Source organism: Euphorbia lathyris, chromosome 5 (genome assembly GCF_963576675.1).
Source record: "Euphorbia lathyris chromosome 5, ddEupLath1.1, whole genome shotgun sequence".
NCBI classification, from domain to species: domain Eukaryota; kingdom Viridiplantae; phylum Streptophyta; class Magnoliopsida; order Malpighiales; family Euphorbiaceae; genus Euphorbia; species Euphorbia lathyris.
Window position 1 is genome coordinate 71,378,736 of NC_088914.1, and position 72,089 is coordinate 71,450,824.

The 72,089-nt window shown below is 36.6% G+C and overlaps 5 protein-coding genes across 7 annotated transcripts; 2 read left to right on the top strand and 3 right to left on the bottom strand.

The window, feature by feature from the left end:
- Positions 1-14,176: 14,176 nt before the first annotated feature.
- On the top strand, positions 14,177-21,720 carry LOC136230821 (disease resistance protein At4g27190-like). Its single transcript, XM_066020002.1, has 5 exons — positions 14,177-14,263; positions 14,339-14,418; positions 14,500-14,563; positions 14,642-14,802; positions 20,036-21,720. Exon 5 carries the CDS (start codon positions 20,039-20,041, stop codon positions 21,509-21,511), a length of 1,473 nt encoding a protein of 490 aa, XP_065876074.1. The 5' UTR covers positions 14,177-14,263; positions 14,339-14,418; positions 14,500-14,563; positions 14,642-14,802; positions 20,036-20,038; the 3' UTR covers positions 21,512-21,720.
- A 61-nt stretch (positions 21,721-21,781) lies between these two features.
- Positions 21,782-30,672, top strand: LOC136229422 (uncharacterized). Its single transcript, XM_066018189.1, has 11 exons — positions 21,782-22,798; positions 22,908-23,333; positions 23,460-24,140; positions 24,455-25,270; positions 25,381-26,088; positions 26,481-26,954; positions 27,045-27,725; positions 27,842-28,654; positions 28,733-29,448; positions 29,565-30,416; positions 30,535-30,672. The coding sequence occupies exons 1-10, from the start codon at positions 22,574-22,576 to the stop codon at positions 29,581-29,583; spliced, it is 5,559 nt and encodes a 1,852-aa protein (XP_065874261.1). The 5' UTR covers positions 21,782-22,573; the 3' UTR covers positions 29,584-30,416; positions 30,535-30,672.
- Positions 30,673-30,958: 286 nt separating this feature from the next.
- LOC136229424 (uncharacterized) lies at positions 30,959-32,434 on the bottom strand. Its single transcript, XM_066018193.1, has 4 exons — positions 32,316-32,434; positions 32,124-32,244; positions 31,344-31,404; positions 30,959-31,264 (listed from the first exon to the last, which is right to left on the bottom strand). Exons 1-4 carry the CDS (start codon positions 32,344-32,346, stop codon positions 30,965-30,967), a joined length of 513 nt encoding a protein of 170 aa, XP_065874265.1. The 5' UTR covers positions 32,347-32,434; the 3' UTR covers positions 30,959-30,964.
- Positions 32,435-32,637: 203 nt separating this feature from the next.
- On the bottom strand, positions 32,638-37,380 carry LOC136229423 (uncharacterized). Of its 3 annotated transcripts, none has more exons than XM_066018192.1 (6): positions 37,084-37,379; positions 36,175-36,612; positions 35,033-35,343; positions 34,892-34,948; positions 34,493-34,695; positions 32,638-32,775 (listed from the first exon to the last, which is right to left on the bottom strand). In XM_066018192.1, the coding sequence occupies exons 2-6, from the start codon at positions 36,423-36,425 to the stop codon at positions 32,764-32,766; spliced, it is 834 nt and encodes a 277-aa protein (XP_065874264.1). In that variant the 5' UTR covers positions 36,426-36,612; positions 37,084-37,379; the 3' UTR covers positions 32,638-32,763. The 3 variants fall into 3 exon arrangements, with proteins under 3 accessions (XP_065874264.1, XP_065874263.1, XP_065874262.1); XM_066018191.1 differs by lacking the exon at positions 32,638-32,775 and adding an exon at positions 32,848-32,979 and having other exon boundaries at positions 37,084-37,380; XM_066018190.1 differs by lacking the exon at positions 32,638-32,775 and having other exon boundaries at positions 34,389-34,695; positions 37,084-37,380.
- Positions 37,381-41,527: 4,147 nt separating this feature from the next.
- LOC136228759 (U-box domain-containing protein 4-like) lies at positions 41,528-49,745 on the bottom strand. The gene is made up of 6 exons (XM_066017234.1): positions 49,524-49,745; positions 48,015-48,180; positions 46,177-46,457; positions 44,348-44,464; positions 42,050-44,104; positions 41,528-41,968 (listed from the first exon to the last, which is right to left on the bottom strand). Exons 3-6 carry the CDS (start codon positions 46,450-46,452, stop codon positions 41,912-41,914), a joined length of 2,505 nt encoding a protein of 834 aa, XP_065873306.1. The 5' UTR covers positions 46,453-46,457; positions 48,015-48,180; positions 49,524-49,745; the 3' UTR covers positions 41,528-41,911.
- Between the last annotated feature and the right edge of the window lie 22,344 nt (positions 49,746-72,089).

The following is a 72,089-nucleotide window of genomic DNA, read 5'->3' on the forward strand; positions in this document are numbered from 1 at the left end:
TCCACATCAAGCTTAGATCTCTCATCTTTAGGAATATGCATAAAAGCCTTGCATCCAAAGACATGTAAATGATCATAAGAAACATCTTTGCCGCTCCATACCCTGTCAGGAACATCAAATTGCAAAGGAACACTAGGTGTAAGATTTAGTACATGTACCACAGTACTCAAAGCGTCACCCCAAAATGATCTAGGCAACCTTGCATGAGACAAAATGCATCTGACTCTCTCAACTAGAGTCCTGTTGGTCCGTTCTGCTAAGCCATTCAACTGTGGAGTCTTTGGAGGAGTCTTTTGGTGCCGAATACCCTGCTCTCTACAATAAGCATCAAAGGGGCCTATATACTCACCTCCATTATCTGAACGGATACACTTGAGCTTCTTCCTAGTATGTCTCTCAACTAATGCTTGAAACTGCTTGAAAGCATCTAACACTTGATCTTTTGTCTTCAAGGTGTACACCCACATCTTCCTTGAATAATCATCGATGAATGTAACAAAATAGAGGGAACCACCAATTGTCCTAATTGACATAGGACCACACATATCGGAATGAACCAGATCAAGTATCTTCTCCTTCCTGTGAGGAGGATAACTCTTAAATGAAACTCTGGTCTGTTTACCAGCCAATCAGTCAGAACATTTCTTCAATTGTATATTCTCCAACCCAGATAGCTTCTTCTTCTTTGACAAAATAGACATGCCCTTTTCACTCATATGGACAAGTATTTTATGCCACAAGTCAACCACGTCATAATTCTCCACCACATTAACAATGCTCTTGGAGATCTTTGAAAGTGCCATGTACAACTTAGAGTGCTTACTTCCTCTTGCCACAACTAAAGAACCTCGAGTGAGCTTCCATTGACCATTACCAAAGCTGTTGTGGTAACCATCATCATCAAGCAAGCCTGTAGAAATCAAATTCATTCTCATATCTGGAACATGTTTCACATTGTGTAAAACCACCTCCATTCCAATGTCAAACTTCAAACAGACTTTTCCAATACCAACAACCTTTGATTTTCCATTATTACCCATATGAACATCACCATGATCACCTGGTGTGTAGGATGAGTAAAAATCTCTACGTGATGTAACATGACATGCAGCACCACTATCAATAACCCAACTCGAATCATCATAGGCAACATTAATAACATCACAATCACTACAAATCAGGAAATTATCAGTAGTAGCATTTACCTCGGCTTTCTCATTACCACTGTCATCTTTCTTCTGATTGTTTTCAGCACCCTTCTTGTTATCTTTCTTCAGCTGTCTGCAGTATCTTTTGGTATGCCCCTTCTTGCCACAATGGTAGCACTCAACATTGGCAAACTTACCCTTGGAACTACTGTGATGTTTCCCTCTATTACTCGAACCTCTGCTTTGACTTCTCCCCTGCCTCTCTGTGACTAAGACATCTGAATGTGAAGAGGAACCTGTTGGGGTTTAGTGTCCTATAGACAATTGTTCTAGGATACGGACTTAATGTAAATGAAGTGTTCTTTATATCATTTGTTTTAATGAGATATATGTTTTATAACTATATAAAGGCAATCCCTTTTACGAACTAAATAAAGTCTAATAAAAGGAAATCCGTAAGTTTGTTTAAAGTGATCATAAAGTGTTCATACAAGCATGAAGTGAGACTAAACTTTATGATAAACTAATAAACTTAAAACCACCCCAAGTCAAGTGATATGCCCAGGATTGACATATCACTGTTGAGACTTGCATGTAACAATGTCTTCTGTCCGACAGAAAGCTGATCTCACAAGCTTCATATATACAGATATCTGGACAATTACGTGGATCCAATGAAAGGGAGTTCATTAGGATTGGGGATCCGATTTGAGATAACAGGATGGGTAGATTCATCCTTGTCACCTGTTCATCTCATTGGTATTAATAGGTATAACTAATCCTCGGACTCAAAGGAATGTTAATTGGTCATTCTGAATTACTGAATGTGAGACTTTGATCCTGTTGTAACACGATCCTTAACAGAGATGACTCTGGGGTGTGAACAGCAAAGGTTGGGTGTCACAGGAGGTAATTTCAGGATAGTTATACATTGGATTGAGCATTTGTCACTCTCGATAAATGGGAGATACATCCAAGGATCGCTTGTGGAAGACTCGACTCTAAATCCTTGTAAGGTGATAGCTTAAGACTTGAAATACAGATTTCACTTAACCTATCTATTTGAGTTGACTCGGCCTGTACAAGTAAAACGAACGTCTCGCTATATGTGACTTGACATCATCCATAGTCATAAGATTCAGTTCAAGGATGTAGTTGATAAAGGATCGAATTATACTGTAACTAATACGGAAAGGTTAACGACAGAATCAACCTGTCTTCTTATGGCTCTGGGGGAATGATTACGGACTTGCTAATCACATACTCTGTACATTATTCCGTTATGCAAAGATTAAATATAATTCTTTGAAAATTAATTTAATAGTTGCATACGGCCAGAAGTAATAGGAACCTAATGGGTCACACATAAGACTTGGAACCTAAAAGAGAGATAGATGTTAATTAATTGATGGAAGCACAATTGAGCCCAATGAGGCCCATGGACCATGGGGGGGTCGAAATTCATGTATAATACATGAATGCTTAATTTGATTTTAATCAATCCTAATTAGATTAGGATTATGAATTAAATTAATTAAAAGATAAATAAGTTAGGAGTTTTAATTAGATTATAATACTCCTATTATTATCCAATAAGGTTATTATTATTATCCTTAATATATTAGATATATAATAAGATAATAATTAGGAATTCGATTCCGAATTGAATTCCTATTCAGTAACCTAATTCTATCTAACTAGGGATTAGATACAAGAGATTATAAATACCCCCTATATAGGAATTTCGGCCAAGACAAGCCAAAATCCCTAGAGTGATTTTCGAAATCTACTATAGTGCAAGAGAGAGAATTTTCGACCCCAGTTCGAGGATGAGATTTTCTACGGCTTCCTTCCGATCAATTGATTTCATCTATTTCTTTTATCCTTGATCTTGTGTTGATTAATTAGAGGCAATCTACTTTGGTTGCTATTCAACGATTGATTCTAACTTAATCTTCCTGTGTTTTATTTTGTGTTTGGGAACTCGGAGAAGAGTTGTGGACACTTCATTAACAACGGTAGATTGATCATCAAAAGGTAAAATCAAAATAATTGGGACGTGCATAATTGACGTTTTGTATAGTTATATTAATCTAAGGATTAATATAAAGATACGAAACTATTAGAAGTAAAATTGGATGAAAGTTAATTTAATAAGTTAATGTGATTAACCTAAATATTATATAAAATAGTTATGTAATCAACCAATTAAATTTATTTAATTGAGTCTATGCATGTTTGGAGTTATGGACATATTTGGACCCTCTTTTAGTCTTTTGGTATTTTTGAAATAGGGCCTGCGCGTCCTGCCTTTCTACTATCTATTGTAATTTCTCCTCTCATCTGATTCCCTTCAATTCAATTGAAGTTTTCTTTTAGTAGTATAGAAATTAATATGTAATTTCAAGGCGCCATGAAAAAGACGGAGGACCTAAAGAGAAATATGTAATAGTTAGTATTTTCCTAGGTTTGGCCTTTTATTCCGTCTCTGGCTCGACGGAATAATTTAGATGATATGTCCATAACGCCAATGTATGTGTCTGATGTATGCTAAAGCAAATCAAGACTAAGTTAGATTATGAGACTTAAAATAAAATCTCTCGTTAAAAAGTTAAGTAAATAAACAAGTTATTAAAATCGGTTGCCCCTCCCTAATATTATAATTCAGCCGGCAGTACTGAGGGCCTTTGGATTGTTGAGTAAACTCAAGCTCGGGGTCTTACGGTAACACCTGAATTATCGAAAATCATTTTTCATGAATATGGGGTAATACTTAAATTAGATTATGATAATTGGATGAGTAAACTCATGTTGTCATAAACTAATGGGCAATATGGTTGGGATTAATATGAATAGCATATTAGTTACTAATGTGGTTAGTAACCCAATAACCTAAGAATCACATTAAAGATGTGATTGATTACATGAATCTACCTAACGAATGAGACTAGCTTGTTGAGTAAACTCAAGGCGAAATCTCAGGAGTTAGGATCCTAGCTCACTAAAGGATTTGTGAAATTCTTCGAATTAATATGGAGGGCTATTAATTTGGCAAAATAGTGAGAGCAATCTAAAATAAACAAAAGGCCTATAATTTTAGATTGATATACTTTAAAGCAAATGAATAACATACGTTTACTCTTTCTCGCATCTCAAGTTTTAAATTAAAACACTCCTAAAATCATGACTAACACCAATCTGCAAAATATACTTACCGATAACAAGTTGAACAGTTCAAACTTCATCGACTGGTATCGCAACCTCAAAATCGTTTTGAAGTTCGATAAGATAGGGTATGTACTTGATACAACGATACCCCCTATCCCTGCTGATGATGCTCCCATCGAGGAAATTGATGCTTACCAGAAGCACGAGGCTGATGACGATCATGCCGGATGCATCATACTTGCATCGATGACACCAGAATTACAAAGGCAACATGGGGAAATGGATGCCTATTCCATCATTATGCACCTAAAGGAATTGTTTGGGAAACAGACCAGGTGCGAACGCTACGAGATATCCAAGTTATTATATCGTTGCAGGATGCAAGAGGGCACATCTGTGATGACATATTGTGTCAAGATGATTGGCTATATTACCAAACTTTCTAGTATTGGATTCGCGATGGATAACGAACTAAGCATAGACTTAATTCTTCAAATCCCTCCCAAAGAGTTATTCACAGTTCATCATGAACTGCCAGATGAATGACTTGCAAACCTCTCTTGAAGAGCTTGCAAATATGCTCAAGTCAGTTGAGCCCAGTATGAGAAAGGACAAGGCAATATCAGCTCTTGTCATAGAGGGATCTAAGAAAAGGAAAGGAAATTTTCCCAATCCTAAATATCCCAAGAAAGGCAAGGGAGCCATGCCCACTAGAGCTAAGGGAAAGGAAGTGAAGAAGCCCAAAGGAGAGTGCCACTTCTGTGGTGAAGACGGGCATTGGAAAAGAAACTGTTGGTGTACCTAGACTTCCTCAAAAGAGGAAGAAGCCGGGACTTCAACATCTGGTATGTTTTATATTGAAATTTCACAGTCTGAATCTTTTGGTATTTGATACCGGATGCAGCCTAAGGATATTCTAGGAATATCTAGAAATATTATTTCTATTAGCCGTCTCGTTGACGACGGTTTTCATATTTCAATAAAAGACAAACGTTGCAATTTTTATAGAGATTCGATCTTCTATTTGTCAGGAATATCACAAAATGGGATTTATGTGTTAGATGACAAAATTTCTGTTTTCGCAATTGATACCAAAAGACATAAGCTAGATAATTCAACTTACTTGTGGCATTGTCGTTTAGGCCATATAAACAAAACACGCATGCTTAAGCTACATCAAGATGGGCTTATAAATTCAATTGATCCTGAATCATTGGAAACGTGCGAAGCATGTTTAAAAGGTAAAATGACAAAAACACCCTTTAGCAATAAAGGTGAGCGTGTATCAGACACTCTAGGACTCATTCATTCAGATGTATGTGGTCCTATGTCAGTCCAAGCAAGAGGAGGAATCGTACCTTATTAGATATGGTACGATCCATGATGAGCATAACGTTACTTCCAAAGACATTCTGGGGCTATGCCTTAGAAACTGCCCTCTTCACCCTAAATCGAGTACCAACTAAATCCGCTAGTTCCACACCATATGAATTGTTCGTTGGTAGGAAACCCGTGTTCTCATTCATGAGAGTATGGGGTTGTTCAGCATATGTCAAACGCATCGCGTCCGACAAACTAGATTCTAAATCTGATAAATGTTTCTTCGTTGGATACCCTAAGGAAACTGTGGGATATTACTTCTATCATCCAGATGATCAGAAAGTAATAGTATCCAAGCACGCAACATTCTTAGAGAAAGAGTTTCTCGAAGACATAGAAAAGGGAAGCATGATTGAACTTGATGAAGTTCAAGAACAAGAAACACCAACTGAAACAACAGAAGCGGTTAAGGAACCCGATGAAGTCCCATTAGATGAGACTCAAGTGCCACCCCTTCGTAGATCACAAAGAGTTCGTGAAGTCCCTATTAGATATGGTTTTCTAGTGGGAGATGATGATGAGGTTCCCGTGTTAGACGACGAACCCGAAAACTACGAAGAGGCTCTTACTAGTCCAGATTCTAAAGCATGGCTTGAGGCCATGGATTCTGAAATGGATTCCATGTATACTAACCAAGTGTGGACTTTGGTTGATCCACCCGAAGGGATAAAACCCATTGGGTGCAGGTGGATCTTCAAAAAGAAGACTGACGTGGATGGAAAGGTTAGCACCTACAAAGCTAGGTTAGTAGCGAAAGGATATCGTCAGAAGCAAGGAATTGATTATGATGAAACTTTCTCTCCTGTGGCTATGTCCAAATCAATCAGAATCATACTTGCTATTGTCGCTCACTACGATTATGAGATTTGGCAAATGGATGTGAAAACAGCTTTCCTAAACGGAAACCTGCTTGAGGATGTATATATGATGCAACCTGAAGGTTTCATATCAAAGGATGCAAACAAAGTTTGCAAACTTCAGAGATCCATTTATGGACTCAAGCAAGCATTGAGAAGCTGGAATAAGCGTTTTGACGAAACCATAAAACAATTTGGTTTCGAACAAAATTGCGAAGAAGCTTGCATTTACAAGAAAGCAAGTGGGAGCTCTATAGCATTTCTCATACTATATGTGGACGATATATTATTAATGGGAAATGACATTGCTCTACTACAGTCGGTAAAAGTATGGTTATCTGGTAACTTCTCAATGAAAGACCTTGGTGAAGCAGCTTATATACTTGGTATAAAGATCTATAGAGATAGATCGAGAAGACTGCTTGGTCTTTCACAGGCTACATACATTGAAAAGGTGCTAAATCGGTTTAGCATGCTTGAATCGAAACGAGGTAACTTACCCATGCTACATGGAGTAAAGTTAAACAATCATCAATGTCCTAAAACCGATGATGACAAAAGACGCATGGCTGTAGTCCCGTACGCCAGCGCAATCGGTTCGATTATGTACGCTATGCTATGCACTAGACCTGACGTAGCATTCGCGTTATGTATAACGAGTCATTACCAAGGAAATCCGGGAGACGAGCATTGGATTGCCGTCAAGAACATTCTTAAGTACTTGAGAAGAACTAAAGATATGTTCCTAGTGTACGGAGAAGGTGATCTGAAAATAGAAGGATTTTCAGACGTAAGTCATCTCATAGATGAGAATGATTTTAAATCCCAATCAGGATACCTGTTTATCTTGAATGGGGGCGCGGTCAGTTGGAAGAGTTCCAAGCAGGGAAGCGTAGCTTTCTTTACGACCGAGTCAGAGTATATCGCTGCTGCGGAAGCAGCAAAGGAAGCAGTTTGGATTAGAAAGTTCATTATAGAACTTGGTGTGGTGCCTGACATTGTCAATCCCATTACACTGTACTGTGATAACAATGGAGCCATTACGCAAGCAAAAGAACCACGGTCTCATAATGCATCCAAGCATTACCTAAAGCGATACCACATCGTAAGAGAGATTGTGGCTAGAGGAGATGTGAGAATAGAAAGAGTACCTACAGAGGACAACGTTGCAGATCCGTTGACAAAGCCCTTAACCCAGAGAGTACATGATCGTCATCTAACTTCTACTGGGATAAGTTTTAGAAACAATTGGCTTTAGTCCAAGTGGGAGTATGTTGGGGTTTAGTGTCCTATAGACAATTGTTCTAGGATACAGACTTAATGTAAATGAAGTGTTCTTTATATCATTTGTTTTAATGAGATATATGTTTTATAACTATATAAAGGCAATCCCTTTTACGAACTAAATAAAGTCTAATAAAAGGAAATCCGTAAGTTTGTTTAAAGTGATCATAAAGTGTTCATACAAGCATGAAGTGAGACTAAACTTTATGATAAACTAATAAACTTAAAACCACCCCAAGTCAAGTGATATGCCCAGGATTGACATATCACTGTTGAGACTTGCATGTAACAATGTCTTCTGTCCGACAGAAAGCTGATCTCACAAGCTTCATATATACAGATATCTGGATAGTTACGTGGATCCAATGAAAGGGAGTTCATTAGGATTGGGGATCCGATTTAAGATAACAGGATGGGTAGATTCATCCTTGTCACCTGTTCATCTCATTGGTATTAATAGGTATAACTAATCCTCAGACTCAAAGGAATGTTAATTGGTCATTCTGAATTACTGAATGTGAGACTTTGATCCTGTTGTAACACGATCCTTAACAGAGATGACTCTGGGGTGTGAACAGCAAAGGTTGGGTGTCACAGGAGGTAATTTCAGGATAGTTATACATTGGATTGAGTATTTGTCACTCCCGATAAATGGGAGATACATCCAAGGATCGCTTGTGGAAGACTCGACTCTAAATCCTTGCAAGGTGATAGCTTAAGACTTGAAATACAGATTTCACTTAACCTATCTATTTGAGTTGACTCGGCCTGTACAAGTAAAACGAACGTCTCGCTATATGTGACTTGACATCATCCATAGTCATAAGATTCAGTTCAAGGATGTAGTTGATAAAGGATCGAATTATACTGTAACTAATACGGAAAGGTTAACGACAGAATCAACCTGTCTTCTTATGGCTCTGGGGGAATGATTACGGACTTGCTAATCACATACTCTGTACATCATTCCGTTATGCAAAGATTAAATATAATTCCTTGAAAATTAATTTAATAGTTGCATACGACCAGAAGTAATAGGAACCTAATGGGTCACACATAAGACTTGGAACCTAAAAGAGAGATAGATGTTAATTAATTGATGGAAGCACAATTGAGCCCAATGAGGCCCATGGACCATAGGGGGGGTCGAAATTCATGTATAATACATGAATGATTAATTTGATTTTAATCAATCCTAATTAGATTAGGATTATGAATTAAATTAATTAAAAGATAAATAAGTTAGGAGTTTTAATTAGATTATAATACTCCTATTATTATCCAATAAGGTTATTATTATTATCCTTAATATATTAGATATATAATGAGATAATAATTAGGAATTCGATTCCGAATTGAATTCCTATTCAGTAACCTAATTCTATCTAACTAGGGATTAGATACAAGAGATTATAAATACCCCCCTATATAGGAATTTCGGCCAAGACAAGCCAAAATCCCTAGAGTGATTTTCGAAATCTACTATAGTGCAAGAGAGAGAATTTTCGACCCCAGTTCGAGGACGAGATTTTCTACGCCTTCCTTCCGATCAATTGATTTCATCTATTTCTTTTATCCTTGATCTTGTGTTGATTAATTAGAGGCAATCTACTTTGGTTGCTATTCAACGGTTGATTCTAACTTAATCTTCCTGTGTTTTATTTTGTGCTTGGGAACTCGGAGAAGAGTTGTGGGCACTTCATTAACAACGGTAGATTGATCATCAAAAGGTAATTCTTCTTATCCCTCTTTATATGAAATAACGATTAACGGATCCTAGGGTTAATGGAAATAGGTTAAAATTTTTATATTTCCGCTACTATCCCTTAGCCTAATTTCCAACAGAACCTTGTGACTTTCTTCTAATCTCTTCATTCAACATGTTTCCCTTAGCCAATTCCATGGAAATAATCCCATCTGGTGCAGAGTTAGACAATGACGTCCTAAACGTCTCCCAAGAGTCCGGTAATGTACCAAGGAGCCATAAAGCCTGTACCTCCTCTTCAAACTTGATCCCCATTCCAGAAAACTGATTTATGATTCCCTGAAAGGCATTCAAGTGATCTGACAAAGGAGCCCCATCTCGGTACTTCAAATTCATCATCTGCTTTATCAAGAACAACTTGTTATTCCCTGTCTTTCTAGCATACAACTGCTCAAGCTTGTTCCACAACTCCTGTGCATTTGCTTCTCCACTAATATGATTCAAAACATTATCATCCACCCACTGTCTGATATAACCACAGACCTGACGATGCAAAATAGTCCACTCAGACTCTGACTTACCCTCAGGCCTATCTTTACTGAACACTGGCAGAAAAGCCCAACATATATCTAGATAGATATTGCAACCGACTCCTAAACTTTAAAATGCTACAATTAACCTTTTTAACTTATTTATATGAAACAAATAAGCCCTGAAATATGTTAATATTTGTGATTTTGAGAGTTTTTTTTTGTTCTTTTGTTAATATACCAGTAAGTGAGTTAGATGTAGCAACCCATGTTTTGGACATATGTAATATTGTGTTGATTTTTTTTTTTTTTGAGTTTAGGAGTTATATATTCCAAATAAGTAACTTAAGAGGTTATTTATTTCAAATTGAGGGATTTAATTGTAACGTTTTAAAAATTCAAGAAGTCGGTTGCAGATTTTGAACAATTTGAAGGGCTGGAAATGTATTAGGACTAATTTATAATAACTCAATGTTATGGTTACTTTCCTAGTGGTGGACAGAGCATGTGGGACGGGGAATATGATAGTGTTAGAGACAAAATCAATATTATTTTTTTAATATAAAAACAAAATTAATATTGTTAGATCTAAAGTTGAAAAATAAGTTATACAACAATTGAATATAAAATGAGCCTTTTTATTTTATTGAGTGCTTTTAATAGGGGAGAAAATCTGCTGTCCCCATTTCGGTGTCCCTTTCCATGTCCCTCTCACACAAAGTGGTCCCTTTTAATCATGTGGGTCCTTTTGGCTCATAAAATATATTATTTAATTAAAATGGACCATTTTATGTGAAAGGGACATGGAAGGGGATACCGAAATGGGGACAGCAGATTTTCTCCTTTTTAAATAGTATATTCATAAACTAGTCAAAAATTTGTAACTGAATGGCATATTCTTATACCAACTTATTTTAATAATATCACCACGTTTTGTTTGCTTACAATTTTTTAATCATTACCTTATTTTAATTTCTATTTTGTTTCCGTATGGTTGGTTGTTCCTAAATTTGTATGGATTTGATTTACAATTTACATTTTTGAACAGTCATGTAGGATGTGTATCGGTTCGGTTTAAATCGTATATCGAACCAAACCGATTGAATTCGGTTTTTCGGTTCGGTTTTTTTAATATTTCAGTTTGATATCAATTTTAATTTTAAGTGTATTTTGATATTAGGTTCAGTTTGATAAAAAAATGTAAAAACACCAAACTGAACCGAACCGAATTACACATATTTTACATTTTTATATATATACATATATATTTTTTTTACATTTTTATATATATACATATATATTTGGTTTTACAAGTTTAATTTTTTTTATTATTATTGAGATAATAATCCAACATAGATATACTTTGAAAGTATTTTAAATTTTTTTGTTGTTGTTGAGGTAAATTTAATGAGAAAATATATTGATTTTTATTTGTTATTTGGGTTAAGGTGTAAAAATACCCCTAACGTTTTGGGTCAGGAGCAATTTTACCCCTAACGTCTAAAATGGTGCAAGTTTACCCCTAACGTTTGTAGCCAAGAGCAATTTTACCCCTAACGTTGGTAATTTGGGTCAGTTCCAGACACTATTATAAAACACGGATATTTTTATTCATTATTTTGCACCAATTGCATATCAATTCATTCTAAAAAAAAGATTTCATGTTTTTTGTAATTTAATAATAAAATTGGGAGATTATTGTTTACAAATTCGGTGAATTTTTTTATCTAATTCGTACAAAAGACAGTATATTTTTTTTTTTTCACATCCCAACATATGTTTATGATTTGTTACTGATAAAATGACGCACATGTAAAGTGTAGATGATAAGATTCATGACCGAGAAGACAGTTTGATGAATTATTTCTGAAATTGACCCAATTTATCAACGTTAGGGGTAAAATTGCTCTTGACTACAAACGTTAGGGGTAAAATTGCACAATTTTAAAGGTTAGGGGTAAAATTACTCTTGACCCAAAACGTTAGGGGTATTTTTGCACCTTAACCCTTGTTATTTTTTATTTTTAACTTAGTTCGGTTTAAACCGAACCGCATATTTTGGTTCGGTTTTAATTCACTTTTACCTATTATTTGATTCGGTCTCGGTTACAATCATTTTTTATCATTTCGATATTCAATTTTTTCGATTCGGTTCTGTATTGATGCACATCCTAGTCATGCGGTTCATAGCACTTGATAAAAATTATAGAGGGTAGAATTTTGCTAATATAACATTGAAAAATAACAACACATTCAAGAATTTAAAGAAGGTTGTTAATTTTATTCTCATCAAGAAAACCTAAATAGAGCTTTGTTTATGAGAAATGATTCTCAAACTTACTTACTATGTGGAGATAGATTCAGGGATATTTTATCTAGTTATGTCACATTGAAATTAAGTAAAACTCAGTGAAATTGTATGAAATTACAATTTCTTGCAACGATAACTTTTACAATGGTCCTCACTTTCCTTTTAAAGCAGCTTTCTCTCTCATTGACTCATCCTTACGTCACACCATTGCATCACTCAACTACTGGAAGATCTTCGCTCTAGTCATCAATCTCCATTATATGATGAAATATACATCAGGCAGTCCCTACCTCCTCCATGCAAATGAGATATCGACGTTGTTAATGGCATCCCACATTTGAGAGGACCAAACTATCATCAGTGGTCTCGCTATGTGAAGGTTGCTCTCATGTCAAAGAATAAGTATCCATTCGTAAATGGCACCATTCGAGCACCAAATGTAGATGAGCCATTTTATGCAGTCTGGCTGCATTGCAACATGATGGTCATCTTTTGGCTGTTACACATAGTCTCTCAATCCATCGCCTAGAGTATCATATGTCTTGATAAGGCCTCCAATATCTAGACAAACATACATGACATATTCTTTCAAGCGATACTCTTTGAGGATCTCAAATTTGAAGAAAGAGATCCATAACTTTAAGCCAGATGAATTGAGTGTAACCGAGTATTACACCAGATTGAAGATATTATACGATGAGCTCCTCACCCTAAGGTGATTGTCTAAATGTAGTTGTGAACCAGCTTGTAATTGTGGCGCATTAATGAGTCTGAGATAACCACATGACGCATATTAGGTAATTATGTTTCTACAAGGTATAAATGATCAATACTCAAATGTTTGACATATCCTTCTCCTGGAGCCACTTCTATCCCTCAATCGAGTTTTTGCACTCTCAATTCAACATGAATGACAATTAAACCAATACATCAAACCACTCACAAACACATATAGCACACCATTTGCAAGATATACCAATACTTAAGCCATACACCCTAACAATTAACCAAATGCCAGAAACAACAACAAAAAAACCTTCCAATAATAAGAGCAATGTGTTATGCACTTATTATAGAGGGATAAGGCATACTAAAGATATCTGCTACAAAAAAACCATAGATACCCTCCTAACTATGGAAATCGATCGAAAAACAACAATAAACAAATGTTGAAACACAATTTCTATTAAGTTTTTTATTATGACAAAAATCACAGTTAAGGAATAAGATCCCAAGATATTAAATTTCAGAGTTGAATTAAATATGTTTTATTGCTAATATGTTTGTTAAGTGTCTAAAATCATTAGAAACATAAAACACAAGCAATAAAAAATGCCTAAAATGAATTCAAGGCCCAAGCCGAAACTGGTACAAGACCTAGAACCCGAAACCAGAACTCCATAACAAATAGTCAAATCAAGGCGTTCCATTTATGGTAAAACTCAGAAGATAGAAAACCTTGTCACTCATACATCTCTCTCCACTATCCAAATAAGGAAAGACGCAGACTGCAAAACTGCGGAGTCAAAATTTAGAAGACGATCATTGGACACGTTTTTCAATGTTGAATTCGGAAACGACAACTTTCTTTAAATAGTTGAATTGGCACAAAAGTCAGAAGCAAGACGGATGAACCGGTTAGTTCACAAACCTTTTAATTAAAAATTCCACAAACTATATACATGAGTTAGTAAACCACCCTTGGTTCCAAATGTAACAAACCACATTCAAATTTGTTTTAGTTTGCCCAAAATTAAAAAAAACATATAAAATAAAATTAGTAAAATATTGTATCCAAATAGCATTATCATTATGATTAAATTATTCACTGCACTTGATAAATCTGGTTGCAGTTCTCTGCTCTGAGGAAGATAGCTCAGGTTTTTTCATTTCCGATTATTCTTTTACTTTACTATTAAACTTTTCCTGAGATCTAATTTCAGCCGCATTGACAGTGATCGGCACAAGTTCATCAACTCTCGTCGACGGCCGAGAAAAGATCTCATACTTTGGCAGCTCAAACAAAGCAAGAAAGGTGCGCTTTTTCAGACTTTTTCTTTTTAGATCTCAACTTTTATTATTCAAATTTGGGACTGATTTTAAGCTTCGGTTTTAGGTTTTACCTTTTCCTAAAGACTGAAAATTCTGATTCCTTTGATATACAGCTCAAACAAAGAAAGGTAGACTTTTGCATATTCTTCTTTTTCTTTTTCTTTTTTAATTTTACACTCAATCAATAATCTGGAGGCTATTAACAGGATTTCAGATAGCCAGGCTGTTTGTCTGAAGAGCCAGAATCTCATCAAAGCTATTTTAAGGCTTCGTCCTGCCTTTGAGTATCTTAATTTCTCCCATATTTTTAGGGAGCAAAACCGCGTGGCGGATCGCTTAGCAGCTGCTGGGCATGGGAGAATGTTAGGTGTTTCTACCCTCTCTGTTCCTCCTTCTTTTCTTTTGCCTTCTCTCCTAGAGGATAGGATTGGGGTCAGCCTTCCTAGACTGATCCGGTGTAGGTTTTTTTTGTTGGTTTTGTTTTTTTCCTTTCCTTTCTTACCAAAAAAATAATTAAGCTTCAGTTTTTTTTAGACCTAAGATAATTTTTTGGTTCATGACATAAAAAAAAGAAAAATAGTTTGAAACTGTTTTCTGCGTACAACGACGGAAAACAATTCACCCAAACAGTTTTTATTTACTCTAAGAAGCATTGGAAATGCACGGATCGGTTTGGTTGCTCATTTTTATATTTTTATTTGCGTTTTTTTTTTTAATTTGGTTGTTTGATTAGCGACCTCCTATTTATCTTTTATATCTGAAAAATAGTCTTTTATCAAAGGATATTGTTATATACCGCACCTAAAATTGCTAGCACCGCCCCCATTGGACAATTTTGCCCTTGCCATAAAAATGTTGTCAAAATTGAGAAAAAAAACTTTTGAGAGAAAATTTTGAATTTAACCTAAACGGATGCGGCATACCGTCCGACCCATGGTTGGAATGGATGCGGCGTCCGTTCCACCATGGGTTGGGTTGTACGCCGCATTCGTTCCCGCCATAGGTCGGACGGTATGCGGCACCCGTTCCGGCCATGGTTGGAACGGATGCGGCATCCGTTCCACCATGGGTCGGGTGGTACGCCGCATCCGTTCCCACCATGGGTCGGGTTGTATGATGCATCCGTTTAGGCCAAATTTTGAAATATACAAAATCTTAAAATTTTTAGTGACGAAAAATACTAAATCATTCAATTTTTTGTGACGAAAAATTAATCTTCTATTTTTTGTGACGAAAAATGCAAAATCGTCATGAAAAATATGTATTATTTTCATGAGTTCTTTGATAAAAAAATATAAATCTTAATGTTTCCGACTCGTAATCATCCATTTTCGAGGTTCCAATTGTCACATATCAATTATTTTCATAATTTTAATTATTGTTGTTCGGGTTTATGATTTTGGAGAGAAAATGCAAGGAAGGTAGAGAGGATTTGAGCAAATTCCATTTTCTTGTTTCAAAAAGTGAGGAGGGCAAATATGTCCAAAATGGACGGTGGACCGGAATTTGGGTGCGGTATATAGCAGCTCAGTTTATCAAAACATGAAAGCTTTTTGAAAAAGTAGATTTTCTAACACTAAACCGTAACAGCAAATAGTAGGTAAAACAAATGGCCCTTAATAGTCTTCTGTCTCTACAAACCACTTATAGACAAAACTTTCTATTCTCGATCAGCAAGGCTGGGTTGAGCAGGATCTCCGTGTATGTAATAGATTTTAATCGAAAGAGTTTTGCCTCAGAAACCGAGACTTATTAATCAGATCTAGTTACCAAAAAAATTATTTTCAGTTTAATATATTGGTATTCCATTGAACTTGATTTGAAAAGTCCAGTTTTTCCTCAAGTTACTTGGTTTTTAAACTTTTTTATAAAAAAAAGGTCAAAGTGTGAAAAATGAAAATATTGTGACAATGCAAAAAAACAGAAAAAAGATGTGAAAACAAAAAACGGAAAAAGCATTAAGAAAATGAAAAATGGTAAAAACACCGAAAATGTAAAAACAAAAAAAATGGTGAAAAACTCAAAAAATAGGGAAAATGTGTAAACGGTAGGCACGCGGATAACGATAAAAACTCAAAAAACAAGAAGTGGAAATGCCAAAAAACAGAAAAAAGTTAATAAAGGGAAAGAATGTGAAAAACTTGAAAAATAAAAAAATGTAAAAAACAAGCAGAGCCGGACAAAGTGAAAAAAATGTGAAAATGGTAAAAACACGATAAATTGCAAAAAAAGGCGAAAAGTGAAAAACAGTAAAAATGCGAAAAAACTTGAAAATTTGAAAAATGGAAAAATGTGAAAAACTAAAAAAAAATGTGATAAATTGAAAAAACAACAAAATAAAGATTTGAAAACCTCGAAAATGTAAAAAAACGAAAAAATTGTTTTTCATGTTCATTTTTTTACATCTTACAATTTTTTTTTTGTATTTTTTTCATTATTCAGCTTCTCATTTTTGTTTGTTTTTACTGATTTCACGTCTTTCCGTTTCTCGTGTTTTGTATATTTTTTGGTTCATTTTTTTTGTTGTTCTGTCTTACACTTTTTTTTTTACGTTTTTTGTAGTTTTGCTTTTCATGTTTTGTTTTTTTTTTTTCATTTTTCACTTTTTTCTTCTATTCTTTTTTATGTTTTCACGTTTTTCACGTTTTTCCGCTTTTATCGTTTATTATAATATATAAATTTTAGTTGAAAATAAAAAATTATAAATAAATATAACATTATATAATTTAAGTTAATGGTAAGAAAATTTTCTTACTGTAAAATATTTTTAGATAGTATAACTAAATATCAGAAAATATTTTATATTAGTTTTTGATATTTTCTTAAACGGACAGAGTCCAAAAGACAAGCAAAGTTGCTTTAAGAAAAAACAAGGAAATTTAATGACTCTTTGCATTAGAATATGGAACTGGACTGTGCTGGTTTAGAACTAGCATTGTACATGTACAATTAACTAGCTCATTCATAAATCATAAATCCTCAAAAATATATTTTAAACTTTTAATTTATATATTCTAATCTTTAAAATATATTAAAAATATTGATTTCACTAGTTTAATATAATCTAAAATTATGACTTAACATAGTTGTAAATAATTTTTTAAAGATGAATTTCTATGTAATTTTCCCTTAATTAGGGAATCCGTTAAATTGGGTTAACCTTAACTCGGTTTGCCTATTATATTTTAGTCAATTAATTATTAATAACCTTGCATAGAAAAAAATATATTTAAGTTTAAAATCAGAGCAGATTACTTATTAGTCATGATTACACTAATCAATCCTCGTATTATTAAAAAATAAAAATACATTATAAAGTTCTTTAATTGTGTTCTCATCAACAGTTTATTAAAAAAAAGTCCATTTAAACTGCTAATTTACTCTAATAGTAAATTACTTCTAGAGTAAATAATTATAAGGTTATTGTATTTTTACTTAATACACTATTTAGTCCCTCTCGTTTTAGAAATAGTTATATAGTTCTCAAATTTTTGTTTTTCTTAACTCTTTAGTCCTTATGCTTGAGTCAATGGTGAAACTATACTAAATAAATTTTAAAATACCAAAATTACTCTTTACTCTATGTTTTAATAATAAAACATCTATTTTTTTTTCTTATATAATCACAATATCTTCAATATAAAGTAATTGATTTATTAATTTTTATCTAATTATAGAACTTAAATTTAATAACGTAAAATTTATTGACAAAAAATGAATGAAAAATATTTCAAAAATTATCAAAATAGGAGTAAGACTATAATATCGTAAAAAGTAATTGTTTACATCTCTAATAAATTTTAGAAAAAAAGAACAAAAAAATATATGACTTTTAAAAAATCATAGAAAAATAATAATTATACTTAATGTTAGTTTAAAGATATTATATTAAATTGGGTAGACCTACACTTACCTAAACTTTTTTCCTACAAAAAATAAAAAGATATTATATTAAAAAATAAAAAAATAAATAATTATAACCTAAGAAAATAAATAATACATTTTTTCAAGTATATTAATTTCGGAGCATATGTAGTTTAAAATTTTCATTAAAATATTTAGATTAATTTTGACACTAAAAGATAATATTTTTTATGTATATAACTAGAGGCAATTTTGAACTTTCATTTACAAAAATAAATAGAAGGACTAAAGAATTGATTAAGATAAAACTTAAGGATCTTATAATAATATGATGGATTTACTGCTGTGTTAAGTAAAAACATAGAGATTTTATAATTATTTACCTTTACTTCTATGACAAGTCAACTTTAACATGTTTTATACTTTGGTAATCTAAACTTTAATTTCGTAGTTAAAAATACATGAACTCTCCCTCAAAAAAAAAAAAACATGAACTCAATGGTAACATCACATCAAAATACATAGGGCATGTTATCAATGGTTAACCATAAAGAAAAATGAGATGATATAATTTGATGCCAAGGTTTTTGGAGAAGTATCATTTTAAGCTCTACATTCAAAATAGCATCAATTTAGGTTTAACGTTTATAATATAGCATCAATTTAGGTTTAACGTTTATAATATAGCATCAATTTAGGAATTACTAACAGAACGTAACACGCCATCGGTTAAGTCTGCCAACTCAGCGCCACGTCACACAAGGTACCAAAATAGGTCTAAGGTTTATAGAAAGTATCAATTTAGGCCCCACGTACAAAATAGCACCAATATAGGCTTAACGTTTACAAAATAATACGAATTTAGCTTAACATTTACAAAATATATTCAATTTAAGCTAAACGTCACAATTAATCATATTATATTCTTTCCCTACTAACTTTATATGTTATCTTTTTTATATTAGTTCTATTTTCTTATTTATTATAATACAATTAATTATTATGGTTACCCATTAAGACCTTATATTTGTTTTTCATAAATGATTCCATGACTCCTAAATTCCATAGGCTCATGTAATATATGTAAAGTAATTGAATATCCACAAAATTTCGAATACTAGTTAAAATGATATTGATATATGATCATATTGGCACACAAAATATCAATTGTCAACTGACAACTCATCCAAAATGTATCCAAAATGTTACCATACAACCACACAAAATCTAAGATGCCTAATATCAATTCATATTATTTTGTAAACGTTAAGCCTATATTGGTGCTATTTTGTACGTGAGACCTAAATTGATACTTTCTACAAACCTTAGGCCTATTTTGGTATCTTATATGACGTGGCGCTGAGTTAGACTTAACGGATGACGTGTCATGTTAAATTGATGTTATGTTGTAAACGTTAAGCCTATATTGGTACTATTTTAAACGTGGAGCCTAAATTGGTACTTCCCAAAAACCTTATGCCTATTTTGGTACCTTATCCTTGTTTGATTAATTGTTTCCAGAAATCCGTTTTCTGTTCGTTTGTATAGTCCTATTTAGAACTTCCCGAATTGATTTGTGTATGACTTCCTATTGAAATAGGAAATTATTTATTCGAATTCTTCATGAAATTTGATGTGAGATTTGAATAAAAATAATAATACCTTATAAATGCAGTTGCTAAATTTTCTTTTTCGGTCTCTAAACTGTTTTCTTCATTTCAAAATTGGAAAAACAGAAAATGGCAGTGGCAGCCCCATTAGCAGGCGCTGTGGTCGATAGAGTTACCAATGAAGCGATTGACTCGGTCTGGCGTCAAATTGGGTACATATGGAACTACAAAAGCAACATCCAAGAACTTGAGCAGCAACTTCTGAAACTAAAAGCCGAAAAGCAAAGCATGCTACACAGTGTGGATGAGGCCAGAAGGAACGGGGAGGAAATTGAAGACACTGCAACTCTCTGGTTGAAGAGTGCGGATGATGCAATTGAAGCAGCAGATGAGCTCCTTAAAAGCAATGCCACTTCCAAAAAGAGTTGCTTCATGAGCTGCTGTCCTAATTTGATGGTCCGTCACCAGTTTAGCAGAAAAGCAAAAAAGGAGGCACCAGTGATTGCACAAGTTCAACAAGAAAGAAATTCCATTCATAAAATCTCCCGTGGTCTGGATGTGCAGGCAGTGGAACCTGTCAAAAGTTATGAGGCTTTAGAATCAAGAATGGAAGTATTGAAGGATATTGTAGCTGCATTGAAGAATGGTGATGCCAATTTGATTGGTGTATATGGTTTAGGAGGCGTCGGTAAAACTACCCTCGCAAAACAACAGGTCATTGCACAAGTCAAAGAAGAAAGGATTTTCAATGCGGTGGCTATAGCAAATGTGACGCATACTTGGGATTTGAGCAGAATTCAGCGAGAAATTGCAGAGTGGTTAGGTCTCAAGTTTGACATTGAGTCCACTGAAGTAAGGGCAGCACGATTGCGTGCACGGTTGAAACAGGAGGAGAAAGTTCTTATTGTTCTAGATGATATTTGGGAGAAGATAGAATTGGAGAAGATAGGAATTCCTAATTCGGATGATCATAAAGGATGTAAAATATTAATGACGTCGAGAGATCTAAATGTATTATTGAACATGGGTGTGCAAAGACATTTCCTGGTTCAAGTTTTAGCAGAAGAAGAGGCATGGCAGCTATTTCAAAACAAGGTTGGCAATTTTAAAAACTCGGAATTAGAATCAATTGCAGTTGAAGTGGCAAGGAGATGTGCAGGTTTACCAGTTCTTATCGTGGCAGTTGCAACCTCATTGAGAGATAAGGAGTTGTACGAATGGAAGGATGCCTTGGAACACCTGCAAAAATTCGATGACAAGGGGATGGATGCGCAGGTTTATTCGGCCCTGGAGTTGAGTTACAGGTTTTTGGGTGATGATCAGAAGTCCTTATTAGTCCTTTGCGCACAAGCAGGTGGATCCACCATATGCATCACAGAGTTGATGAAATATGCCACGGGGTTGGGCTTATTTCATAAATGCATTACGATAAAGGTTCTAAGAAACCGAGTACTTAAAGTGGTCAGTGACTTGAAAAGGTCATGTTTGTTACTGGATGGCGAGAATGATACTGTCCGAATACACACACGATGTTGTTCTCAGTTTTGCTACAGTAATTGCAACCAAGCAACATCATGTCTTCACTGTAGCTTCTCAAACTGAGCTGGAAGAATGGCCACACAAGAGCACATTTAAACTATGCACTGCAATTTCTTTGCCACATTGCAAAATCCCCGATCTTCCTCAAGTATTAGAATGCCCAAAACTTGAGTCATTTATCTTCTACAATGACGATCCCTCGCTCAAAATCCCAGACAAGTTTTTTAGCAGAACAAAAAAATTGAAACTTGTGGATTTATCTGATGTGAATTTGTTACCGATGTTACCACTATCACTTGGCTTTCTTCAGAACCTTCAAACATTATGCTTGGATCGTTGTGTTTTGGAAGATACAAGCGCAATGGGAAAACTATATAACTTGCAAGTTCTCAGTTTAATGGGTTCCAATATAGTTCAGCTTCCAACGGAAATAAAGAACTTGACTCGTTTACTAGTTCTGGATTTAACTGAATGTCGACGGCTTGAAGTGATTCCACCGGGTATCTTAATTTGCTTGACTAAGTTAGAAGAGTTCGGCATGTTAGGTAGCTTTGTTCAATGGGAGAGTGAAGGTCATACTGGCAAAAGAAATAATGCTAGTCTTTCTGAATTGAAGACTTTGTCTAACCTAAACAATTTACAAATTCATATTGTTGATGCAAAGATCATGCCTGTTGGTTTGTTCAATGGGAGGTTAGAAAGTTTCAGAATATTAATTGGGGATAATTGGGATTTTTATGGTGATTGTGACATTTCCAAAATACTAAAACTCAAGCTCAATGTTGGATTTGAATTAGAGAGGGTGAAGGTGTTGTTGATAGAAACTGAAGGTCTGTATTTGGATGATCTTAAGGGTGTGGAAAATGTGGTTCCCAAATTAGAAAGGCAAGGCTTTCCCAACTTGAAGCGTCTCCAAATCCAAAACTGTCATGATATGCAATATCTTATAGATAGGACCGGGATGAGTGACATCGTCACTTTCCCAAGTCTCGAGTCCTTATCTTTACTCAATTTGAACAAATTGGAGAACATCTTCTATCGCCCATTTATAAGCAGCTCTTTAACAATTTGAAGAAGTTGAAGATTGGGAACTGCAATGCATTGAAGAATCTGTTTTCATTCGACATGTTTAGATGCCTTGTCCAGCTACGAGAAATTCATGTGAGTGAATGTCAAATCCTGAAAGAGATTGTTCATGTGAGATATGAAGATGAAACAATCAAGCTCACTCAATTACATACGTTGACGCTAGAAAGTCTACCCCAGCTTGAAGGCTTTTGCTCTCCAACTAACAAGGATTCTGCAGAAATTTTATCCGTGGATGAATCTGAATATTTTTTCGGCAAAAAGGTTTGCTCCACTCTATCCCTTGCATCCTTTTTACTCGAATACAATTGTTATGTTATAAAATGTTCTTTAGCTAGTTCATTAATCAATAACAAAATCTAACTCTTGGCAGATTCAATTCCCCAATTTGGTAGAACTGAAATTGTCACTAATAAATGTGGAGAAGATATGGCACAACCACAGCATAGAATTTTATCCCTTTGACAAATTGACAACCTTTATTGTTGAAGGCTGTGGAAATTTTGCATCCGTGTTAACATCTTCGGTGGTTCGGAGTCTTGCTCAGCTAAAGAAATTTGAGATATGTGATTGTAAATCCATGGAAGAAGTGATAAGAACAGTAGGAGAAACAGAAAAGATTATATTCCCCAAATTGAGCTATTTAAAGCTGAAAGGTCTGCCAAAAGTTGTAAAATTTTGCAGTGGCAACTTAATTCAATGTCCCTCCATGGAAGTGTTATTGATTGAAAATTGTGCTCGTCTACAAACATTTGTCTCAATTAGTGATGAAGATACCAGTACACTTTTTGATGAAAAGGTCCTATCTTCCCATATATATATATATGCTTTAATTAGTTTTGTTTTGTGGTACTTTATTAACTTCTTTTTATATAGATTCATATATATTTGGGGGAATTTGATAACAGAATAATGAATGATGCAGGTTGATTTCCCTAACTTGGACCAACTGATTGTTTCCGGAGTGAATGGATTGAAGGTAATATGGGGCAATGAACTGAGTGAAGAATCCTTTCGCAAACTGAAAGCATTGAGGGTACAAGATGCTAAACAAGTGGTGAAAGTTTTCCCACCCAATTTGGGATTGACAAGGTTTCAGAATCTTGAGGATTTATATATACTTGGTTGTGATGCTTTAACGGAGGTGTATGACATCCGAACTCTGATAGATGTAAAGATAGAAAGAGGTGGTGTAACAGTTACTCAGTTGAAGAAACTATGGGTATTTGATACCCCAAATTTGAAGCATGTATGGAACGAAGATCCCAAAGGAATCCTCGAGTTTCAAAATTTAAGCCACGTAGATATTCGAGGATGCCCAAGTCTGCAAAGTGTGTTTCCAGCCTCTGTAGCAAGAGGTCTTCTGAATCTAGAAAAGTTTGAAGTATGTGATTCGGGGATTAAGGAAATCGTCGCAGGGGATGAGGAACAAATACAAGGTGCATCTGTGTTTGAGTTCCCTCGGTTGAAAGAATTAAGCTTTAGAAGATTACCACAACTTGAAACATTCTACCCCGGAACTCATACCTCAGAGTGGCCTGCATTAAAAGCATTATTCATCACCCAATGCAATCAATTTCACCTACCTACACTATTCCATGAAATGGTATGCTATGTAAACTCTATTTTATAAACAGTAAATTTCTTTTGTTTTTTTTAATGCTTAAATGAAGTGTGACTAAAATATATAGAAGAATATTTAGGTCTGATCTTCTGTGTTGGTGTATTTGCTTATTTAATTGCATGTTTACAGACACGTTGCTCATGATTTTCCTTGTCAATTAGGTACTAATTCAGTCATTAGGTGATTATCTGCTTCATTAGACTTAGTGATTTTTAGTGAAGAATAACATTAAATTTTTTTCCTATTCTATCCTAATTATTAATTAACTAGAGGTGTTTTTATGTGATTAATTCCAGATCATCCCTAACTTGGAGGAGTTAGCTTTAAATGATAAGTCAGTCAGAATGATACGTGAAGGCCAACTTCCAGTGGAGTTGTTTCACAAACTCAAAGTTGTTGAGTTCAATTTTTTCGATGAAAAGTCAGCAGTTTTTCCATATGATCTCCTTCACATATTCCACAGTTTGGAGACACTTCAAATGTCAATCAGTGGATTCAAAGAGTTGTTCCCACCTGAAGGAGTTTTTGTTGGTGATGAGAAGCATCCATTGATTCTTACAAGAATGCATTCCTTGGAATTGTACTATCTTCCGAATCTAAAGACCATATGGAATCAAGTCCTTCAAACTCTTAAAAGTCTACTTATTCATAGATGTGATAATTTAATCATTTTAGCACCATCCTCAGCTTCTTTCCGAAGTCTAACTTCCTTGAATATAGAGGACTGCAAAGGATTATTGAGCTTAGTGACATCTTCAACGGCAAAAAGTCTGATTCAGCTCCAAAAATTGAAAGTAAGCAAATGTGATCGAGTGAAAGTTATTATATCAGACGACAGAGATGAAATAATGGATGAGATTAACTTCATCAAATTAGAAACTTTGGAACTTGATGGTCTGCTAAGCCTCACCAGTTTCTGCTCAGGGAATCACAGTTTCAAATTCCCTTCTCTAACAAAGGTAGTTGTGAATCAATGCCCCAAGATGGAGTTCTTCTCCAAGGGAGTCTCAACCACATCAATGCTAACAAGAGTACAACTGACAGAAGAAGAGAACAAAGGAGATTGGCTTGGCAATCTTAACTCGACTATGTGTTTCTTGTACAAAAAAATGGTATGTTGTAGATTGACCAAATTTCTATAATTCTTAAACCTACTTTATTAGTAGATGTTTTGCAGTCAACTTGTGTCATGACTAAATGGAAGTTTTTTCCAATTTTGAAGGTTGGATTCTGTGGGTTGCAGCATTTGAAAGTGTCTGAATTTTCAAACTTGAGAGACAGATGGCACAACGAACTTCCAGTAGAGTTCTTCTGCGATTTAGTATCACTGGTGATCGATGAGTGTGCATTTTCCTCATATGCAATTCCATCTAATTTACTTGAGTACTTGAACAAATTAGAGGAGCTAGGTGTAAGTAATTGTGAAGTACTGGAAGAAGTTTTTGATGTACGAGGATTGAGTGCAGAACATGGCCATGCTGATCTTCTGTCTAGGCTAAATAAGTTTCACTTGATTAGTTTGCCAAGGTTGAGAAACATATGGAATGGACATGCTCAAGGAATATTGAACTTTAAACACCTTAAATCGCTTAAGGTTCATCATTGTAGCAGTCTGAAGAGGATATTCACTCCATCCATGACTCAAGGACTTGTTCAGCTGCAAGAGATGGAAGTGAAGTATTGTAATTCAGTAGAAGAAATCATCACGAGAGGAGCAACAAATGAAGTTATCAAGGATATCATATTTCCTCTACTCCAGTCCATTATCCTGGAGTCTTTGCCAGGCTTAATTAATTTGAATTGTGGAAGCAAAATTCTGAAATGTCCATCTTTGGAAGAGATAGCCATAGTTGACTGTCCGACTACATTTACTTGTACGTTTCTGAGAGACCTACAACCGAATCCAGCTGATGGAATTACTGAGCCGAAGGTCAGTTACTATTATGTGTTTTCTTCTCACCTCATGCTAGAATGAATTTATATGCTTGAATTTGCAATGAATATCATGAAATTCCTTCTTGTAAGAAAAACTCAAACTAGAAAATTTGAAACAAAATAATAATTATTAGTCCTCTTTTGAATACTGAATGTTTATTCAAAATATTATAAAATTGACACTATTGTGGAGAATTTTTTTTTCAAACTTTGAATACTGAATAGATATCCAAGTGTAAGAGAAACTCATGTGTATGAAAATTAGAAACAATACTAGCCACGAGCCTGCACTATTGTCAAAATTCAGTGGGTTTGTATGTTATTCATACCTGTCAGTGCATGTAAAGCGACCACAGCTAAAACTTGTTATTGAAATTCTGATTGCAGGTTGTGTTCTCCAACCTCAAGGATCTGAAACTGTCTTTGGTTAAAATTCAGAAGATATGGTACAATAAGCAGCAGCTGGGAATGTCTGCTTTCACTGAAAATCTAACAAGCCTGAACATTGATGGCTGTGGCAATTTGAAATATCTGTTTTCATCAGCTATGGTGAAAGGTTCCATTCATCTTAAAACACTTGAGATATGCAATTGTAAGTTGATGGAAGAAATCATCCACATGGAAAAATCTGGAAAAATAGGTGAGATAGTGCTCCGGAAACTAGAGAATCTGAAGCTACAAAATCTTCAACAACTTGCACACTTCTGCACTGGAAATCTAATTGAATGTGTTGGGTTGACAAGCCTGTCGATAGAAAACTGCCCTGAACTTAGTGCATTTATCTCCAATTCTGCAATTTCAAACAACTTAAACAGTACTTGTTCACCTGATATCCTCAACTCCACTCTCTTCGACAAAAAGGTAATCCTTAATTGTCTTTCCAGTATAAATAATATTGTTTAATATAGATGCATAGATGTCTAATGAGGCTTGAGGATGTCACTGATGCAGGTTGATTTCCCTAACTTGGAGACACTAATCATTTCCGGAGTGAATGGGTTGAAGGAAATATGGGGCAATGAACTCCGTGAAGATTCCTTTTGCAAACTGAAAGGATTGAGGGTACAAGATGCTAAAGCAGTGGTGAAAGTTTTCCCACCCAATTTGGATTTGAAAAGATTTGAGAATCTTGAGGAATTATGTATACATGGTTGTGATGCTCTGACAGAGGTGTTTGACATCCGAGCTCTAATAGATGTAAAGATAGAAAGAGGTGGTGTAACAGTTACTCAATTGCAAAAAATATGGGTATTTGATAACCCAAATTTGAAGCATGTATGGAACGAAGATCCCAAAGGAATTCTCGACTTTCACAATTTAAGCAACGTGGATATTCGAGGATGTGCAAGTTTGAAAAGTGTGTTTCCAGCCTCCATAGCAAGAGGTCTTGTGCATCTAGAATTGCTTTATGTAGTAGATTCAGCAATCAAGGAAATCGTTGCAGGGGATGAGGAACGAATACAAGGTGCATCTGCGTTTCAGTTTCCTCAGTTGAAAGAATTGATACTTAGAAGATTACCACAACTTGAAAAATTCTACCCAGGAACTCATACCTCAGAGTGGCCCGCATTACAAAAATTATGTGTCACTGAATGCTATCAATTTCAGCACCCGACCCTCTCATTTAAAGAGGTATTAAATGTAAACTCTACCCAGGAAATCATATCTATTGAACATTCGAATTTCATACTAACAATGTGTAATTGTTTGATAAAATCCTAAGCTGTTTTTGTGCGATTGGTTTCCAGATCATCCCGAACATGGAGGAACTAGCACTAAATGGCAAGGAAGTCAGAATGATACATGAAGGCCAGCTTCCAACGGAGTTGTTTCACAAACTCAAAGTTGTCGAGTTCAATTTTTTCAATGAAAAGTCTGCAGTTTTTCCATATGATCTCCTTCACATATTCCAGAATTTGGAAACACTTAAAGTGTCACGCAGTAAATTCAAAGAGTTGTTCCCTCCAGAAGGAGTTTTTGTTGGTGATGAGAAGCACCCATTGATTCTTACAAGAATGCATTCCTTGGAATTGTACCGTCTTCCGAACCTAAAGACCATGTGTAACCAATTCCTTCCAACTCTTGAAACACTATACATTGAGGGATGTGACAGTTTAATCATTTTAACACCGTCCTCTGCAGCTTTCCAAAGTCTAACATCCTTAGATATATACAACTGCATGGGATTAGTGAGCTTAGTGACATTTTCTAGAGCGACAAGTCTGATGCGGCTTGAAAGTTTGAGAATAAGCAATTGCAATCAGGTGAAGGTTATTGTATCAGATGAGGGGGATGAAACAATGAATGAGATTAACTTCATCAAATTAGAAACTTTGGTACTTGATTGTTTGCCAAACCTTACTAGCTTCTGCTTAGCAAATCACAGTTTCAAATTCCCTTCTCTAACAAAGGTAGTTGTGAATCAATGCCCCAAGATGGAATTCTTCTCCAAAGGAGTCTCAGTCACACCAATGCTACCGTCTGTACTGACAGAAGACGAGAATGGAGGAGATTGGCTTGGCAATCTTAACATGACTATTAGTTTCTTATACAGAAAGATGGTATGTGTTAGATTGACCAAATTTCTTTAGTTCTTAAAATGTTATGTTGTAACTAAATGCAGTATTTCAATTTTGAAGGTTGGATTCCGTGGCCTGCAGCATCTGAAACTCTCTGAATTTTCACATTTGAAAGAGAGATGGCACAATGAACTTCCAGTAGAGATCTTCTGGGATTTAAATTCACTGGTGATCGATGAGGTTGCATTTTCATCTTATGCAATACCATCTAATTTACTGAAATACTTGAACAAATTGGACAAACTGGAAGTAAATAACTGTGAATTATTGGAAGAAGTTTTTGATCCACAAGGGTTGAGTGATGAGGCTCAAGGGCAAATAGGGCTCCTGTCCAAGTTAAATAGTTTTCATTTGATCAATTTGCCAAGGCTGAGGCTTGTATGGAATGAGCATCCTCAACGAATATTGAACTTTAAACACCTTAAATCGCTCAAGGTTCATAACTGTTGCAACCTGAGGATGATATTCACTCCATCCATGACTCAAGGACTTGTGCAATTGCAAGAAATGGAAGTGAAAAATTGTGTTTCAGTGGAAGAGATCATTTCAAAAGGAGCAGAAGAAGATGACATGATCAGTTTCCCACAGCTAAACTCACTTGTTCTCGACTCTCTGCCCAAACTAACAGTTTTCCGTCCAGGAAGAGGCATTGTGCAATGTCCATCCTTGGAAAAAATTACTGTAATGGACTGTCCAAAGATTGAAGTTTTTACTTCATCATCTTACGAAGAAGTAGAGCCAATTAAATTTATGGAAATTCCATCATCTTTGGAAAGGTCAGTTTGTCAAAATTCTTTTTTATGTATATTCATCTGAATTACTTAAGGTTTTGTTTTTGCTCTAATTTCGGCAAGTCTTATATTTAATTTTCTACTTTGATCTAATTTCCCAGGTTACATGCCAAAGCTTAAAGGAATTGAGAGTGGATTGGAGCAACAATGTCAAGAAGATATGGGATGGAGAATTAGCAGCAACTCATGCGTTCGTTTGCAGTTTAAAGGTTCTTGAGCTTAAGCACTTTCCCGTGGAGTATTCTATTTTTCCATCCAAATTCCTTGAGAGATCACCCAATCTGGAAGAGCTTCTTGTAAGTGATGCTTCCTTTGAAGAACTATTCTCCCAAGAAGGGATCTTTAATGACGAAGAATCTTCAAAGGAAGTAACACACTTGAGACGATTGACTCTTTCTACGCTTCCCCTGCTGAGACATCTGATCAAGGATCATATTAAGCTAGGTAGTTCATTCATTCAACATCTGGAAGCTCTTGAAATACTGGAATGCACCAAAATCACCATTTTGGTGCCATCATTTGTTTCTTTCCAGAATCTGAAAACTTTGAAAGTTTCGAAATGTCATGGATTGTTAAATTTGATGACTTCCTCGACTGCTAGAAGTATGTCGCAACTCACAAGATTGGAAATAACAGAATGCAACATGGTGGAAGCAATAGTTGCAAGTGAAGGAGATGAAGTTGAAGCAGAGATAGGATTCAGTCAGCTGAAGCATCTTCAACTTCACTGTTTGCCAAAACTCACAAGATTCTGCTCAGGAAATGAAACCTTCAACTTCCCATCTTTGGAAGAAGTAATTGTGCGCGAATGCCCCAAGATGGAGATTTTTGTTCAAGGCGAATTATCCGCTCCAAATTTAGAGAGTGTTCAAACTACAGAAGATGAAAATGAATGGTGTTGGGATGGTAGCCTCAATGCTACTATACAAAAGTTGTTCGAAGAAACGGAAATGGTACATTACTTTCACTTGCAGTAGCAGTTGTAGGTTTTGGAGGCTCTCTAAGTTTGGTTTTGTGATATTAATCTGTTTGTGCATTTCAAAAATTATATCTAATAACAATCCTTTGCAGATTGCGGAAAAGATTGAAGAAGATTGACCTGGTGTATCTTTTCCACATACTCAATGTCGAGGGCATCCGTGCCAATGTACACAAAGATAAACGTTTCTGCAATAAATGAGATTGTTGCAAATGCATGCCTGAAATTAGAAGGCTCGTAGGTGTATTTATCCTTCATTGATTAGTGTGTAAACAATCAAAATGAGATTTAATTTGTAAATTGAAAATGTCATAGCTTGTGTTCTTGATAGAAATTTGTATTTCAACACTTTGATTATTGATAACTACATATATTTTTCCTTTTTTGGGTGCATGGCTTCTAACATGAGTGCCCGTGCCCGTATGATAGTGAGACAGAGACAGGCTTCTGCAAGTTCTGGTGCTCCGAATGCTGGACACATGCGGCTTCCAACGAGGCCGGAACATCCACTGCTCCCCTCTACTAGCTCTGTGATGTCAAACCTCCTAAGAACATCCTTCTAGTGAGTTTGACAGAGACAAGGGCCAATACAGTAGCAGTAGGCACAAAAACCACATCTGGCACGTATTTTATTAGTTTTAACTGAGGTAAGTTCTCTGCGGCTTTCTTGGCCGCCATGGCTGCGGGTGGAGTTACAATTCCGGTCACCAAGGCGGAGTCATCTAACTGGCTGAGGTGTACGTGTTTCTTCATGAATTTTATAAATATTTCTTTTCTTTCTTCAGCCTTGTCTGCAGCATCTTGCCAAGTGCTAAAACATGCCTGTCATTATATTTATGTATTTGCCATTAATGAAAATTTTATGAGATACTCTCTTTGTTTCTTAAAGAGCAATTAATACCTCCAGTTCTTTCCTTGAGGGCGCATCATAATGTTTACCGGGCAATGCTGAATTGAAAGTGCTGAATCAACATAATTAATTAGTTGTTCGTGAGAAATGTTTATGAACAAAATTAATGAGGTTCTTGCAAGCTCGGCTCAATTACAATCTTTGTCTGAACGACTTATTGTATCCCCACTTCTCTTGTATATGTTGCTAACTTCTCCCTTGGATACATTGTTGATCTTTTCTTTTTCTTAAAGAAGTCCATGGTGATTTTTTTTTTTTTTTAATTTACACTCAGCAACTCTACTTAAATCCTAATCTTAAAACCTAAATTTTAAATCTTTAATTATGAATCTAAAGATTTAAATATTTTTATTTATTTATTTTAGAATTATTGTGATCTACATTACGTTAAAAAGAAAAAGTTAACCCGCACTGAAATTAAAAAATATATAATCTATATAAAAATAAAGTTAACCCGCACAAAAAGCACTTTTCCAATTAAAAATAGTATTTGGTAAATGCAAAATTGTTTTCCTTAGAAGTTTCCTAGAAAGTTGTTTTTTTAGAAGAACTTAGTTTCTGGAAAATTTAATTTTCACAACTTATGTTACTAAAAAATTTTGGACAAAAATAACACTAACTTTATGTATATATTTTATTATTTCTTGAATTTTAAAACTTTTAGCATATATTTACTGAACACTTGTGAGTTTATTTTCATACTCAAAACAACATGGTATATCGGAAAGGGTCTATGGAGAAATGAAATATTTAATTAAGAAATAGTCTTACTTGAAGATGTCAAGAATAGCAATATGAAAATCATCAAAGTTGTTAATATCTTTCTCAATAAATTGCTTGTATAGTGTTCCCATGACAAAACCAACCATTTGTGTTGAGGGCATTGGCAACCCTATAAATAAAATAAATAAATTATAACAATAATAATAATTCCAAATGATAATTATAAAAAAGATGAGATACCTTTTCCCATGAAACTCATAGCCATGCCCATATTTGTGTGATCACTTTTGAGAAATTGATGGAAAATGATTGAAATAGGTAGAGGGATGGAATGAGTTTGTAAGAAAGGAATCTTAAATTGATTCCTGCCTTAAAACAAGTTACTAGCTTCAAATCCATTCATTCATTCTAGCTTCTCAAGTATCATTATCTCTTTCCAACAAGGAAAATTCACAAACACTTAATGAAAAGCTTGATTCTTCATGTCTAACTCTTTGCATATAGACAGGTTAAAAATAATGTTTGTAACAGAAGAGACCAATTTAATTTTGTACTCAATTGATCTACAACAAAGTGACATACACATCATGTACAAATTTCTCATAGGAAGTGTTTTGCCTTGGAAATTTACACAGGACGGGCAACTACTGCTTCTTCAAAAACTTTTTTTACCTTGTTCCCTGAATATCTATGATCCAGTCTGCAGACATGGAGGAGGATATGTCAGTTTCACAAGGGTTAATACACATATTTGCCCTTGTGTTTTCTCGAAAAAACAGATTTGCCCTTAAATCAAATAAACCCACAAAACTATCCCTGAATTTTCCATAAACCTGCAATTATACCCTAATCTGACGGAGCTGCTAAATGGCGATGACATCAAACCTTCTTATCTCCAGAAGAACTTCAGAAAAGAACAACCAATCACAAACAGAAAAAAATATGCACATTCAATTTCGATTAAAAACAAGTTATAAGAACAAATTGGTCAAAATTCATTTTCATAAAAGTTCAATCAACCTAATAAAATGGCGTCTAAACCTCCTAATTAATCCAAAAGCAATAGCAATAGAAAACAATAAGAAACCAAATGAATTTTGATTGTCGTCATCCAATTTTTTTGGAGACAAGAAGGTTTGATGTCATCGCCGTTTAGCAGTTCCGTCAGATTAGGGTATAATTGCAGGTTTATAGAAAATTCAAGGATAGTTTTGTGGGTTTATTTGATTTAAGGGTAAATCTGTTTTTCCAAATATGTGTATTAACCCGTTTCACAATGCAAGCAAAACATGCATCCTTAGACACAAGAAAGAAACAAGTAGAATCTTAATTAGGGGAGAGGCTAAATTTAACAGACAATAGTTTAACCATGTGCTGCTGATGCATGTAACAACTTACAAATTTGTCTGCCAAAGGCCAAATATAACAAAGCTTAAATACAAATATGAGATGAGAGGCTAAATTTCAACTTTGCCAATTTCATTTTAATATCTGACTGACAACTTTTGATATTAGCTAAAATGAAATCTTGGTAAATTTACTGAAAGTTAAAGATCAATTGGAGGACAGACACATCTTTCTATATCTATAGTAGTGAGGGTCTAATCGAGAATCAATATTCAAACTTCCCAAACACAGAGTAGTAGTAGATGTAGAAATATGGAATATAGAACTCAGGAAATACAGAAAAAGGATAAATGGATCAAGCTAAGACCCATCTCTACCAAAATGGCAGAGCCTCTGCATAAGCAGCCATTGGGGAATATCAAATTTATCCTTATAGTACAAAATAGCCCAATTTTGTCCCCGTGGTAGAAATTCTAGCTCAATATTTACCTTTTCAAAGTAAATATCAATAATTACCGTCCGAATCCCTTCAAAAGGGTAAAATTGAGCTAGGCTTTCTACCATAGGGTGACATTGAATCATTTTGTACAATGGGGTAAAATTGATCTTCTCCAATAACCTTAGGAGAAAAATTGACCCTGATTCTATATATTTATCAGTTGTCTACATCAATTACCTATTTCCAAAATGTTCTGCTCATCTCCGATTCAGTTATCCTCACCTACGGTTACCCCTCCATAAATGCCACAACCATATCTCGAAAAACTTTGTGTCACATAAGAATAAGGTCTCGGTATGAAATTCAAAATTGTTTGGACAAAGCAACCAAATCAAGAAACGCATGTTGACTAGAGGAATATGTAGCAAGCACTAACTAGAAGATGATATTCACCCCAATTATGAAAACTAGCAATCGTACGAAACACGGAAAGCTATAATTTAACAAATTTTACGATTCCCTAATCTTTGATTTACAAATCTACATGTAGGAAAAGAAAAATGTATTCACAATTCAATAAAACTCTCCTTATCAACAACACAGAGACAAACAACAGATAGAAGTCACTTACATTTTCACCTGAGACCTGAAACTGAAATTTCCCAGGATTCTCATTCACAACCTTTTCAATTCGGGCCTTCAATTTACGGACTTGTGATTGTAACACTTCAACCTTTCGAAGAAAATCTTCACGGATGTTATCATCACCTTTGGACTCAAAAGGTTGCCATTCATCTTCTAACCCAAATTCATCAGTAGCATTAATTGCCTTAGCTACAAAGTACAAACACATAATTAAGAACAGTGCAACATTTTAAGATTTCATGCCGTAATAGTTATTCGTGAACATAATTTTTTTTAATTAAAATAAGCAACGATCATCTATCCATGTGTTCAGGAATGAGTAAAGTAATTCATTCCAGATAAACAAAAGAATGGGAACACACCCACAAAAAATACAACTCTATACCTAGATTACTGCAATCATCATTTAACGAACCAAAATTGACAGCAGTCTTCCGATTTTCTGGACAAAACACAAAAGTAGAAGAAAATTAACAATAGCCATTAGTAAAAAAATAATAAAATATAAAAGTAAAAAAATCAGTACCATAGTAGGAGAACACATTATGTTGCAGCATATATGGCATTATATTTGTCATCTCCTCAATTCTTTTTCGTTTCTTTCTCTGCATCGCTTTCTTCCTCTGGTTAAAACTATCAAATTGTAGTGATTTTCCATCAAACCCTTGCAATAGATATGTATGAAAATCAAACATCTTTCTCTGTGCATGTTCTGCAAGTTCTCTGTCATACTTCAGATATTGAGACCGAATATTTCTCATTTGCAACTCTAACCATTTGCATCGCCACATAAGAGGACGTATAAATCTCCTCCAATGGTCTGTTGGTCTTGTCCTCCTGAAATGATTATATCCAGAAGTGAAAATCCAAGAGACTAATTTTTTCCCCTTCATATGATGAGGAAATATATCTCAGACTGGAGGTTGCAGAAAAAAGTAAGCCAGATAATCAGCAATAGAACTCATTCAGTTATATTGAATATTTTCAAAAGTGGCATAAAAACTGGCTCTGTAAATGAGGAATACTGCATTGCATCACTCCACGAGGCAACCTTGACCCAGATCATCACCATACAAATAATCCCTTAGGCTGCTCTAAAAGCTCAAATGCAAGTCAGAAGGGATGCAGCACAAAGACACAAACCCTCAAAACACTGAAAATAGTTCATCCATGAAGTTTAGCTTTCTAAGTGAAATCAAATATTGTGCGTGAATGTGTATAAGCATGCTTTCAACAGGCAAAAGATTAAGATAGTGTAAAACTGCATTTAAGAGGATGCCAGCCCCAATAACATAGAAGTAATTTGCAAGGTAGAAAATGTACACGTTTTCAAGTAGTTTTCCATTAACAAAAGTAAAAGAAGTCAAACAAGCCATCCTCAAGTTTCAACAATGATAGTCCACACCAATGAAAGAATAATTTATCCCGTTAAAGTTCCCCTAAGTCAAAATCATGAAAAAATATATATCGAAGACAAAAATAGAGTAAAGAGTGCATATATTTTGCCTCTAATATACCACAAATAAACAATTTTATCACATGATTACTCAGTGCTGTTTCACAATGATACATAATGTATATAGGATATAGCAATAAATTTATTGATTTCTCATCATCAGCTTAATGTGAGGTAGCAATTACCAGAATAGATTACTAAAAGATAAGTACCTCATGTGAAATTCACTACCACAATCATCAAATCCCAAATGTGATGCATCATCAAAACCGAGCCCCAACGGCGACTCAACTTCCATTTCACCGAATAATAAAGCATTCTTGTTGTCAGATAATGAGTCACCAAAAGAACTCGTACTCTCAACAGCATCCTCGCATCTAGTTTCAACTTGTCCATTGTAACAAAGTTCTGTGCAGTCAGTTACATTAACCTCCCCCGTGTCCTCATTTCCAGTTGGCACCATAGATAGTCGAGCATTTAAAACTTCACGAAAGTTATTGTCCTCCTAGTTACTTGTTCACAGAAAAAGCTTAAAATCTTGACTGCAGGGTTCATTTTCGTTATCTTTTCTAGAGAAGATTGGGATTGAAACTTCGGATTTTTCTAATTCAGGTCTCCTATTAATTAGCTCCAAGATATTGCACATTCTTCTGCAGTAACAAGCATAATCAAAACAAAAACTTGAGAAATATAACATCAGATGGAATATTAGGCACAAGAGACATTCACACAGAAAATACTTAAATCAGAAACTAAAGACTATGCAACTCCTTTTTCGCTGCCCCTTTGCGATCTCAATATGGAGTTTTGGATGTGCAAGAAGGTGGACTTTTTACAAGGAACAATGCAAAGGAAGATCAACAACCAAAACTAGAGGATTTTCTCGGAAATTAAAACTAATTGCCAATTCAACAATGAACATCCTCTTATGTTTTTTTTTTCTCTCAATAGAGATAAGGAAAGGAGGAGTTGAAAGATGAAGAAGAACACAAGTATCAAGGTTGCGGCAGCAGTAAGATAGTGAGTTGATTAAAAAAGAAGCTATAAAACCTAAAATTCAACAAAGAACACATAAAATTCTAAAACCCTAATACAAATAAAAGAAAAGAACAAGGATTTACGCTTGTTAGGATACGCCGTGAATGGAGAAAGAAAAGTGTAGTGAATTTCCACAAATGCCGGTCGGTCACAATAGCTCTTCGTAACAATTCAGATTGAATAAGATGAAATGTAGAGAGAAGAAATTACAAAAGAAAGATTACATAGAGAAGAAATTAGAGAGGGAGGTGAGGAAGACGAAAGAACTCAATCAGTTAGCTCTAGTTTGAAAATTAACTGATTATAGAGAGAAGAAATTAGAGAGGGAAGTGAGTAAGAAATTAGCACTTAAAATAAAAGTGTGTTTGGTAGGTCATCTGTTGTAAATTAAACTGTAAACCGTCACGGAGTATGTGGTTTGTCCTGACTTTGGAAGTGGTAGACCTACCCTTACCTAAATTTTTACCTACCAAAAAACAATAGGGGTTAAACCATAGTTGTTAGAATTATAGAAATCGTGAGTTAACTCGTATGATTCGATCCGATTCTATGGTACGATTTGAAACCATCAAGAATAGGATACCGAATCGGTGGTGACTCAGCCGAATCAGCCGAGTCCATCAATTCCGTGGATTCATGTCATCATTAAAAAAAAAAAAAAAACTGTTTTCAAATTTCAAAAGCAAAAAAAACATGTGCAGAAGAACTAAAATGTTTTTCTTATAAGCAGTTATGGATTAGCAACAAACTCTTGACTTTCTAAATTCCAAACCTTTATAGTTTTCCTTCCATCGCAGTGTGAAACTGGCTCAATCAAGTAAGATCAGACTTCTCCTTGTCGAGTTTCAAAAACCAACCACAATTTCGGTAATTATTTGTTATTTTCTGTCCTCTCCTCTATACTATTTTATTTTTTATAATATTTTGAATTTGATCTGAATCTTACAATTCGGTTCAGTTCACGAGTCCTGATTCACAAAATGAGATTTCGAGTCACGAATCGAATCTCGATTTAACAACTATGGGTTAAACCACTATTTGGCACTCATCTATCTAAAATTTTGTTATTTGTCCCTGTTCTATTATTTGATAAATTTTAGTTTAGGGGTTTTTTTATTTATTTTTTATTTAATTATTTATTTTCACATAAGAAAATTTGTGTGGCAAATAAAGTTTAAGACATAAAAAGTATCAAGCCCACATGTCAACATATCACCACTTACAAGGGTGATAGCGGTTATGTGAAGTCTCCATCTAAATTAGGTGAATTTTCACCAATTGGGATAGTTTATGAGCCAAATAACAAAATTTTGAATAGTTCATACGCTAAATAACAAATTAACCCTTAAAGTATAAAGTATTTATTTTGATATTTCTCAAAAAAAAAAAATCGACTATTATTAAGAAATGAAAACATGATCAATACAAAAAGCATCATCACTAAAAAAAAATTAGCATTGGAACGGGAATGACGAGTCATTGAATGAGCCACTTCGTTCGCTAATCTAGGGACAAAAGCCACATAATAATCTTGGCAGATAAGTAACAAAACTCAAATTTCTTCTATAACAACCCCGAACTCAGTAATATCATAGACCTTTGTTAATATGCGATTTACCACCCTTTTGGCATCCGTTTCAAACTACACATTCTAAAAGTGGGCATTAGTCAGGTTTCATGTGCGTGTATCTTCAAGCAAACGATAACTGGATTTAGACGAGTACAAACCATCTCTAGAAAATGTTAAATGAGCTTATAATCTCTAGCTGCCACAGACACCACCATGCTAGAAATAATGCCGACTTTTCGAGTTGAGAACCATTCAACCAATCTATTCTGATTCCAAATGTAAATTCCTAGTATAAAAGATCAGAAACTATTATATTTTTGTTTTCATTAGTGCAAACAGAGGTGATGTGACAGCCTTCTTCATTTATTAACCACATATTATATTACTTAAACCTAATCTTCTCTCTCAATCCTTCAGTGAATACCCTTTTGGATAACTTTAATCGAACTCTATACGTTATTCCAAACAAAACTAGGGTTATTGTTCAATTTAAATGAAAGGAAAGACCCACTAGCATAGTATTTAGCTTTGAATAATCTGCTAACCAACATATTAGGAGAATCAATAAGTTTCCAAGCCTGTTTTCTCAGCACCACCCAAATTAAAGCCTTGTAAATTTCGAAACTCCAAACCACCATGATCTTTACTCATACTCAACTTATCCCAGCTACACCAGTAAATTCATCGAGCTCCATTCTTTTTTATACCCCGCCACAAAGAATTCATCACATAATGATTTTGGAAGCAGAAAAGTACTCATGCAGAAAGTGTAACGGAAACAACCATCAAAACTAGTTTTTCTTCGTAAACCTTCAATATGCTTTTTATCCATTAAAGTTTCCAATAACTCACCTAGTGATCGAACTTTCTGAAGGTTGCCGAGGCCGCCCCGACTGTTCCAACTTAAGCAATTCATAATGTTCGAGATGAGAAAGATTTGATATACCAACACCTGCTGCTATATGTATAGTGAAACTTAGCCAGATCAAGCTGAGAAAGATTTGATAAAATATTGAATAGAAAGAGTTGTCAAACCTCATGTCCTTGATTACCTATACAACAACAAAACCAAGTAAGCTAACGCTATTTATTGTTGAAACATATCTGTCCATAATAAATCTCCCTAAAAAACGTAAACCAGTTACGCACAAAATGGAAACATAAGACGTAACCGACAGTCAAACAACGGAAAACATGTTATGTTTACCTACAAAAATGAATCAGAAGACGTAACCGGCAGTCAAACAACTGGAAGCAGAAGACGTAATCGACAATCAAACATCTTAAAGAAGAAGACATAACTGATAGTGAAACAACTGAAAGCAGAAGACGTAAAAGACAGTTAAATAACTGAAAGCAGAAGGCGTAACCGACAGTCAAATAACTGCAAGCTAAAGACATAAACGACAGTCAAACAACTGAAAGCAGACCGTTATCCAAAAACATAAAAAGTTATGTTACCAAAAAAAAAACATTTCACCAACACCCAGAAGCCAAACCAAATCAGAAGATGTAATCGGAAGTCATACAATAGAAAGCAGAAAACACTCTCACGATAAATACACGATGGTAAGTAATTATAAGGTCCTTATGTTTTTACTTAACACGATAGTAAGTACATCATATTATTATAAGGTCCTTCAATATTATCTTAATCAATTCTTTAATCTTTCTATTTGTTTTTGTAAATGAAAGTCCAAAATTACCCCTAGTTATATATATATACAAAAATTATATTTTAGTTTTAAATTTAATCTAATTAATTTTAATTAAGTTTTTGAACTACATATACATATACTTGAAAAAAAATGTATTATTAATTTTCTTAAATTGTAATTATTTTTTCTTTATTTTTTAATATAATATCTTTAAACTAACAGTAAATATTATTATAAATTTTTTATAATTTTTAAAAATCATATATTTTTTTCTTCATTCGTAAAATTTATTAGAATTGTAAATTTTTTTTACAATGACAGTCTTACTCCTATTTTAATAATTTTTGAAATATTTTTCATTCATTTTTTAGTCAATAAATTTTACGTTATTAAATTAAAATTATATAATTAATAAATCAATTACTTTATATTGGAGAGATTTTGATTATGTAGGCAAAAAGAGAAAAAAATATAAAATAAGAAAAATAGATGTTTTATTATTAAAATATAAAATAAATGGTAATTTTGGAATTTTAAAGTTTATTTAGTATAGTTTGACCATTGACCTAAGCATAAGGACTAAGGAGTTAACAAAAATAAAAACTGGTGGACTATATAATTATTTCTAAAAACGTAGGAACTGAATAATGTATTAGGTAAAAACACAGGGGACTTTATGAATTGTAAATTTATTATCACAATAAATGGAAGCATGATGTGTCTCTTTTAAACTAATGTTTTCAAGAATATAAGTTTTACAAAACTGTCGATAGGTGTGGAAACAGGCTTGCGAGCTAACATCCTTGTTGGTACAAGCAAATCCAAAGTATATTTTCGTTGACAAATAAAAATACATTTGGATGTTCTCGAAACTTTTATTCCTAGGAAAAAATTTAGATTTCCTAAGTCCTTTATTCTAAAATGTCATCCAAGAACTTCTTCACATATTGTATTTCTTGTTTATTGCTTCTTATTAGAATTATGGCAACCAAACATAAACTAACAAACAACTGATATGATTTATCTTCTTTATAAAGAAAGAATGATAAAATGGTGGCTATATATACCCAAAAGAATGTCACATCTCAGTTAACTTAGCATTCTTCATCGGTTTAACTTGTCCGGACTCTAGTGGAATGTGGTTGGTTTTGGGATCCCAACGGTTTATGTAGCGTTAATGTGGCTACTGCGGCTTGTGACCTCTAGTGGTGGCTATATTTATATATTTTAAGAAACTCAAAACTCAAAACTTCCCACGTTCAAGAAGAAGACAACTTCAATTTATGCAAATCTTAAACCTATAAATCAAACTTGGAATTCTTTGATATTTTATAAACTTGATTAATAGTAATACAAATTAAATCATCAAATGTTTATCATTATTCTAGTTTAATAACGGTAACTTTTGGATGAGATTCAGATTTGTAATAAACCTATTTTTAGGCAGCATACTAATAACATTCTGGTAGAGGAATATGACAAACTCATAGTTTCTCTCTTCTCAAGCTCAACTCACTAGGTGTATTTTTCACATTTGAAATGTTTTTCCTCTATATAAATCAATTTTCCTCTACAAATCATGTAAAAGTACAAACACAAAACCTTACAATGCATTATTTGCAAATAACAAATGTACACGCTATGTATAGAATTCCAAATCAATACCCATACTGCACTGCGGGATCAGCCCCTCGCATTACCATGTCGTTGGTTTCTGAAGTATTGAAGTAGAGCCTGAGCCTGCAAAAAGACCCAAATTATTCAATTCTATGACCCCTAAAAAAAGACCTTGAATTCGGAAAACCATAATACGAACTATACCTTTTCCTTAGCCCTCGGGGTGCCAGACTGTGACAACGCCACCAATGGCGGTACAGCACCTTCTTGGAGCACTGTGTTACAAAATCTACTACTGTTTGTGCATAGCTGCAAAAGAGCTGCAGCTGCATTTTCCTTCCCTCTTGCAGAACCCAACTCGACAACCTCCACCAGAACAGGAATCCCACCTTCCTGCCCAATTGCAGTCCTTCCCTCAGGAATTGTAGCAAGATTCGCTAAAACAGCAACTGCCTTGTCAACCATTCCGGCTGCTGGGTCCATCAACTCCACGAGGTGCTTAACAGCACCAGCTTGTACTATCCGGGCCTTGTTTTCATGAAATATTGACAAATTAAACAAAGCTGTAGCTGCATCCTTCTTTCCCCTGGGAGTTCCATTCCCCAAAAGATCAACCAGAGGTACAATAGCGCCGGATCGTCCTATCCTGACCTTGTTATCCTCTATCACTGAGAGACTAAAGAGAGTTGCAGCTGCGTTCTCCTTAGCCTCTGAACTTCCTGTTTCTAGGACATAAATAAGAGGTTCAATTGCATCTGCATTAGCAATTGCTGTTTTGTTGTTATCGTTAATTGACAAGTTAAGAAGTGCTGTGACAGCATTTTCTTGAATTCCTGTGTCAGTTGACCGAAGCAAGTTAACTAAAACATTTATGGCCCCGGAGTTTGCAATAACAATCCTATTATCCATGTTGTGCTTAGCAAGTAACCTGAGTTCAGATGTTGCTATTCTTAGAGTATCCAATGAATCACTCCTCAAATCTTCAACAAGCTTCCTTACCTGGGTTTCAACGCCAGAAAGATCAGCCCTTGTTTCAGTAGCAGCAGAAGAAACTATCCTAGGAACAAGCCTATCTGATGGACGGCGTCGGATGGTTTGGTTTCGAGACCATGCCTCCATCAAACGGGGTGAGTACTCAGGTTCTCTATGAGGAGTATTCAGAGCAGAAGAAACATGCGACTCTCCTTTTACCTCCCCAGAATTATCACTGCTATAGGAAGTAAGATGGTTTGATAATTCTGAAGATTCATTTGCATCACCTTGGTTTGCATTACCAACTAGGCTGGAGACCGAGGTATTTCTGCTATGGTTCTGAGTCACTGGTTCATTAGCTCTTCCAGTATTTGAAACTTCGGTTCTAGATGGTGACACAGAGTAGTGGACAGCTGAATCCATATTCCTTTCTTCCAGGTTACCGGACCTTTCGTCAGAACTTGTCAATGACATTCTTGTTATATCCAAACCCTGTTCATTTCCTACTATACCTGATAAAGAACCTTCAGAGGTAGAGCGAGGATGAAGTGGAGATGTTCCCTCACGATACATTCCACTAGAAGAGATCCAGTTCCTACCAGGAGAACCAGTAGACCGAGTTGACTCAGGTGACATTGGTTGGTTTCTACTAGAATGAGGAAAAGCATATGGATCTCTAGGTATGCCAGAGTCTGCATACAAAAGTGAAGAAGGCTGACTGAAGCCGCCAACAGACTTCACAGGATCAGGCAGCTTTACATTGTTTGACTCGCACCAATTTGCAATGAGAGCCTTTACAGTATAATTAGGTATCAGATTGGTATGAGCAAGAGTCTGCCGTGTCTTGGGACAGACAGTGAGCCCAAGGTCAATCCAGTTTTTAATGAATGCTTTCTCATAGGTCTGCCCTGATGACACAATCACTGGATCCGTCATCAACTCAAGTGAGAGAGGACAACAAAAGTCTGGGGGTATTGGAACTGGACTAGGGGTCTGAGACTGTTTTAGCATAACAAGGCGATCATGCATGCGGGTTACAAGTGAAATCATTTGATCAAACAATTCTGCTTCCCCAGTCTTCTCATCTTGTTCAGCATTTTCTTTTAACTTTTCAAGGGCCACCGCTTCAATCAGAATCTCTTGATTGGATCTCAAGCCTAGGCTCTCTGCAATTTTCACCAGGATCTCTGAGCTCGGTCCAACACATGCCACTTGGTCCCTTATAGCTTCTCTAACGATAGATGATGTTTGTTCATATCCCATTTGCTTTATTTTCTGAGTGCAAAACTGCAATCAATTTTTTCAATTTTTAGACATCATATAAGGAATTCCTCACTTAAAAACTTGAACAGGAGTTTCGAAATGAATTATGCCTCCTGTTCCAAATGCGTGAATGATGATTGATTCATTATTCAGCAATCTTAATGAAATCGTTCTAAACAATCTGAGTTAACAAGACTGAGGTCTATTCTCCATTTTGAAACTGAAATGCCTGCCAAAACTTCAAACAAGTTCATAAAACACAATTACCTCAAGGGCTGATGAACTTAACTCATCCGGGAGACATTGATCTGAAGACTTCAACAGCTTAAAAATATCCAGGCTGAACGTCCGAATCTTTGATATCAAGGATTCATTTTGCAGAACCTAAACAGCAAAAGAATTGAAAAAAGAAGAGATTAAAAATGCATCATTAAGAAAGGTTGCATACATTCAACATTAGTCTGTACTTTCTGGCTATGCTTGGAATATGATCAAACAACGCATATGGTATTTTGTGTTCATTTAGCAACAAATAATCCATACTACACATACAGATGCTTAGACTGTTACCGGAAGCTAAATATTTCTTTTGAAGCATGTCAAATAAGGAAACTTTGAAATTGAATCCAAAAGACAAAGAAAGTCATTAAAACAGCAAAATATACAAGACTCTTTTTGTGAATAACTAAATCAGTAGACTGAGCATCTTTTAGTAAGCAGTAATGACTGTTTATGGTAATCAAAGATGAGGGGAAGTGGAAGCCTCTTTAGGCAACGAATCTCAAGCTAAATTCTCATCAAGAAAGATAGATCGCCAAGAAGTTGACTTGAGAGATGTCATTAACAAAATGTTGCACTTGAGCTTCAAAATAGTAAAACACAGCCCTTCAGAAACTCATATACCACAAACAGCAAACAAAGTTTGATCGGTGACAAACACAAAAACCTCAATAACATGGCAACTGAAAAAATTTGCATTTAATTACAACTCCGAGATAGATCAGTCACATAAATTAAAAGCCTGATAGTAATGATTAGTTGTCCTAGCTTGTCATAGTCAAAAAGATCAAATAGGATTTCAAACCAGGTGATTTCCACTTCTAGTCTAAAACAAGAGGGACATTTTTAATAACTCATGCATGACCCCTCTATAATATTACTTTGCTCCATCACTTCAGAAATCTACCAACATTTGCAAGTATCGTGCTTCGATTGAAAAAGAGAAGATTTGTTGATGCATAAACTCATCAATAAAGCAAGTAAATGAACTGCCAAATAAATGGATGTAAGTGGTTAGTAAAATGCAACCACCAACTGCCATGGACAACGATGCCAGTCATGCTTCTAGTTTCTAAACCCTCAAGTAAATGGATCATTTGGTAATTAATTTCCTCACGCTCTGCCTCAAGTGCTTGGAGTCTATCATTTTCTTGAGGTAATTTCAAAGCAGTTCTTTCATTTGCTAAAATAACAAATCAGAGTTCAATTACCTGGCAGTCAAATTATTAATGCTACTATCTGTAGAACTGTACACACTTTCATATCATTAGTTTATAAACCCATCACCATAAACAAATTGTAACCGTGGATCCATATCATATATAATTTTCCCGTAAGGTAAGAGCTTACAATTTGGTTTGGATAACAGACAACTAACTAACCAACACATAACTAACAACAATTATCTAATAAAAATAGAATTCTAATCTAATCAAATAACAAGACAAAGCAAGTCTGTAGGCAGATGTATCAATGCACATTGGAGTGTGCCCCTAGATTGAGTATAATCACCTAACAATATCCTAATCAATAACATAATTCCGGACGTTGAGATTGGTCCTTGAAATTGGTTTCTAATTTCTAGCACTCTGATTGACTATAAAACTTAGGAAATTGATGATAAATTTCATGTGAGGAAAAATTCAATAGCCATGCCAGAAACTTAATTTGGCTCACCAATAGCAGCACCCATAGATCAGTCAAACATGCAATCTCGTACGCAAAGACAAAAAAATATATTTCCCCCTCGAAACCTACAATCAAGACAGATTTGCTATCTAAAAACCCAAAAAAGAAAAATAAGGTTTCGAACTTACAAAGTACACTTTACTTGACAATGGTTGCCAGATTTCAAAGATCTCCCTCAATTCATCAACAGCTTGGCCCAGTTCATCAAATGTGTTACTAAGCACTTCATTGGAAGCTATATCTGAATCAACGATGGCATCAAGTATTGGCTTCAACAGCTTCAATATCTCTTCTGCCTTACAATGATACTTCTGAACCAGTTCTGACCGGAAGTTCTCAATGGATGACATATGTAAAAAGGAGGAAATGTTATGAAGAAGGGCTTTCAACAATGTAATCTCCATTGCACCTGTATAACATGAAAAAAAAAAAGTGTACCAATAAAGAACAAGAAATACTAATAAAGTAGTAAACAGCCATAGCTAATCTTCTTTAGACCTAAATACTGACAAAAAAAAATATGAGTCACAAATTAATGGTTATACGCATCTAATGGAACAGTTATTTATATGTTAGTTATGCATTTCATGGGGGGCTAAATTTACCAATGCAAAATGTTTGAATGCAATCATTACTCTCATACATCCTTTCTTTCTTGCTATAAATGATTGCAAATTTATATTTTCAACTATAACTTCCATAAATCATTTCCTAATCTATCTTCAACCAAGTGATAGCTTTTCAACCATAGCATCTTTTAGCTGAATGATGTCCATTTTTCCTTTTTTTTTTTCTCTGACACAATCTTACTGAACCACCTTTCTTATTTTTACTATGCTGATATTTTCTCTTAATTTGTTTAGCTACCATATGACACTACACATGCCTTCCCACTTCAAAAGAAGCAAACAAACAAAAGCCAAGACAAAAGATGATGTCAAGCCAATTCATGTCATCTCCTAGAACTTCAGACTGTGATGCTGTCAGTCATATTCTGAGATATCTAAAAGGCACTCCGGGGCATGGTATACTATCAAAATCATGGTCATCACATAGTAGAAGGTTTTACAGATGCAGATTTGACATGAGATCTTACAGATAAGCGTTCTACTACGGGTTATTGTGTATTTATCAGAGGCAACCTAGTATCCTGGAAGAGTAAAAAACAGAGTGTAGTATCTAGATCCTGAATAGAAGGATATGGCACAAACTACGTGTGAACTTGTATGATATTGGGTTTGCTCAGATGAAACCTATGAAGTTATGGTGTGACAATGAAGCAGCTATCTATATCACCAATAATCATGTATCAGTGAAAGAACAAAACACATAGAAGTTGACTGTCACTTTGCACAATCACAACTCCACATATTAGAATAGGGGGCAATTGGCAGATGTATTTACTAAAGCGTTACCGGGAAATCGGGTTAACTATATATGTACCAAGCTGGGCATGATTAATATCTATGCTCCAGCTTGAGGGGGGTGTAATTAATGTATAGCATGCCCAAGACTTTTGAAGGGCTGCTACAGCATACTTAGGCTGCTTGTAGGGTAGAGGTGTCTAAGTTGCTTGTAGCGTAAAGATGCTCCTTGACATTAGGGTTAACATTAGTAGCTAGCCGGGTATATATACCTGTGCATATAATATAGAAATTGTACAAATACCAATGCAGAAAATTACATTGATAATACCACAACATAAGTGAAAGGAAATCATTTCAACAAAAATTAAAAATCATGATACCAACTGATTTCCGGTATACCTAAGATGACGCGTTATTGCCCATCAGAATGCTATAAATACAGCATTTTTAATTCACCAATCATACATTTCCATTGATTATAAATGAAAAAAAAAAAAAATCATGGTCTCTCTCAAGACACCAAATACGACTATACTCCTAAGCTTGCAAACCAAACAACTTAAAAGTGATAATAGAATGAAGAAGATTATGAACAATACCTTATTCACCACAAGTATGTTATTTGAAATGTCAAAGTGTGATCTGCCACATTAATAATCCTCAGACTGTTGACGAGAAAAATTTCTTGAACATCCCCGAGAGAAACCCATAAAGATTTTTCAGACTTGATGGTCTCAGCCAGGAATGCCCTTTGGTACACCAAACCTATTGTTCATATGAGTTAGAAAGTTCAAAAAATTAATAGGAGACTATATGCTCTAAAGCCTTCATGAAAAGATACATCAAATACAATATGGTCATTAGAAACCTCAATAAAAACAACATGCATATAGAATTTCTGAGGGAAAATTTATCATACAAAACTTTGCTCATGGTCTTTATTTAAATATAATATAGCATAAAAAAGAAAAGGAATGTATTCATATTTGTTTCTACAAGCTTCTCCTAAGTGGGATATCATGTCATTGATCAAAGTCTTTTCTTCATAACATGTAAATAATCCTTGTCTGGTGTACTGATATAAGTCTTCAGATCATGAACAAGAGGTTCTATGTTTGAGCTGAAATGGGAATACTAATAATAGTTCTAGATTCTTGAAAAGATCTCAATTTGATCAGACTATACTTTGGCAATGCTCTTCCTTCCACTGTTAAATGTCCTTCCTTCCAGTTAGCATCTTGAATATATGAGTGATGAGACCATACAGAGATATTGGTTTCTTTTGCTGTTTCTCTCATAAATTCGGATAATTTTTTCATAAAACCCATCTGTAATTCTCTCCATCTCTCTCTGACTCTCCCTCAGACATACAAGACTTAGACCAAACAAAATCGCAGAATCACAGTTTCCAAGTTACTGATCATGTCAATTAAAATCTTGGACTATCTATAAGTGGAGTGATCCGACCCCTAGGTCACAACCTTCAAATAGCATACTTGTAAGTCCAAACTGTAGAACACAGCACTTTATATCCACTTAGACATAAACCATATTGGTCAAACTTCAACAGTTGAAATGAAATAATACATTTATTTCATATCTTTTTCTATTGTTCTGCAAGTTCTCTCACAAGTATCTAAATCACTGAAACAACATGTAGATTACCCTCCTTTATCACTAACGACCAACCATCCCACTTTCACCTCAGATAACAGCTTTGAGAATTAGCAGCCATTACCTGAACTGAACAAAAAGCACATTCATAAATACTTAAAAGTGTCTCAATCTATTACCTTTTAAAAGTAGCTAACGCCTAAGCAAATCTAAAGACTAATTTTTTCAATATAATAAAGAAAAAAAAAAAGATAACATACAAAAAAAAAATCATATGACATAAACCAAGAGCACCAAATTAAAATAATTAACAACCTTCAATTGTTCAATTCTATTAATAGAAACCCGGAATTAGAATTATTGGTTTTGGGGTAATAGAAATTCAATAAATGGAAGCTTAAACCCTGAAAGAGATGACAAAGATAGAAGCACATAGTGGCTGGATTCGCTGGTAGCCTGAGAAAAACCCTAGACAGATCAAATCAAAGAAATACCTGGCTAGAGAGAAGTTAATCGATACAAGCAGAATATCAAGAGAAAGATGGTTGTTTTGGAGTTCCGGTACATCAATATCTGAAAAATCGATCAAAATCCAGCTACTTCTCTCTTCTTATGCTGAAGGTATCTCTCTTGAAGTTCTTTGTTGGCCATTTCTTTCTCTCGCGTAGTCGTCTTCATTCTTTCCTTTTTTTTGTTTATTTTATATTTTTATTATAGTTGCGTTTGTAGGGGTGCATTCCTTTGGCAGGTGAGCTTAGACAATTTAGTCGTTAAATATTTATTATTTATAACTAGTTTTTGACCCGTGCGATGCACGGATTCATCTTAATATATAAATATTAACAAAAATATAATTAATAATTACAATTAATGATATAAAAAAGGAAGAAGTGACACCTCAGATCCATCGTTACTGTTTTATATTATATATAGATATGCAAAGAAATAGAGAGATTTTAGGGACTAATTTAAATTATGTAGAACTTTTAGATATAGATATGCAGAGAATTGGAAAGATTTTAGAGATTAATTTAAATTTTGTAGAACTCTTAGATATAGTACGGATAAAATAATCTTTTTATAAATAAATATAATAATATAACTAAAGTTAATATATTATATTTTTATTAGTAAAAAAGGAGGAAGTGACACCTCAGCTCCATCGTTACTGTTTTATATTATATATAGAATATAGATATGCAGAGAATTAGAGGGATTTTATGGATTAATTTAAATTATGCAGAACTTTTAGATATAGATATACAGAAAATTAGAGAGATTTTAGGGATTAATTTAAATTATATAGAACTTTTAGATATAGATATACGGAGAATTAGAGAGATTTTAGGGATTAATTTAAATTCTGTAGAACTCTTAGATATAGTAGAGATAAAATAATCTTTTTATAAATAAATATAATAATATAACTCAAGTTAATATATTATATTTTATATTATATTTTTTATCAGTAAAAAAGGAGGGAGTGACACCTCAACTCCATCGTTACTGTTTTATATTATATATAGATAGATTCTTGTTTATTAGTAGTAATGTTTTATTATGTTTATTAATTACTACTACTTCATATATTCATTACTTATTTATCCATTTTATCTTTAATGGATTAAATAATGTATTAAGGAAGAAACATCTTCCTTTAGTAACATGTGAACATTCCTGCCTTTTTAATTTGCATTTGATATGACTTTTTCAAAGTAAATAGATTTTTATATATTGACAAGAAAAAAAAAGCCTTAATATATTCGTAGCCTTTTCAATTTGTCTTTCTTTTTTTTACTTTGCCTATTAGTCCCTTAACTCAATAATTATAATATTTTATGCTTATTTATATGTCTATATGAAATTGATTAGCTCCCTCAACTTATATTGTGAATTCTATTAGCTCCATCAACTCACCAAGTGTAACACTTCGTGTCCGTTAGATTTATATTTCTATTTTAAACCACTGAATGAAATTTGTGACATCAAGATATAGATATATTAGAATGGATGTAGAAAGTATTGGGATGTGAATTCAATTTTAGGACATGAAATATTAAATTTGTTGAGTTAGGTTATCCCATAATTTGAGACGGTAAAGTGAAAAAAGAAAAAAGAAACAAACAAGTTAAGGAGGTAGGGAAGATATTAAACAAAAAAAACATTAGGAAACTTTTTATTTTTAAATAGGATGATCACCTAACAAAATTGCAATATGAATTATAAATGAAATATGTTAAATGCACTTGTTGGAGGTGAAAAGTAAATTTTCTTTCTTTTGATAAATGAAAAGATTAGTATAAAAATAAGATACCAATCAATAAGAAATAAAATCAAAATAAAATAAAAAATAAGGAAAAGACAATTTTCAGTTTTTATTTTTCATCAACATAAACCTTTAAAAACCTATTTCTTCGGGGCACCAAATGATGCAAACGATGGAATTTTATTATGATAAAGTGGAATCCTGTATCTACTGATCGAAATGAAGTAATGAAGTATTTGTGGACCTCAAATGGAATCGTATTGAGGTAGTTATGGTAGATCGGAAATGACTGTTTATAACTGAAAAATTCATTTCAACTCCTATTTTTCAGCATCACATCACCTCTCAAACACCTTTTTTTTTAAGCATCAAATGAAGGAATCTTGTAGCAACTTCATGGGATCATGCATCCACTAATCTAGAAGAAGCCAAGGAATATTTGTGGAACCAAAACAGAGTCATATTGAATGAGATATGGGCAGTTGATGATGACTGTTTATCACACACAAAAAAAACTGAAAATGTGACTGAGTGTTTAAAATCATGTTTTCCAGTCTTCTTAACTCCACTAACCCACATTTGTTGCTTCCTTGCAATAAAGTTAAAATAGTGGAGTCATGGATAGTGATTATAGGAAGTTATGGGTGATGAGAGTTACAAATTTCAGTTATAAATGAAGCATTAATCCTTCATTTCCAACCCCCAATCAACTCCAATAAAAACTAGACATAATTTTTCTCTACTACAGCCATTTTAATCATCTCCAAGCTCTAATCCTCAATCCTAAACTCCTAAATTCAAATTTAAATCCTTCAATTTTATACAAACTGATTCCCTACCTGTTCAAACACGATTCTTATTTTAAATTGCAACTAACTTTACCCAACTTTCATCATTATATTACTGTTAGATGAATTCCGCAAGTGCACAGTTTCGCTTGTAATAATAAAAGATATCGATCCCACAGGGAATGCTATTGACTGTTAATGTATATTGTTTACTAATTTGTTTTCTTTTGCTTTATAAAAAACCATTAGTTTGGCAAATTGTTTTGTTTTAACTTATATTAAATCTAAACTAATTCCTATGATTTATTTCCATGCATCTAGATACTTTGATGGTTTTACTAAGTACTAATATGTTAATACCTTCAATCTACATGCAGTTGTATCAGATGAAAAAGACTTAATCCAATCTCTCGATTTAGGATTAAGTGACTTAAGTGTTTTTAGATAAACAATTCTAATTCCTTGATCTTTCGCAGTTAATTAGAATTATGAATTAAAAACGGAATAAGTTACAGATATAATACAATTATCTTCTTTATAAACTGAATCTCTTTTATATTTACAAATTAATAACTATTCTTATGTGTTGCTTATATGAATTTTCCTAGAATAAACATAAAGCAATAATGGTGAACATAATGAATATAGAATATTTGTATTTGATTGATTTATTTCTGATGAAAAAGTATTGACAGTGTTGAACATTTGTAAAGAGTAAATAATACAGGGAAAAAGACTGCAACAAATGAGAGTATAGGGGTTGTGAATCCTTTTACTATCTCTATAAGGTTTATCAAGCATCGGGATCGTCTTCTCTTTTGTATCTCCGTTGTATCTCGAGGAAGTTTATTTCTCGATCTCACTTCCTTCGATGCTTGGAGTTAAATCTCTAAGTTACTTTAGTATCTTAGTGTTGTAAACTTTTATCCGAAAATATATCTGTATATTTGTATCTTTTTATATCTCTCTATATATATTATGATTGATGTAGAATGTCCTTTATATAGATGTAAAAAAGTCATGTCCCTTGGAAAACATCCCTCCATAGAGATGTGATGAACGGATGTGGCTAATGGTGAAGAGAAATGTTGATTCGGGCGAAAGGATGTGCTTCAAGGATGTCTTTTACTGAATAAATACCTATCACGAATGAGACATCAAATTCGCGGTCGTGACATGAGGAAATCAACTTTGTGCAGGAAAAGTGTCTGTCACGAACATGACATCACTAATTCCTAAATTCTTCTCTTTTTGCTCCTTATTGCATGTACTTTGCTTGTTTTCTGTTGATATTCCTTAAATGTATGTTGTCATCCGTTTTTAACATATCTCTGCTCAAATCACAAACAACCGTGTGAAATCTTTCAAAAACATTTAATAAAGTAAACTAAATTCATGAATATAAACATGAAAATGCATACGAATGTAAGTAAATTTTATCAATTACATTAGCCATTAAACTTTTGAAACTCCATTTTAACCATCATAAACTATAAGCTTCATCTATCATATCGTATTCGAATCACTTGAATTTCCCCAGTTGTAATTCTTCAGATTTTCAGTCTATTATTCTCAATTTTCTACAATTTATTCGACTTGATCTTGGCTCGAATTCCTGCAATTGATTTCGACTTACTCCCTCAACATTTTTCGTTGCAATTCGTAGCTTGTTTCGTCAAAGTTCTCAGTTCATATTTGCTCAATTTCCATTCATCCATCCATACTAATCATCATCTATGATCACGAATTTATTCCCTACTCAAGGTTTTCGCGAACCGTTACTCATTTTGGGCTTCAAATTTGCTGTTTTAACTTCAATTCATTAATACATTCGTTCTTTTTTTTATTTTTTTTATCGCTTTAACTTACATTTGTTTAAATGTAATTTCATTATAAAATTAGCGTATTAATTCAACTGTAGTTTCTTGCTTTTCTTTTTAATTCGCCATTTGTAATCAAAACTTATTCATAAAAATCAACAAAAGAGAAAAAAAAAATTCCAAAATCCTTGTGTTGATTTATTTTTCATAGTGCCATTAACTGAGCTAGTTAAGCTTTTTATAGTTGAGCTAGTAACTCAAAAAGGATTTTATTCAATCCTCAAATCTTTCGTCTAATCGTCTTATTTTAAGAAGTCAAGTTTAAAGCGCATAATCACAACCTAACAGCATTAAAATTAATTATTTAAAAATATATATTAAAATTAATTGGAAATTAATTTCTCTAGCACGCTCGCACAAAATTCGAATAAATTACACACATGGCCACTGAACTATATCCATTTTCACATTGTGGTCACTGAACTTCAATTCTTCACGGTATGACCATTGAACTTTACACTTTATTACACTGGTGGCCACTGTGACCGTTGACCATCATTTGTGGCATTTGACTCTCATTATTGACATGTTCTCTTTCTCTCTCATTTCCCCTTCTAAAACCTAAGGTACCAATTTTACCATCCTCCTCCTTTTCCATCTCCATCTCCTCCATGAATCAATTTATCTCTCTAAAGTACATCTCTCTCTAACTCTCATTTCTCTCTCTAACACCATTAATCAGCAGCAGATTTTATTTCCGGTGTTATTCTGCTGGTAACCAGCAGTGGATATATAACTAAAAGACCTTATTTTTGGAAAAAAAAACTTATTCACCTCAATTACCAGGGGCGATGATGCAGGCTTAGTTTTTTTAACAAATTTTTTTTTTATTTTGATTGAAAGTAATCTCTATATAATCAGCATATGCTTAAGAAGACATGTTTAGTTTATTTACCTTGATTGGAAATGATTTTCTGTATTTGAAAAGCTAATCTTTGAATCCAATTTTTTTATAGTAAAGCTGCTGAGCCCCAAAGAATAAAGGGTTAAAAGGATTTTTATTTACTGACATTGATATTATGAATATTGAAATTTCTTAAACTTAAACTTGTAGATAAAATGTTTTTTTTCTAGAAAATAAAGAACTTGTATGTAAATGACTATGTACAAAATGAAAATGCATATAAAGTTCAAAATTCATTGCTCTTATATGGAATTGGAACCACATTAAATCCAAGGATGAGATGAAGAATCAGATCAATGGTTGAAGAATCAGATCCAAGGAATAAAATCCACTGCTGATTAATGGTGTTAGAGAGTGAAAGGAGAGTAAGAGAGATGTACTTTAGAGAGAGAAATTGATCCATGGAGGAGATGGAGATGGAGATGGAGATGGAGAAGGAGGAGAAGGGTAAAATAGGTATTTTAGATTTTAGAAGGGGAAATGAGAGAGAGAAAAGGTCAAAAATGAGAGTCAAAGGTCACAAATGATGGTCAACGGTCACAGTGGCCACCGGTGTAACAAAGTGTAAAGTTCAATGGCCACACCGTTGTTAGACGAGGTGCCGCGGCCTAATCTCCCGGGCGGACCGGGGGGTGGACAACCTCATGGCGATGTAAGCGGTGATTGGCGCCGAAAGCAACCAATCGTGGAATCAAGCTGCTCGGCAGGACCGGAGCTCGGAGATATGGAAGAGTCGCCACCCACGAATGGGAAAATGAACACCGATCCCTTGCGGGAGACCGGTGTGGGTTCGGGAAACTTAGGTACGAGCCGAGAAGGCTAGCTCCTTTCCGGAGAAAGGCTACTAAGCACCCCGACATCGCCCGGTTATGAACCACTGGCCTCCTACTCAGCATGTTAGGCGATAACGGACTAATCGTATACTTCTTTAAGTTTAAAATTCATTTGAAACCCTTTTCTTTCTTTTTTCAGAAACCGTTTTGAGCATATATTATTGGAAAGCCATACTAGTAAAGAATCACCCATTTATGTTATACATACACAGAGAAGGGGGAGAAAGAAGTGATTTATTTACAACTTCATTTACATGTCACGCTGTGTGTTTATTCTACACTAACTTATTTTCCCCAAAACGAGTTTATTTACATGGTTCGCCCCTTAATCACCGTTGGAACGATTTAGGTGCGTTTTAAAACCCCGTTTGATGAAGTTTTACCCGAATCGCCGTTGGAACGACTCGAGTGTTTGAAAACGTTAGGATAAGAACCTTTTAATGAGAAAACGTGTTACATACAAGTCAATTTCATGTTGTACAAATCCTTTAAGAAGATGATTCTAAACTCTATTATTCACAAAGAAAACGATTTTAATTATAATGTTCGCTTAATCCGCCGTTGGAACAGACTAAGGTTTTAAGACGTGGTGTTTTGAGAAATGATTTGAAATGTTAACAAAAACAACTCTATTTACTTACATTAGGAAACTCTAAAAATTCATTAGTTTAAATAATTATATTGAAAGCTCTCTTTTTGTGATTTATTTTCCTCTCTTATTTAATGGACTCTCTACCTATTATACTTGCAATAATAAACCCATTTAAACCAAGACTCATACTCAAATAAAGCCCATTTGAAACATGGACACATGAATGGTCCAAAGGAATAAAGAAAGTAATTCTAGCATATATATATACATTTAAATCGAAAAATAGAATAAGAAAATAAAAGTTTATACAAAAGAAACTATATGTATATAAAAATAGTAGGTACAATATATCTATACCTTAAAAATGTGAAAATAGTAAGTAAATCCTATAACTAAGAAAATAATATTCATCCAAAAATAATTTCCTTCAATAACCACTAAAATAATCCAAATATCCCAAAACTACATATATACATATCTATTATAGTTTTAAATATCAAAAATAACATATATTAATATATATTAATTATTTCCCAAAATACCCAAGTAAATAATCTTCAAAATAGAATCTAATAGAGCCCAAATGAATAAAAAGAAAGACATATATATACATATACTTATATTGTAAAATAGAATAATAATAAAAGAAACATACAAATATTCTAAAATAATTACATATACTAAAGGTCTAAAATAATTTGAAAAGCATATATTACATAACTATACATATATATATTAAGGATTAAAAAGCTTAAAAGTTAAGAAAAAGGGACTGAAATGGCATCTTTTACGTTTTGGCAGATTTACCGACGGAAAATCCGTCGGTAAACAGCATTTAGTGACAGACATGACAAATTACAGCAGCACTCCAATATTCTCCAGATTTATTCGAAAGCTTTAAATTAAATCTAATTCAATCGTTTTGGATTTCCGAACTACCAAAAATGGATCATAGTCAAAAACGGAAGTTCCTAAACGACGTTTTTTATTTCAAATCATTATTTGGAAATTTCTTTTAAATTAAAAACTTGTAATTACAACGTTTTCGATACCCGAACTACCTTTTTATCGGATCACGGTTCGTATTGGGATATCAAAACGAGGTTTTTTATTTTAAAACAAAACCGAATTTTATTCAACACGAAATGGAAATTAAATAAAACGCTAATTAAATAAAATGTGACAATATAAATAAATAACTAAATAAATAAAAACTATAACATAAAAATAAATAGGAGAAGAAGATAAATAAAATAAAATAAAAGAGAGTCTAGTCCTCGGATAATACCTTAAATTCGGTATCTGACAGTCGAAGCCGATTGATTCCACGAACCACGATCTTCCGTTTTTAATGAAAATTTAGTAAAAATTGAACTTTAGGAAATTTGAAATTTTTGAGAAAAAAAATATTTTTCTCAAAAAAATTCACTCTCTCTCTAAAAATGTTTAGAGTGAGAAAGCTCTCTCCAAAAATCCTCCCCCTTTTGCATTGGGATCCGTGCCCTTATATAGGAAAACGGATCCCGGAACTTTGGGCGACGCCCAAGTAAAATTGGGCGTCGCCCAAAGTCGTTGGGCGGCCGCCCAAGGCTTGTTGAGCGGCCGCCCAACACTAAGTTGGGCTACCGCCTTTGCCCGACGACCCCCGAGGCGTGCCTCGCGCTGTCGGATGCTCACACGTTGCGGCCGCCGAATGCGCGCTCTGCGCTGCCGGGCGCGCACGCTCAGTGGCCAACGAGAGTGTGCCCCGCGCTATCAGACTCAGACGTTGCTCGGACGTCGAGAACGTGCCACTCGTGGTTGGACGCGTGCGTCCGACGGACGCCGAGCGCACGTCCTGTGCCGTCGAGCGGGCGTTCGACCATTGTCGATCGCGCGCCGGATGCCGCTAAGCACCCGCGCCATGCCGCTAAGCATACGCGAGCCACCTTACCGGCAACAGCGACCCGCCGTAATTTTCTTTCCTTATTATACGCTTATTATTCTTTATATTTTTTTTTGTTTTTCAAAACTTCCGGAATCAATCGCTTCAACCGTCTTCTTTTCAGGTTTTCGTCACAGGTCCTCCGACTCAGTGTCTACAGTTGCCCCTACTTTTCTATTTTGACAGTGATGTGTGTGTTTCGAAAACGTTTTTTGCTAACATAACACATGCAATGTAAAACATATAAAAGTAAAAGACACGTAAAGAGTAGGAGGGAGCATACCTGACCTTCGCGTTGCGCGTTCCGGTGTCATCCTCTGATTCCTTCCATCGTCACCTTTGGAATGGCCGTCGATGAATGTTCTTTTCTCGGAATCTAGCGTACGTTGGTTATGGGTAAGAATGGCTCAAAAGCAATTTCGGTGTACGACCGTTAATGGGATGGCTCAAAAGCAACTCAGGTCTGCGACCGCGAGTAAGATGGCTCAAAAGCGACCCTGGTCCACGACCACGGGTAAAATGGCTCAAAAGCAACTCAGGTCTGCGACCTTGAGTAAGATGGCTCAAAAGCAACTCTGGTCTACGACCGAGAGTAAGATGGCTCAAAAGCGACCCTGGTCCACGACCGCGGGTAAAATGGCTCAAAAGCAACTCAGGTCTGCGACCTTGAGTAAGATGGCTCAAAAGCAACTCTGGTCTACGACCGAGAGTAAGATGGCTCAAAAGCAACTCTGGTCTACGACCGAGAGTAAGATGGCTCAAAAGCGACCCTGGTCCACGACCGCGGGTAAAATGGCTCAAAAGCAACTCCGGTCTGCGACCGTGAGTCAGATGGCTCAAAAGCAACTCTGGTCTACGACCGAGAGTAAGATGGCTCAAAGGCAACTCTGGGCTACGACCGAGAGTAAGATGGCTCAAAAGCGACCCTGGTCCACGACCGCGGGTAAAATGGCTCAAAAGCAACTCAGGTCTGCGACCTTGAGTCAGATGGCTCAAAAGCAACTCTGGTCTGCGACCGTGAGTCAGATGGCTCAAAAGCAACTCTGGTCTGCGACCGTGAGTCAGATGGCTCAAAAGCAACTCCGGTCTACGACCGTGAGTCAGATGGCTCAAAAGCAACTCCGGTCTGCGACCGTGAGTAAGATGGCTCAAAAGCGGGGATTGTCTCTGGATTCTTCTACAAAACTATTGTCTGTATTTTCTTACTGGAGCTAGCATCTCGGAGGTTTAATGGGGACGTATTTTAGTCTGGAATGATATAGACTAACGATTATTTTTCTGTTGACTGTTGTCTGTAGTTTGACTGGTGTCACTGTTCCGTAAAAATTGACTGTTGTCTGGAGTTCATATCTTGGCAATGTTGGTCGTTGTCTGGGAGAAATGCAGGCTGAAACGGACTGCAAATCGGAGGTCTGTGCACCTAGTAATTAATTATTTACTTTTTACCTTTATGTCAAATCGTACTTCTTTCACTATTTACGGGAATGCCATTCCCTTTTCCTATATAAGGTGGTGGGGTTTCATTTCAACCCCACACCTTCTCTCTCTTCTTTCTCTCACTAGACTTCAATTTGAATTATTCTCGGGATGGATTTAGATGAATGGGATGGCACTAGAGGCATGGACGAGGTTTACGTAAACCTGGATAGAGTGGATACCTTCCACGACCCTACAACGCATTTGAGCAGGACACGCTGCAACGAGGTAAGTAATTTCTCACTTTTATTTGATTCGAACTCTAGGCTTTAGCATTCCTATCCGAACATGATTTGCATGCTAACCCTTAGACTGCCTTAGAGGACTTTAGCTAGAAAACGTGAATTCCTTTATTCACAAGTAACACCTGTTTATTTTTGTAAGAATGCGCGCTATATGCATGTGAATAGTGACACTACAAATTTATGCATGCTAACGGTACAAACAACGTGAATAGTGAAGACGTGAATAGTGCACGTGAATAGTAAAAACGTAAATAGTGCACGTGAATAGTAAAAACTTAGCTAATGCACGTGAATAGTAAAAACGCGAATAGTGCACGTGAATAGTAAAAACGTGAATAGTGCACGTGAATAGTAAAAACTTAACTAGTGCACGTGAATAGTAAAAACTTAACTAATGCACGTGAATAGTAAAAATTTAGTAAAAACGTGAACAGTAAAAACTTAACTAATGCACGTAAATAGTAAAACCTAATCTATGCTCCTCGTCCCCGCAGACGATGGTGGATTAAAGAATTGACTAAACCCAACGTGAATGACCCTACATGAGAGATTTTTACAGAAAATTGGTCCTAACTGACCGGATGTCTCTATGAAAGAATACCTAGTCTTAACGCGTTCTTATCAATTGCATGCTTTAGGAGCTGTATTTAAATTTTCTTGTCTTGTTCTTTTTAGTTCATTGAGATTTCGGGGACCACCGCCGAGATTCACTCGTAGTACGATAGGCTAGGTGCCGCAGCGAGAGCCCGCGTGCGTGAGTTGGGCTTCGAGCCTTTTATTGCAGCGTTGCCCCGCACCAACGGGGTATGCGATCGTTTCGACCTACGGGCCTTATGTGAGCGGTGGGTTGACTCGACCCACACCTTCCACCTTTCTTTTGGGGAGATGACCATCTCGCCCAGAGATTTCTCACTGCTGACAGGGTTGCGAGGGAGCAACACTCCCGTCCCTTTCCATTTCGATATGATGCGACCACGGGTCGACCTTGCTAGGCTCGCTGCCTTGATTGGACCGGGAGTTCGTCTTTGCGCCAAATCTACTCCAGCGAAGTTTATTTCCACCGCGAGCCTCTTGAGTCGGTGAGATTTCTACAAGACAGACGATACCGACTTGGCGGTTCGCAGCTTCTTAGTGTATACCCTGAGCGAGACGATTTTCCGCATGAAGGGTGGAAAGGTACATGCGGGTCTCATTCAGGCACTCAGCGATTTAGATGCAGCGGCTTCCTACGATTGGGCGGGGGCAGGCTTAGCCTTTCTCTACAAATTTTTGGATCTGACTTGCCGGAAGCGCAAGGATTTCGGTGGTTACACCTTTGCTCTGCTGGTACGTGACGCCTTCTTGACTTGCCCGTCTTATCTTCTTCGCGTTTTTCACACTCCTAGTCCTTGTTTTTACCGCAGGTGTGGGCGTATGAGAGGCACATCCTTCCCAGCCGGTCTCGATCTCGATCGAGAGTACCGAGGCCGCCTTTCATGACTCGATGGAGGGATTTTGACTTGAGCGCCGAAAGGAGTCGGACGGTGCCACGGCTCCTAGATTGGATCGACTCGCTGACCCTCACACAGGTAGATTTTGCCTAATCATGCTCGGTTTTTTTTTAGTCTTTCTGACTTTCTATTTGTGCATTTTTTAGATTAAGTTTAGGTGGGACGACCTCGACTTCGACCCCGATTATATATATGTATCGATGATCCAGAAGCAGCAGTGTGTGCTCACCGGCCCCTGCGTGCGGGCATGGTATTTAGGGGATCGAGGCATCACTGGAGTTAGGGACGCTCACTGGACATCGGGTGAGATCCCCGTCTCTATGTTCGCGGTGCGGACCATGCCCTTATCGACCGTTCATCGGGACTTGACCCGTCGGTTTGTTGGTAGAGCGGTGTGGATTCACGCCGGGGGCCGTGAGTCTTACTTATCTACTCTGCTGAGCGCGAGGGGTGCCCCAGCGGCAGCGATGGAGGTGGATCCGGTGGCAGATGTATTTTCGAGGGAGACTGTCGCGGCAGTCTTCGGTCAGGAGGAGGTCCCGGTAAGTGGTTCCACCCCCTTCTTATTTTACCTTTCATTCATGAGATGTTTAGGGGTTTTTATTGTGTTTTTTTTTTGCAGGAGGGGTCCTGGAGGAGTGCCCATTTATCTGATTTCTTTGACGGTACTCGAGCTCAGACGCCTGTGTGCGAGAAGCCCTACTACGTCGGTGAGTCCTCCAGTGCTGCCCGACCGGAGAGGTCTTCCCTAGGCGTGCCCCTACCAGACTACGGGAGAGATTATGCCACGATTTGCTATGACGAGTCCGGGGCAGCTTATGCGGGATTCGAGGCGGCTCCTCCTATCTTTTCCTCGAGGGTCCCATTTGATCCCTCAGACGCTTCTCTAACCACGAGGGAGACTTGTACGGATTACGTGGGGCTGTCTGGTTACCTACGAGATCGCCTCAGCTTGCGCTGCACCGATCACCTGGTATGTATCATTACTTTACTTTAGTGTAGTGGAATGTATGCATGTATGTATGATTTATGTTTTTGGCCTATGCTGCTTTTTATCTGTTCTTTTTTTTCTTTTTCTGTAGAGTGATCTGCATGCCCACGAGCGGAGGCAGAGCGAGTTGGTGCGGGAGGCCGACGCCCGGGTTGGTCAGGTGTATCAGGAGAGAAATGATCACTGGTCAGGGATGATGCGACGGGAGACTGAGGGTCGCCTTGCCGTCGAGGAGAGGGCGCGTGATGAGTCGATCAGGCGCCTTGCTGCAGAGGAGAGAGCACGAGCTGCTGATGAGAGAGCACGTGCCTCTGATGAGAGAGCGCGAGTTTCTGATGAGAGAGCGCGTGCTGCCGAGGAGGCACTATCTGCGGAGCGGGCATCACACTTGAGAGATTTTGAGGACTATTGGGACTTCCCTCCGTATTAGGCTCGTTATGTATTGCTTTGTAGCTTTCATTATTGCTTTGTAGCTTTCATTATTGCTTTGTAGCTTTTATTAGAGTTTCCCCGATGTATAGCTGATGTATAGGGAGTGGGGTGGATAGTAGGTAGGCTTTTTGTGAAAAGTAGGATAGGAAATGTATAACTCGTGATTCATATTACCATGCATTCAGTAGATTATGATGATTCCAATCATTCTCGTCAAATATATTCATGCCTTTATTTATTTACAAACAACAGAAATACTTAGTCTCTTATACATTGTTTTTGTAATTGCTCAAGTCATAACTATTGTTACCAGGACCCGCCTTTCGGTTTTCGGATCCCGGCGATTTTTCTCCTCTCCTTTTACTATCCCGGAATTTTTAAATGAGTGCCCTTTCGGGTTTTCACCCATTGGGATTTCCCTTATTGTTGCATAGGTCGCCCTTTGCGGGTTTTCAACCTATCGGGAATTTTTCTTTATTTTTTTTTTTTTTTTTTACGAAAAGTATTTCTTAAGCCTATCCAGGTTGGTAGGTTCGGAGAATTCCATGCCGTCCACTGTGGTTAACTTCACCGCTCCTTTGCTTAGTATCTTCTTCACGACGAATGGCCCTTCCCAGTTAGGCCTAAACTTCCCCCTTGGGTCGGTGTGCGTCACACGGATCTGTTTCAGCACCAAATCTCCTTCTTTGATAGGACTGGTCTTGACCTTTTTATTGAAAGCCCGAGCCATCCTTCTTTGATATAACTGTACATGGTAAAGTGCTTCCATCCTTTTTTCGTCAACTAGAGCCAACTGCTCACATCACTTCTTCGCCCATTCCGCCTCGGGAATTTCTGCCTCCACTGCGATTCTCAACGATCGCTTTTCGATCTCAATCGGCAAGACTGCTTCTGTTCCATACACCAAAGAGAATGGCGTTGCCCCAGTTGAGGTTTTAATTGTCGTGCGATAAGCCCATAATGCGAGTGGGAGCTGCTCATGCCAATTCCGATGTGATTCCACCGTTTTTACGAGAATCCTCTTAAGGTTCTTATTAGCTGCTTCTACTGCTCCATTAGCCTGTGGACGGTATGGAGAAGACCTGTGATGTTCAATGCCATATTCTCGAAAAAGATTTCTTACTTCCCCCTGAAACTGGACCCCATTATCCGTAATCATGTGATGAGGCACTCCGAACCTGGTGATCAAGTGTTTTTCAATGAACTTTCTCATCTACTTGGATCCCAGTTTGCTAAACGACTCTGCTTCTACCCACTTGGTGAAATAATCGATGGCGACAGCAATAAACTTATGTCCATTTGAAGCGTTAGGCCTTACTTCGCCGATGATGTCAATGCCCCAAGCAGCGAATGGCCAAATAGGTGCTAGCACATGTAGTTCCATGGCCGGAAGATGACTGCAATCGACGTGGATTTGACAATCATGGCATTTCTTTGCATACTCGTTACAATCTCTTTCCATGGTGAGCCAGTAGAAGCCTTGCCTTATGATTTTCTTTGCTAACACCGCTCCTCCCATATGGGCCCCGTAAATTCCTGAATGCACTGATTCCATTGCCTCGCGGGCTTCTCCCGCATCCAAGCATCTTAGTTGTAACCCATCAATGTGCCTCTTGTAAAGCAAGTCATCGTGGATGACGAACTGACGAGCTAACCTTCTAATCACAGCTCGATCCCTAGGTTCTGACTCTGCCGGATATGTTCCATTTTTCATGAAGTTCACGATATCGAAATACCACGGTTTTTCATCTGTCCCTAATAGCATTACGTCCTCGTAGCATGGTTTGTGAGATCTTCTCAATACCAACGGTTTCGAAGCAAGGTTCCGGGGATTGTCCCAAACTGACACCAAAGTGGCCAAGTCATCCGCCGCCTGGTTCTGTGCTCGAGGAATATGATAGAAACGGCATTCTTTGAATCTTTGTGCCAACCCTTCTAGCTGATCGAGGTACGGACGTAGTCTTTCTTCTCTTACCTCCCAGTTTCCTTGTGCCTGTTCGATGATCAACTTTGAGTCACCCCAAATTTCGACATATGACGCTCCCAGTGTCGCTAATGACTCTAAACCATAAATGCACGCTTCATACTCGGCCATATTATTGGTGAGAGGGAAGGATAACTTCTTGGCCATCGGGATCCTTTCTCCTTCCGGTGAGGTAAGTAGTACTCCTATTCCGGCTCCATTCGAATTAACTGCTCCGTCGAAGAACATTTTCCACGGTATAACTTCGATTGCGTTCAAGTGCTCATCGGGGAAATCATAGCTTATCTGTTCTTCCTCTGCATTCAGGGGTTGGTTGGCCAGAAATTCTGCCACGGCCCTCCCTTTGATAACCTTCTTCGTCACATATTCAATGTCAAACTCGGACAAAAGCAACAACCATCTGGCTAACTTCCCCGTCAAGGATGGAGTTCGGTATAGATACTTCACGGGGTCCATCCGAGAAATAATGATCACTTTATACGATTGGAAATAGTGCCGCAGTTTCTTTGTTAGCCATACTACTGCCACACACGTCTTTTCGATCATGTTGTACTTGAGCTCGTACTCCAGGAACTTCTTACTCAAATAATACACCGCGTGCTCCATACCGGTGTCTCCCTCTTGAGCCAACATTGCCCCAATAGATCGCTCCTCGATCGCTACATAGAGGAGAAGCGGCTTCCCTAGTTTAGGCGGTCTCAGCACTGGCGGATTAGACAAATAGTTCCGAACGCTCTCCAAAGCTTGTTGACACTTATCATTCCAGATGGTGGGTTGGTCTTTCCTTAACAACTTAAAGATTGGCTCGCAGATTGCGGTGAGTCTCGCTATGAACCGACTGATATATTGAACCTGCCCCAGAAACCCTCTCACTTCTTTCTCATTTTTCGGCGCCGGCATCTCCTGTATAGCCTTCACTTTATCAGGATCCACCTCGATTCCCTTATTTCCGATTACATAGCCTAAGATTTTCCCCGACGAAACGCTGGAAAAGCACTTCTTCGGGTTTAACCTTAGCTTGAATTCTGCAATTCGGGCCAAAAACTTCTCGAGCGCGGCAAAATGCCCTTCTCTTGTCTCTGATTTGACCATCATATCATCCACATAGACTTCTACCTCCTTGTGTATCATATCATGGAACAGTGCTGTGGCCATTCTCTGATAAGTTGCCCCGGCATTTTTCAACCCAAACGGCATTACTCTGTAACAGTATGTCCCCCACTCAGTTGTGAACAAGGTTTTTGCTTTGTGCTTTTCGGCCATCTGAACTTGCATGTAGCCCATGAAACCATCCACATTCGTGTGTAATACACTTGACGCTGCACTGTCGATCAATACGTCGATATGAGGCAATGCGAACTCATCCTTGGGGCATGCCTTGTTAAGATCTCTGTAATCGACGCACATCCTCACTTTGCCGTCCTTCTTCGCAATTGGTACCACATTTGCGACCCAAGGGGGATAGTCGATCACTTCGACGAATCCTGCTTCCAACTGCTTCTTCACCTCCTCCCTGAACTTATCTGCCCATTCGGGTCTCATACGTCGGAGCTTCTGCTTTACGGGCTTTGCTTCGGGATAAGTTGGAATGCGGTGAGTTACGATAGATTGATCAATTCCAGGCATGTCTTCGTATGTCCAAGCGAATACAATTTCGTATTTTTTAATTATTCTCTCAAATTATTTTCTCTCTTCAATAGTTAATGCTTGAGCAATTTGTATAAGTTTAGGATTTTCATCCGTACCAAGATTGAAAGTTGACATTTCTATCGTATTGATTTCAAATGTAGGCATGTTATATGAATGAGAATGCATGGAATGATCATGATCAACATCAAGCAAGTAAGCAAAATCAGAATTCATTTCATTGATAGCATGGGTGATTACATCATCTGATTCAAACAAAGCAGTAATACAATTTTCATCATCAGGGTTCTCGGGCTCCTCATGAACCTTGGAGGTACTGGGCTCGTCCACCGCTCCCGCAGTTGCTTCAATGGTGATGACTTGCTCCTCGACATTCAAGTCTAGCACCATAATCTCCTCGACAAAGCAGCTCGCCTTTCCTTTGCCCCAGTCGGCAACATCATTGAAGATTTCGAACCCCGGCAGAATCTTCCCTTCTGTGCTAGTCCATGCCTCGGGGGTCCCTGAATACGCCTTTCCATGCCCCTCGTTCACGAAGTACTTCCTTAGGCCCACTTTTCCTTCACCACTCACATTGGGCAGACCTCCCTGCTCATATCCCAAACCCCTCCGGGTTTTCTGACTCTTAAAGTCCGAAAATTCTGGCAACCCCTGATGGTGTGCTCCTAAACCCATTCCTGGGATGAAACCTCCCTTCATCATCTTCACCACATCGGTGGTCATGCTGGACTCATAAATCCCGGAGACTTGGAATCCGGAGAAAAGCTGTGGCTCAATTCCCAATGCTGCCACCGAGCTTAATTTCTCAGCTCTGATTGTCACTATCTCCTCCCCGAAGGGGAATTTAATCATTTGATGGAGTGTGGAGGGCACACCTCCCAACTTATGGAACCACGGGCGTCCCAATAGTACAGCAAAGGTTACCGGGATATCCAGCACCGTGAACTCAGTTTCTTCTTCATGTGGCCCTACTTTCAACTTGGCCTTGAAGACTCCCTCAATGTGCCTACGGCTGTCATCATACGCTCTAATCACAGTTTTAGAGGCTGTCAGGTCTCCTCTCTCCACTCCCAACTTCGACAAGAGTTTCAAAGGACAAACATTAATGGCCGATCCATCATCGACCATCACGCAACTAGTCTTCTTTCCGTTAATTTCCGCTCGGATATACAAAGGCTTATTGTGAGCCTTCCCCTCTTCTGGGAGATCCTCGTCAGTAAATGTGATCTCAGTCTTCTTTCGGGCCATAATTTCCCCTACTAGCGCTGCCGGCTCAGTATCGGTGGAAATAACCAGATTCTGCAATTCTTTCATCAAGTTCTCACGATGGTACTTAGAATGGCATAGAACTTCCCAGACTGTAGACTTAGCTTGTGTCTTCTTCAACTGCTCCAAAACTTGGTCATCGGGCTTAGGAGCCGACCCTTCTCCAATCTCAGTTTCTATCATAGGTGCCTTTCCCTCGGCCACACGACCTAATCTCGTCATTACCGCGATTTCCGGCTCATCATCCGATTCGTCCCAAATGTTAATAGGAATCCTCTGATTGGCATCTTCCTCGTCCGAAGAACTCTCCCAAATGTCCACGACCATTAAATCCATGACGTGAGGAACATTCGGATTCAAGTAAAAGGGATCCGCCGATCCATACAAAGCCCAACCTATCAACTCATCATAGTCACGGAGGGACACTCTGCTCATCCTTCTTGCGGCCAACGGAATAGCACCTCGTTGTATGCACATAAGCTGCACCTTATTGCTCATTGTTTCGTTACACTGTTCATAACGGCGTCTCCACCTTCTAGCATAATCCACAAACGGTTCCTCGGGGAATTGCCTGATCTTATCCAGATCGTCCAGGGATCCCGTCCACGGAATGTACATTTCATATCTTGACACAAAGGCACTTCTGAGCGGTATCCAATGACCCATCTCCTCCTCTGATAGACCCTGATACCACAATAAGGCTTCACCCATCAAGGTTTCCGGAAAATGTTCATGCAACTCACATCGCGTGCTCAACAGGATCCTGGTATCCACCATACCTAGGCATTGCTAACACCGCATCAGGTGTTTGATAAGACGGGGAATCCGGGGTTTGCTCTGCCAGCATCCATACTATATACTCCTTGATAAATCTTTTCGTCATTGCCGCCCAATCGGTCTTAACATACATCGGCAACAACATGTACCACATTAACGGTTCACCCATCAATGAATTGCAAAACAAGCTAGTGATCTCTTCCTCTTTAAAACCCAAGGGTGCCATAGCCGACAAGTAGAAGTGAAGGTGCTCCATAGGGTCCTTATTGCCGTTATACTTACTAACCCTCGGTAACGGACGCTTGATAGGTCCAATCTGCATCGCAAAGCGCTCCGCAGTTCTATCTTCAGCTCTTTGGTACTTTTCTAAAAACAAATGACAACCGATCCCAATCGTGCTTGCAAGAATCGGGTAATGAGTGGAACCATTCCAAAGGTTCGCCTACCAGCGAGTGGTGGAACCATTGAGCAATTTCATCTACTCCGAAGGATTCAATAAACATGTCGTGCATATATTCACGCAAGTGCACCTCGGGATCTCTTCCTCCACTAAACAAACCCAAATCTGGCACAATAGTCCGAGACGACCCTTTTCCGGTCTCTTCAGCACTATCCTCATCATACGGTGCTCCACCATCCGAGCCTTCCCCCATCGGTTCATCCTCTTGTTCTTCACCAAGGAAGGACACATACAGACCATTTCCTACATTGCTCTTTTCATCGGAGTCCAACAACTCCTCTACATTTTCCTCGAAGGATTCCATCACTACAGTTTCTGTCAAACCAACTTTGATCGTACTCACTCTATGATTAGGCAATGGATTACGCCTAATGGAAGGGTTCGCTGACAAAGGATCGGCTATCTTCTTCTCTTCGATTAAATCTTGGATTTCGTGTTTCAACCTCTCGCAATTCTCAATTGTATGCCCATAACTGCTATGGAATTCACAATACCCTCTAGCCTGTATCTGCGGAGTAGGTTGAGCTTTGTTATACGGGGTAAGGGCTTTCAACAATCCCTTTTTTGCAGACGCTCGAAAACTTTCGCGTAGGTCTGATCGAACTTGGCGAACCGCCTCTTTTCAATAGCATTAAGATCAACCACTTTCACTGCTGCGGATTCCGTACTCGCACTAGGCCCTCCGGCACTATATCCCGACTTTGTCCACTTGGTATAAGCTTTCTTTGGCTCCCCATCCCCTTCAACAGTCAAGGCACAACTATACATCTGATTGAAATCAGTAAATGGCATATACCGCAACTCATTCTTGATATACGGCAACGTGTTGCCAACCACCATTCGGATCTGATCCTGCTCGAGCGGCTTTTGTTTCATCACTGCGGCCTTAGCCCTCCATCTTTTCACAAAATCGGAAAAGGATTCCCCAGCCTGTTGCTTAGTGCTCTCTAGCTCTTTCAAAGTGACCTCCAGCATGGTGTTAAAGCTATACTGAGCGATGAATGACTTCGCTAACTCCTTCCAATCCCTCTTTGTCACCATCGGCAATGCATGGAACCATGTGAGGGCAGCCCCCTCTAGGTAGGTGTTAAACAGCCCGAGGACTTGATCCTCAGTCAGGATCGTGTGCTTCATCACAGCAACATACTGATTCATGTGAGCGGTGGGATCCCCCGTTCCATCGAACTTTTTCATGTCAGGGAGCCGGAATTTCAAAGGCAAAGCTGTTGCCGATAAACAATTCTTCAAGTTATAAAAGTCCTGACTCCCAGAACTTCCTCCACGCAAGTCCTGCACTTCCTGTGTGATGTGTTGCTTCCACTCCTCTTCCTTACCTTTCTCTTTCTCTAACTGTTTTCGGATATAATCCTGATAATCCTCCTCATTCCCAAAGCGAGGACCATCGTTCACCTCATTCTCAGCACGCTTACTACCACTCTTGTTGTCCTTCAGTGCTAACTCAGCTAGCTGGGCCAAGATCGCGGCCAGCTGATCATTGATATTGTTCACAGAATTCTCCAATTCAGCCACTTTCTCGTCGGTCGCAGACATACTGACGGAAGACTGAGTATACCCAGACGAAGATGATTCAGAAGTCACAACTACTGATTCTGAACTGTCTACTCGTAGCTGATCAAACTGTCTGACAAGCCGATTACTCTCGCGAAACCACAACCACTTAATGATGACGTCTGCGCGAACGGTATCCATTAGTATGTATGCATGATTTTATATGCATGATTCGTGGTGTGTGCGTTTATTTATTTACGATTATAAGATAAGAAGAACAAACGTTAGTCTAATTACACGTATCACAACATCTCTCTTCCACCCTTATTCCTCCACACACTCGTTGGTCCAGGTCTCTTTCCTAGGATTTTGGTTTGGGGCTCACATTGCAGTCCAGGGGACGCGTGATGCCGTCGATTATTGCGGAAAAATAAATCATTCACCATACAACACAGTTCGTTTTCGACGCATTAGCGTTCAGTGACTAAGAAATCGACCAAGTTGGATTGTCCTTTCGGAATAACTCGTCTTTTGTCCTTTCGCGAGACGCATTAATTCGGGTTTTGACTCCCTTTGAGCGCATCTCAGTTTTTAGACGTGGTACGAGTTATTCTTCTAGTCCAATCGTTCGTTATTGTCAATGATTCGTTCCCTTTTGTTCGCGTGGGTTCGTGTCTCGATTTTGGATTACAACGGGATCTTTTGGATCTATCGAGAGACGTAACCACGTGTTTATTTAGTGATGGAATCACTTTTGGATTTTATTTTAGGGAACGGACTCATCGCGTAACGCGTTTGTTCTTAGCGTCGAGGATCCGTTTGCTCATTTTAGCTACGTGAAAAGACGGCGAGTCTTATTTTGAGCGCACGGTAACCTTTCGATAGCAACAGTTCGTTGTTCTTCCCAATCCTACGGGATATATCATCTTAGTGTGGTTATAGAAAACCAACCTTTCGTTAAATCGCGTGTTTGTTCGAAGCGAGGATATCACCGTTTTCTTTTCTTTAGGCGCGAATTTAAGCAAACACGTATATCGGGCCATATTTCTTGCAGTTTTGGTAACGGTCGAAATGATCGAGTCGTTAGTCAAAACCCGCAGTCTCATCCATATGGCGCAATTATATGGTTTGGCTTAATTCGGCTTCGAGATTTTAAACGGGGTATACACTCATCCGAGGCACGTATTCAACGACATTGGTTTATTTTCTTTAACTACCCTCGGGATTGATATATATCGTAGTCTCGGAATGATTTTGGTCGATTAGTTCATTTTTCTTTTCTTTTATTTTCTTAGTCACCTTTACGGACACATCCATTTCTCTTAAGAACGACACGAGGCATAACGTAAAAGCTCGTCTTTCATTCGGAAGGGACGGGCTACTTGTGCGAAACTTTTCACGTTATGACAGGGTCGTTCAAGACAGAAATGTTCTTCGTTTTCTTTTCGTCTTGATCTCGTTTTATCCCAATTTATTTAAAGAATGTGAATAACGGCTACTGTTAATATAGTCTTTTGTATCGAGATGTAATTATCCTTAATACCAAACCGATTCATACTACTACGTGCTTACGTCATAACGCATTTCCTGAACATG

Bases quoted from the DNA above. Each gene is read 5' to 3' on its own strand.
- LOC136229422 (XM_066018189.1), top strand. From the start codon at position 22,574: ATGTTTAGATGCCTTGTCCAGCTACGAGAAATTCATGTGAGTGAATGT. The intron at 26,089-26,480 runs GTCAGTTACTAT...TTCTGATTGCAG, and splicing joins ATGGAATTACTGAGCCGAAG to GTTGTGTTCTCCAACCTCAA. The intron at 26,955-27,044 runs GTAATCCTTAAT...TCACTGATGCAG, and splicing joins CCACTCTCTTCGACAAAAAG to GTTGATTTCCCTAACTTGGA.
- LOC136230821 (XM_066020002.1), top strand. From the start codon at position 20,039: ATGGCAGTGGCAGCCCCATTAGCAGGCGCTGTGGTCGATAGAGTTACC.
- LOC136228759 (XM_066017234.1), bottom strand. From the start codon at position 46,452: ATGGAGATTACATTGTTGAAAGCCCTTCTTCATAACATTTCCTCCTTT. The intron at 44,465-46,176 runs GTAAGTTCGAAA...TTTGCTGTTTAG, and splicing joins TGTCAAGTAAAGTGTACTTT to GTTCTGCAAAATGAATCCTT. The intron at 41,969-42,049 runs GTATAGTTCGTA...GTCTTTTTGCAG, and splicing joins CCCCGAGGGCTAAGGAAAAG to GCTCAGGCTCTACTTCAATA.
- LOC136229423 (XM_066018190.1), bottom strand. From the start codon at position 36,425: ATGGTGCCAACTGGAAATGAGGACACGGGGGAGGTTAATGTAACTGAC. The intron at 34,949-35,032 runs GTACTGATTTTT...TGTTTTGTCCAG, and splicing joins TAATGTGTTCTCCTACTATG to AAAATCGGAAGACTGCTGTC. The intron at 34,696-34,891 runs GTATAGAGTTGT...TGTACTTTGTAG, and splicing joins TGATGATTGCAGTAATCTAG to CTAAGGCAATTAATGCTACT.
- LOC136229424 (XM_066018193.1), bottom strand. From the start codon at position 32,346: ATGGGCATGGCTATGAGTTTCATGGGAAAAG. The intron at 32,245-32,315 runs GTATCTCATCTT...TTTTATTTATAG, and splicing joins TATGAGTTTCATGGGAAAAG to GGTTGCCAATGCCCTCAACA. The intron at 31,265-31,343 runs GTATTAATTGCT...ATATAATGACAG, and splicing joins CCTCAAGGAAAGAACTGGAG to GCATGTTTTAGCACTTGGCA.